This window comes from Athene cunicularia (assembly GCF_003259725.1).
Source record: "Athene cunicularia isolate RWA chromosome 1 unlocalized genomic scaffold, athCun1 chr1_part1, whole genome shotgun sequence".
In the NCBI taxonomy this organism is placed as follows: domain Eukaryota; kingdom Metazoa; phylum Chordata; class Aves; order Strigiformes; family Strigidae; genus Athene; species Athene cunicularia.
In genome coordinates, this window is record NW_020799091.1 from 95,739,681 (window position 1) to 95,811,769 (window position 72,089).

A 72,089-nucleotide genomic window follows, 5' to 3' on the forward strand; every position below is an offset into this window, starting at 1 on the left:
TGATACAGACCACTGAGAGAAAAAAAATTTCAGTTCCCATTGACACTGATAGGAGTCCTATGGGGCTCACTCTTCACCATCAAAATAAATGTGTCAAATTCAAGCAGAAAATCTCATGGTGATAATTCAGGCTGTACTCCACTGTGCACAGAGAAGGCTCTTTGCATTAGATTCAGCAGGAGAACTTAAAATGGTTTTATTTTCTGACCTGTTTTGAGGAGCTCACAGCTTCCAAGAAAGGCACACTGGAGACCACACTGAGCTGCATCTGGGGGAGCCCAGACATCCTATGGTACTCGGTCCTGTGCCCTTACCACAGAGCCCACCCACTGCAGGACATCCTGCGGTCCCGTTTCGGCACCTGTGGGCAGGATTGATGCAAGCTGGCATTTTGAGAAATGAGCTGCCTAGATTAGGTTGTGGGAGAAGTGGAGGAGGGTGGAAATCCCTTCCTTCTCGGGGCCCTGTGTTAAATTAAATTTGACAGGTGCCACTTTTTTCAAATACTGCACCAGACATGGTCGCTTCTTCTAGAGCAATGACCCTGATGGTGACGGCAGTACCTTCTATGCAATGACTCTCTGCTCTGAGGACAACTTGCATATATTACAGCATGCAGTTGCAGTATAAGATTCATAAGCCACCCTCAGACAGGCTTCTGATTGAGCACAGGACTCCCCTCTCCCTGATGAAAGTCCCAGACCCGCAGAGATGCATCTGTTGTCTCTCTCCCTCTGAAGAAATCTTGCTCCCTGCCTCCAAGGTTTGCATATCACGTGCTGGAGAAAACTTCCACAACCAACCAAAGCAATCTAGATATAAACTGTGGGCTGAAATGTCATGTGCCTCTCCTACTTCTTGGTGTGGACCTACTGAACTTAATAGCTCTTAAAGAAGCACAGACACACAGATACTTCCTAATCTTGGGTACACCCTGAGCTCTGACATTTTAATTTATGAGCCAGCTTAGTTTGATGTATCTTGAGTTCTGGAAATGCATCAGCAACCTGAATTTTTCGGAAGGCTCTTAGAATAAAGATAACCTTAATGTTTGTTTTATTCTATCATTTATGCTGCCTGATGGGATCAAGTTTTAGTTTTGAGGTACCCCTTTGCTGGCACACTTTCTCACCTATGACAATGCTTTAACTTAAAGGTGCCACAAGGCTCAGCTTTTACTTAAGTGCACAGCTAAGTAGTGACACTTATAAATAGATAAAATGTTCTAAGATAATCTATTTTCAAGAGCCATTTTAATCTGAAAATTGACTATTAAAATACCACCTTCTTATTCATCATGTCTGCACTTGGTATGTGTTCAATCTTGTCTGCTGTCATATGACTGCAATTTAACTGCCTTTTACTCCCACTTACCTGAAAGAATCAGCAGAGGGGAGAGCAATGGATCCTGAAGCAGAACAGCTCACAGGCTTCCAAGTTTCACCTGTGCAAGGGGACTGAAGACAGCTCTTCTCTGCAAGACTGAGCAATGCGTTATTGGAGAAACGTGTGTTGTATATATGTGACCAAAGAGCTGATTGTACACACACTCTTTGTAACTGGCAATGACACACAACTGCACAACCTTGCTTCACTTTAGATTCCGCCATCGAAGGTGTCTAGTAAGTGAAGCAGTCTTACTAGAAGTATGGTTAGCTGCAGAATTGTTTCAGAAGTAACAGAGTGCAGAGGAAGATGACAGCTTAGGCTGCTATATTTTTCAGTCAAAATTGATTCAAATCAAATCAAACCTAAAAAAGATCAAAACTAAAATAGGGCTGTGCCTTGAAAGGTGTTTCATATTCCATCAGAGCAGAGCCACTCTGGTAGAATATATTTGAATTTTTACTGTGACTGTAAAAACTGACGTTTCCCAGCACTTGAGGTCAGTAATGAAACTTATGCCTCTTGCTGGTTTTACACTCTATGAATTTTTAGAGAAGGAATAATTTCACACAAACTTTCTGGAAAAAAAATGTCTGTCTTGCAGCTGAACTCAGTGTTAATGTTGATTTCAAATGGAAAGCTTTTGTTTCAGAAAGAAGTGTGCCTTTGAATACTGAAAGATAGAAGGGGACCTGGAACATGACCTTAATTACAGAGAACATGCCATAATTATAGGCTTTGGTTTGTTCCTTGATAGTAAAAAATTAACAAGCATAGTCCTAGACACTGTACGATGTGTGAGTGGTCATTCATACATATCGGCTAATTTGCCCCAGTAAAAAACCTAAATTCCATAGGCTTAACTGCCATTAGTATGTCTTTTTATCTTTTAATTAAGGAACTAATGGCTGTGGGTAGTAAAACAACAAAATACCTTTGAAGATCTGGGTCTTTGTTACAATCTCTCTAACCTTTGTTCCCATGCAAGAAGAATGAGACAATGGTTCCAACAAAATCTTATCACTGATGGTGTCACAAAAATATCAAATATGATTTGGAAAACTTGAGTCTTTTCTCCAAGAGTTGCATGACATGATTTACCGTACAGTGTGAGTCATCTTCTATCCTAAAATAAAACCCCACCCAAATATAAGTGTCAATTCTTCAGTCTGGCCAAAGAATTTTGAAGAATGTAATTCACAGATGTGTCTTTAACTTCAGCGACAAGAAAGCCATTCTCAGTTTAAGCCAAATTCCCTAAACCTTTCAAATCCTGAAAAGTGTTGCGGGTTTTGACTGGCTCTGTTTAGCAGAAGCCAGAGGATGGGAAAATGTATAGCATTCAGACGTTACTTGGCACTTACCTATGGCAGTTAACTTTTTAATTAAAAGGTAAAAAGACATAATAATTATCAGTTAAAATTTTTCAATCTCTGTACAGACAAAAGAATTAGTGTGATTAAAAAGGTCCACAACAATTATAACTTGCAGTATGGAAAGGAGTTTAAAGTTTACTCTTTCCCTTTACTTCCTTCAGTGACTGTGGGAACATGAAGATTAAAAGTAAATTCTCCATGCTCAGCATCTCTTTCTGTGCCCTTAGGATTAAACAAACAAACAAAGGAAAAATAAAATTCTTTCCCCCTAAAATTCTCAGTGGCATCTTATAGAAACAAAGAATTTCTTTCCAGTACAAGCTGAGAGCATTAGGTGCTGTATATATGTATGTATGTATGTATGCTACATACATCACGGTGAAATAAGACTTTTAGGAGAATCTCACTGGCTCTTGACCATTGCAGAGGGGTCAGGGGTCAGGCAGCCTCTTTCCCTTTGTGTACTCCCTAAATCCTTATTCTGTTCAGAGAAAGGATTTAGAAGGCTCACAGCTTCAAAAGGGCTGAAGTGCACTGCAGAGGTAACATCACTGCCAGTATTAACCTCTGCATGAACCTCAGGGATCACAGTCCTCTCCAACTCCAGCCGCAGAAAGCTGGTTTGACCAAAAATGAAGTGTAGTGCTACAAGACACCTTCCACCGTGCACCACCAGGTACTGCTGCTGCAACTGCTGGAGCTGCGGGATTTTTTTTTTTTCTTGGTCTCTATAACAGCATAAAGCTGAAGTTTAGAAGTGTTTCTGTCCTGTTTGCTTTTCATCTTCAGACAGCAGAGACTTCAAAACAATCTCTGATCTTTGTGTTGTAGCACTCCCAAGTTTTGCCAGACATTTTACAGGAAAAAGAGAAAGTCAAGATATTCAAACCCTTTCTTTCCACTTACCCTAGAAACCTTTTTAGTGCTGTATTGATGGTAATTACACATAATGTATTCCAGTAAAAGGAAGTTAAAGTTGCCAGGTCAAGTGATCCATAATTAGCAGCTGCCAAAATGGGGGTACATGCTTAATCTCTGCTCTTCTCTCATGCAAATACATGCTAGGGTTCTTCACTTTCTCAGAGGACAGGACCCTGCCTCTGCTGTGCAGCGTGGACCAGGTTAGGGCACAGATCAAGACCAAGAAGTTCACTGGAGAGGGAAAACCCTATCAGTGTTGGGACTCACACACAGGAAGGTCAAAAAAAGGAGGATTTGTCACTATTGCTAAATATCTTCTTTAAAATATATTTATGGATTGATATGTAAAGCTTTGGAGTTCTCAACCTCAGCTTCTGGGACCTAGTTAGAATTAATATTACATACAATGTTGGCTGGAGGTAGGAAGCACGATATGGTCTTGATACTTCACAAGGTACCTTCTAGGCCTATTTCCTACATTTAGTTTATTCATAAAATGAGCTCTCTTCCACTTACCAAGGTGAAGATATTTACGTAACGTTCAGAAATTGAGCTAGTCAAGGAAAATGTAACATCAGCGCTTTTTAATTTCTGAGCTGTGAAATGCAACAACAGACTGGGACAGACTGTGCTGGCTTCTAGAAATACCCATTTCATAATGGGCATGTTCAGAGACCCAAAACCAGGCATTTAACACAGCCCATTCTGTGCCACTGAGTTAAATCTCTCCTTTTAGTAACGGTTAGTTTGCTGAGAGGAGTGTGAGGCATGGTAAGGAAAAGAGACAAAGTAGGCAAGAAAAGAACAGCCATGTGTGTTCAGCATCTAAAGATCTAAGGTGATGAACAGGTATAGCTAATTTGGCTAAATCTTTTAAAATTAAATTATTTGCATTTTTATGTTAGGAAATTATAAAATAGAGATGCAAATAAAAGCTGACTCATGGGAATGGATGACCTCTCACTTTTAACAGAAAGAAACATTTAGTTCTGTTTCCTCTGTTTTTCTTCTACGATGTCTGTGTTACCAATAATAACACCTCAATTAGCTATTTCCTATGGGCTAATGGTGACATTTCAGTCTAATGGTTGATGACTTTTCTGAGGGCCCTGTCCTCCTTCTATCCTTTCTAGAAAGCACTCTTTCTCTGACCCAGTATCTTTTCACTGAGGTGTTATTAAGTAAAGGTTCTTGTAAAGGTCAACGTAACTCTAAAATAGATTCATGAACACAAAAGAGACGTGGTTCTCTGTCCTGACTCACTGCAGTACCATTATATCCAGCACAGAGTTTTCCTTGGTGGTGTTTCCATAAGCATCATCAGAAGGTGAGCTTGGAAGGGCTGGGCTCTTGGGGATCTTGCTGCAGACCATGAAAGGACAAGTTTCCCCTGAGGGAATTTCAGGACAGCCCTGACCATCCTGATTTGTGTCATGGCAGAGCATCTCACTCTCCCCACTCCCTCTCCTTTAACTTTCTAGTTAGATGAGGGAAAGGAGAGCATCCAAAGCTAATTTTTAGCCGTGGTGTATATACGGCCTATGGGCTGGCACAGAAACCCTTCCCCTAAAGGATAAAAGTCTTCTGTGGATGGCAATGGGGGAGAGTGAGAACAAGGCAAAGCCGTGGGATCCCCAAGACTATGTGTCTGGCAACGTGAAGCTTCTACATTTTTTTTCTTCTTATCTTCCCTCTTTAAAATGCAAGCTAGGTCACGTGTAGCTTGTTTAACAGTTGCTGTTGCACAGAAATTAAAAATAGCTGCATCGCGTTACTTAGGACTAGAAAAAAGAACAGTTAGATTTAATGCATTCTTGTGTAGTTGGTTTGTCCCTGTGTGGCTCTAGTGCAATGAAGCATAGAGAGGTCTAGCTTTTACCCTAGTACTCTATGATCTGACCAAAACAAGAGTCCAATATGTACTCCCTCAAATGTTCAGAAAGAAAATAATTTTGAGTCAATTAGGAGCAGTTCAGGCACTACAGTGGACTTGGCAGCATGATGGAGCACTGAGTATGGCCCTAATGGACTAACTAGCTCTGCTTTCAGCTGCAAAATTCAGTAGTAGTCCTGGATTTACATTTTTTCAACATTTTGTTTTTATGAATAATAAGTAGGTTCATTTACATAAATTACTCGAAGGAGTTTGTGAAGGTCAGTGGAATCTAATCCCAGGTTCTCTTAAATATTTAGTTTATCATCTCTTTGTATTTAAAGTTTCAGAAGCTGAAACTTTAATGATGTTATGCAACTGTAAACAGATGAGTTCACCTGATACTGAGGAAGGGAAGGGTATTAAATAACATACCTCTTATCCAGAAAAGTCCCAAATCTTGCTAGCTTATTTTATAAAGAACATTTCAATTTTGTTGAGAATTTATCTACCTTGTTTCATGTTTCCAACAGATTCACAGAATCAAAGAATAATTTACCTCAAAAGGAATGTCTGGAGGTTGTTAAGTTCCCCAGCTCAGTGCAGGGCCAGCATCGGTGAGATCCTTACGTTGCCCCAGGAACAGCTATGAAATACAGCCCACATAAGGAAATGTAGTGCAACCATTTGATATAAATTTCTGGAGACCATGTGCAAGGGGTTCTGACCTAGAGCCTATAAATTTTTTGTTTGTGTGTGCGTATTAGCTTTGTCAATAATGCATTGTTATGTCACCAGGTGGAGTGGAATTACTTACGTAAAAATATTTTTGTATGAATATCAGATGAGTAAAGAGGGCTTCAGTGTGTACAATAAACTCACTGTAATACACACCGTCAGGGTTCCTGCTGCCATCTGGTCACAAGTTGTTCCTTGGGTGGAGAACCGGTCTATGTAGCTACTTGGTTGTGGAGTTGTATCAGAACAGGGCTGTGCCAGTCTCCCTTTACACGTTCCTCTTACTGGTGCATCTAGAGACCACAGCACTTCGTGGGCTTTGAAGTATGCCCAGGTTTTCTGGGAGACAAAAAACCTTCAAATCCAGGGCTTGAGGGCAAGGGATGCCTAATGTTGGACCTCTCTTACCCTGGTGCAGGAGGAAAACCCTGACAGTCTTGCAGTAGCCTGTACAGGTGACTCAGGATCTTTAATGAATTCTGAAGCTTTACTTCCTAATGGGATTTTCAGTTGTTGTTTGGTCTTGAGAGCATAATTGGATGAAGCATTGATCGGGGCAGGGACTGAAATGTAGGTGAAAGCATACTGTATACATATCCTCAAGCTCTTGGGTGATACTCATTAAGCAGAATGGTTAATTACACTTTCAGTACTGCATCTGTAAACAGTTTGCTACTTACCTGCTTAGACCACATTTAAATTCAGTATTAAAAAGCGGTGACAAAATACTACTGTTAACCTATGCGCAATATATGGGGTTCAGTGGGAAAAGGAAATTATGATTAGCATAAAACTGGGAAACAAGTAAGGTATGATTTGACTCTTGGGAGAGCTGTTAGCAGAATAGTCCCGTATCTTGTCTCAGTCACTCAAAGGATCTTCAATGTAGTGTCTTTAAAAAAAAATTGTTTCAAATGAATGAGGTTTGGTTTACAACAGCAGAGAAGACATGAGAGTCAGCTTTTTTCTGTTTTCTGCTACTGAAATGTGCCTTTCTCTCCCTGTTTATGTTCTCCTTCCTCCCTCACTGCTGCAAAAGAGGGGGAACTATTTTGGACTGTGACTGAGAGGATTGCCAGAATATGTTTCTTGCTAGTTTCAACTAATATCATGCAAAAAGATGTGCAAGCACATAAACATCCTTGCTCAAGTCCATTTCCATATTATTCTCCTTGTTCCATTATATACATTTCTAATTTAAAGAAGAATATGACTGATGCCCAGAGAATAAAGTAACCATTATGTCCTCCGGAATTTTTGTGTTATAAATTATCTTGGCCATAAAATACATTAAAAATGTACCTGGCTATTGCTCTGTGCGTTGAAATGCCAATTCTAACCCAGGGGAAGGAATCATTAATTGGGTAATGAAATTGAAAGCGTGACAATAGATTTATTAGTTAAATTGTTGATTATGCCAATTGACCTTTTAGTTAGATCTTTAAGCCTTCACACAGTCTTCTTGCTCCTTGACAGGAACAAACTAACAACCCTGTGCTAGCAATTATATTCATTTGACAAGTGTGTTTGCAAAGCAGAAAACACAGCAAAGGGACGAAACCAAGTTCAGTGAACTCTTACCTATGAGGTCTCCAGCATAATATCAACTCAGGCAGTGTGAGCAGAATGCTCTGCACAGTGCTGCTGCAGTAGCAAAAACAGTATAGTTGCAGCCTAGCACTTAGATGTAAATAGCTGCAATTACAGGATTTTAGTTGATGTTTTGAATTAACTTGGTCAATGACCCACGAGTGTGTCTGAAGGTAGTGCTTCCCTGGAAGGTAAACACACAGAAAATGAAAGATGGCATGCACTGTCACTCACTTGCCCCCTGTGAACTTTTATCATTAAGCAGCTACAAAGGGCACAAAGGACATAGGTGTCTGCTAGGCAAATCTTACCCAGTGGCAAAATTAACAAATAGAAGCAAAAGAGTGACAAGTAATGTAACACTGGTAACCATAGCTCATGTCTCTTCTTACAGTTTCCATTTCAGAGCACCACCAATGACTTCATAATCATCTGACATTAATTGTATCCACCTCTGCCCTATCAAAAGGGATTAGCAGTTGGAATTAAGGAAACCAAGACTTTGTAACCTATTAGCTATGAAGCTGCTGAGTGCAGCAATATAACAAGAGAAGAAAGAAAACCTCCCTGGTTTGGTGGATGATCTTCCCAATAAGCATTAGAAAGTCTTCATTAATTATTTCTCATTGTGTTCATTGCAATAATTGCATCGCACCTGCAATGCAGGGCAAAATTTGTCAGCAGTCTGCCACTGAGGGCAAAGGGATGCAGATTTCTTTGCTTATTATTTCTGCGGTGCCATGTGGCTGTTTGCAGAGCTTCACAGCCAGCTGAGGGGTCAAGGCACCTGCTCTGAGGCACTCGGGTTCCTGATTAAACAAGTAAAGCTATGAAACGTCACAACAAACTGAGGGCAGAGGGGGAGAAAAGAAGCATCTGCAAAGAAGGAGGAAAAGAAAACTTTTCTGGGGGGAAATAAAACATTATTTGCGGTACTGCAGCTTGGGTATGCATAGTGACTTTGTCGCAGCTACTCAGCAGGAAAGCAGTTACACTGAAAAGGTTTCTGGACACAGAAGTAATTTTCTTTATGCATCTGCTTAGGGGCAGTACCATGGTGTGACAGGAGTGAGTGGCCCTGGCCTTCCTATACTGATATGCACATGTTGCTCACTGAATACAGATTCATAAAGAGAAATGGCTTGCCTCCCTCTTCCCTGTGTGACTACTTGGTAGACTATTCGTGCTCCCACATCATGTGGCAAAGTGAGTGGCTGCTTGGCTTCCCTGTTTGGGTAAAGGATGCTCCCACCTGTGTCCTAGGAGTGATGCAGGGCAGCAGCAGTGCTGTGGTGATTACGGAAAGAGCCCCCGTGTCAGGAGCACCCGAGAGCGAGGCTGTGCCGCACTGCCTCATGGCAGGATTGCACTTAAAACTGGAAGTAAGCCTGTTCCTGGGTGGGTGGAAGGGGGCTCCTTGTTCTAATGTGCAACCGGTGGGAAACTACAGAAGATGTACTAGCTGCTTAGCTTTTGCTGTCTGGAAAAACAACTTTTCAATCTGCCCCCAAAATGATCTTTCTTGCAGCCTGAGGAATCCCTACAGCTGTTTACCAGGAGACTGAGAACTTCTACACGGCTCAGAAAGGGCCCGGCAGCAGCACACTGTGTCAGGAGCAGCAGCATGGGGCTGCTCCACCAGTCAGGGCCCGGTACACACAGCAAGGGGCACAACCCCACGGGACACAGGGAAAAAGAGCAGAGCAGCTCCAGTGACAGTCACCAGGTCAGCCAAAAGCCCGGGTGACCGCAGAGGTCCGTAGTGGCAGTGCAGGTTCAAGGTCCCCCCAACAAGCGAAGCCGGGGCAGGGCCAGTGAGGTGCAAGGGCTGGGCAGCGCGCCTGCCCGCGGGGTGGGTGCCCGAGCTCCCAAGCCAGGGAGCACAGGGCGCACCAGCAGAGGCCCCGCGGGAGGCTTCTCACTGCTCTTTCTCACAGCTTAGCTCTTTGCACAGAAGCGTGATGGAAGGTTACACAGCATCACCATGTTAGAGCAGACCTCAAGCACAGGCAGCTAAACCCCTGGATGTGGGGGCTGGAAAAGGCTGCAGAGGAGGATTACAGAGAAAGATGGCTACAGAGGCTGGGCTGTTGGCATGCTCAAGACCCTGACAGGCTTCTTATGAATGCTATCAAAACTGCATATGGAAGCTAAGTCATTTCATTAGATCTCCCGAGACCTCAGCTACCAGATATCAGCTCAGAGCAGTGGAAATTTATGTGTGCTACCACAGCCGCCTTCTCCTTTACCTTGTACTTTCCAGCCCTTGCAACTCCCAACATCCCATCCTCTTTAGTACATGCACCTTGCAAACACATTTGATACACGTAGATAATCTTTATATGTTAGAAAAAAAAATGTAAAATATGGAAGCCTTAGAAGGAATATGTTTATTTGTAACTCTGGACAGTCCTACCAAATAAGAAAGGTCTTTTAATTTTAAAATGGACTTACCCCACTGAAATCAGCAAAGACTTTTCATGAACAAAGGCAACAGAATCTTGACTTGTGATTTAATGCAAAGTTACAAAATTTGGCTGCACAATACAATATAGAATGTCACAATTCTTTTCAGGATCTTAAGGTGGAAGGTAATCGATAACTAGGTCTTTTGTTCATATTGCTGATCTTTCCATAGATTATACTCAGGTGATGTGACTTCACCAAAGCACTATGACCTTGTGCTACAGGAGCATGGTGCCATACTAAAGCCTTGCTTCATGCTTTAAAGCATTGCACAATTCATCTATAGACCCAGTGTGACAGAATCTGTGATGTAACCATCATATATAATTTATAGGGAAAAAAGAGTTAATTTTATTTTAACCTGTTTTGCAGTTACAGCCATTCTTCAGAGTATATTGCTCCGTTCCACTCGGGGAGCAGGACACTGCCCTGTCACCGGGTGTGAGGACTCCTGGCGATCAGAAGTCCCATCCTTGTCACCCTTCTGTGTTTGTCCCCTGTTCTGGCCATGGATAAAGGGAGTAGGGGAAAGTAGCTGCTCCTCTGTCAGCTCACATGCTTCCCCAGTGAATTTTGATGGCTCAGCATAGACACTACATCTCTCTTTGTCCTCTTTGAGTTGTTCATTTTGCAAATGGAGATTATGAAACAGTGATCAAATTTCAAGTCTGTTCTGAGCTCAGGCTGAGGTACTGCCTCCTCACAGGCAGCATCAAAGGGCTTGGCTCATAATGTAGATCTTAATGAGGATGTCTTTAGAGGATCAGCGAGCAGCCTTGCAGACTTCCAAGACGCAGATCTCCACAAAAATGGCTGCTAAAATTGCTTGTATTTTAACAGAACAGTCTCTGGTTTGCATGGTTTGAGGGTGTCTAACTGCTCTTTACCAAAAAATAACACAATCCAGAGTACATAAGTCTAATTTTCAAACAGGAATTGCTGATCCACCACTCTTTTGGTGTGGACCAGCAGTCATCATGAAGACTACTGGCTTCTGCATAGGTGCTGCAACATGCCAGAGAAGTGCTGAGACAAACCTAAAGTGCACAGTGTTCATTTTAACAAATTCTATGGCTTTGTAGTAAAACCAAGTGAATGTATTGCCTCATCAAGGAGGATTCACTGCCTGTCCTGTGGAAGGACATTTAGGGTAACATCTAAATGAAACTCTGTGTGTCTGAAGAATGGTATGGAACAGTCCCAGCATCAGACCCACCATCTCATAGCATCTTGTGAATCCTTACTCCACTGGGAAAGAAAAATAGTTTGCCACCATCTCTGAATGGCTTTCAGCCATGGCGCAAGAGGTCTGACCCATGAGTCTCCCTTTGTCCTTTCACAGTAAATCTAGAATGGGTGGTAGCAACACTGGTGTTTGCAGCAGAGAGACCCAGGGTGCATGAACATATGGTCCAAGTGAGCAGAGCTAAAACCACAGCATCAGTATCTTTCCCATTATCATTGGGACTGAGGGGATCAATAGTACAGATGAGTCAATCCAAGGTCAGAGCAGCCCCTGGGCTTTTTGTGAAGGGAAGATAATGAGTTGGAGGCCAAGCTGAGATGGATCTGGTTGGCTTCTCTAATAAAAACATCTCAATATTTTTTCCCTGGATTTTGGCATTCTTTCCCCAAAACAGAGTGCTTTGCTGGAACATGTCTTTTTAAAAAAAGCACTTAGCATAAGCCTCATTTGAGGGAGTGATCATAGCACAGTAGAAAATAAACAATATAAATAACATCTGTGTGACGTGAGTTCTGCTATGAGAGCTAATGCTGAATAACACTGCAAGCTCCCAGACATTAATTCTCTTAGCTGAAAAGGAATAGTCTATTGCTGTATTCCTCTGAGCCAGCAAATATCCATTTTCATTTAAATAACTATCTGTGGTAATCTAGCACAAATAATTCATGATTTCTAGGGTAATGTAAAGGAGTTGTTACCAATCTGCACCTTCCAAAGAATGGAGAGCAGGGTGAGGACAAGTAGGAGAAAACTGAATTCTCCAGGGCAGAAGGGCAGGAACCTCAATGCGAGCTACAGACTGCAGCAATGCAGAGCCCTCCTACCAAATCCCACCTTCACAACAGCACAGTTCACTCTTCCACTGGCTGAGCAGGCTTGGTGCAGACGTGTTAGTGTAGACCTGACTTGGCTTCTCTTTCCTTCTCCTGTTTTTCCCCAACAGCAGTTCAGGAAGGTCAGCTGAGATTTGCAGTGTCCTCTCGAAGCCCCAGTGGGCAAGATGATGGAAACACATGACCATCCGTGTGTGTGCATAGGCTGGACAGAGATTGCAGGTAGAGGTAGTAGTATGTTTTATTGGATCAGCTGGTATTGCTGGAAATATTAGGAAAACTTTTAGGTATGCAAGCCCTTATTCAGGTCTGAAATAGAAGCAGCAATTTTCAGAGCTAAATACAAGCTGAGAACAAATGCTCAGGTGTTAATTAGGTACGTATCAATTAGGCCTTTTTTTAAATAAAAGATATTTGGTAGCTGTGGAGAAGAAATGATGGTAAAGAGGGAGGAAAGTGAGAGACAGAAAGTTAAAGTTAAATGAAGCTGCTTGTCACCTAGGGGAAAGAAGAGACAGGTAGTTTATAGCCTGGGGAACAAGAGTCGATCGTGGTGAGTAGGAGGAGAGTCTAATCATAAAAGTCACATCTACTGAGAGCGTGCTCCTCCATATCAAGCGGCTATATGAATTTCAATTCTCAACCTCATCTTTAGAAGGAGTTTTTGGAGGCTGTTGTGAAAAAGAGTATTATGATACCAAAGGTGTTTTGGAAGAAATGTTCCCCTGTTGGCAGCTATCGTGGTTTTTTTATTATAGCTTGACCATGTGAGACCATTTTCATGCATACTGATTGCTTCATTTTAATTACACAGTTACCATGAGGCCACTGGATTAATTTTATTGTATTTCTGGGAATGCGAGTGTGGGATTTAGAGAAACTCGGGGAGGGAGAGTTGGAGATAGGCCCCATTTTAGACAGGTAAGATCTACTTGGGTGAAGAGGAAAGGTGGTGAGTTATCTGCAACACTTTGAGGGGACCATCCTCTGGTCTTCCAGGAGCTTCTGATGAGAAAGCTTGTAAGAAGCTGTGCTCTTCCTGCCTCGTGCAGGATCCTTTTGAGGAAAGAGAAGATGAAGACAGTAATGGAAGAGTTCCCATCTCTGTCACTGGGAGGCCCAAATACTTGATAATGCTGTATGTTAGGTTAGCAGCACCACATATTACATATTCTACCAAATAAATATTAAAAATAGAGGTTCTATTAAATCAAATCAGTAAGAAACTAAATGTTTAGTCAATATTGTGAGCAATCTTCAGAAAGAGTTCATCTGTTGATTCTGCTAAGCCCCCACAAACCTGAGGTGCTTTTTTATTGTAAAAAGAAAGCTCTACATGAAACCAGTGTTATTTTTAAGTGGCTTTATATTAAAGGTAGCTTGAATTCTTCTGTGAAACATAAAACTGGTGAGACAACCTTAGGAAACCTTACGGTGGAATTAAATACTGTTTATCTCCAAAGCATTTTTCCCCACACATACATGCATGGAATTCAAATCAGAACATTTTGTAAGGAAATGTAGAAGGTTTTTATACTATCAAACTGTGCACAGTCTGTGAGTAGTAAAAAACTAGATACTTCTGGATTACTAAAATGTCTCTCAAGTCATAATTATAAATCAATATGCATGTGTACAAAAGATTGGTGTCTCCATAAAGTGCCTGAAATTCAATATTTTTAGTCTACTCTGTCTTCTGAAAGTGCCTGCATATTTTATATTCCCTGTGTGCTAAAAATTGTCTCTGTATTTTATGTATTGTTGTTTGTGTAGCTCCATCTGCAAACATAAGTAACAGCTAGTACTGAAGGTGATATACAGGCTGTATAACATGCCTGAAGACAACAAATCTGAAAGCATACAAATGCCCCTAACTATAAATTTCAAGGACACCATAAGATTTTTTAACCTCAAGCTAATGCTGTTAAGAGTATACCATAGCTGTGTGGGATGCATTCTTGTAGCTGGCAGTAAGGAAAGTAGCTCCAGACTCTGGTTAATGTGCACGTTTTCATGGTTGTGTCCCTGTTTGTGTGAGAAACCCTTCTTTGAGTCAGTGGGATGTGCAGTCAGTGGGGTGTAATTGCTACTGCTGCTGTGTGTTGTCCGCTGGCAACTATCTGCTGGCAAGGCATCTCTGAGGTAAGTGTGGCATGCTGGAGCCCTTTCCAGCTCCCAGGCAAGATGCACAGCTGGAGGGCAACGTGGCTGCACGCCCCTATGTCCAACCACCACAGCTGGGAGCTGTCAGCAGGGAAGGGGTCTCTCACACTGTTCCCAGATGAGGGCTCTCACATCAGCTCACTCATTCAACAGCAGTGCCGGGTGGTGTTTTTGCCCAGCCACAGCCTGAAACCCAATGTGGGAAGCACTGCTGGTGTCCTCTGAAGAGCCTCAAGCACCAAGTAGCACAGCATGGAAATCTTGGTGGGGACTCCCCAACACAGAAGGCACCGTATAGCTGACACAGGAGTCCACCTTTTGGCTCAGAGCATATGTCTTCTTGCCCACAGCCTCAACATAACAATGGGGTGGTTTTTTTTATTAATGTGGAAGGATACAGATTAATTGGAGAAATATTTTCTTCAGTTCTAAATTGGCTGCTTTAATATGATACCAAATAATATAGGAGCCAAGCTTGGAATCAATGGCTTTGAGATAAACAACACAGTATAGTTTGATTCCTTTCCAAAATACATTGTGATGAATCAACATTTTCAGCTGGGAAACTGCTGCCTCCATGGAGTTTTCATTTTTATATTGCAGGGTTACTTTTCTGACAACCAGAAGGTTTGCTAACCATGCACATGCACAGAAAGCCAAAGGTCCATAGTTTTTATCCCTGAGTCACAGGCTGGTGTTACCCTGGGACTCTCATGCAATGGATATTTCCCCTAATAAAGTGGATTTTTGTTTGTGTTTAGGCTGCATTAAACTGCAGCACTAATTAGGAGATGCCAGCAATAGTAATAATTGTATCAGAATAAGGTAGATGTTTCTCTCAGTGCATGGTTATTTCAAGGAAAAAACATAGATATTCGGCAATGTAAATTGCTTATATTTTCTCTGTATAACACTACAGCTATTTACATACCATGTTGTTGGTACAACTGCATTCAGTGGGAATGCATTTCAAAGCTCCTCCTTAACCAAAGAAAACGGAAAGAGTATAGATGGTCAGAATTTGAAACAGCTTTGTATACAATTGCACATGGCAGACCGTGAATTGGTCTCAGCACTTCTTCTGACAGACGACTGAAAATGCGACTAGCAGTGCAAAAACTGTCACAATTTAATGAGATGCCAAATGCTAAACATGCAAAATAACTTCTTTTTCCTGAGATCAGGTTTCAGATTTCTTATTTTTGTTGTGCAGATTATCACTGAAAGTATTTCTATATAGTGGCTTCTTTCAGCACTGAAGGAGCACCTGCACTGGTTCATACAAAAGATTAACATGCAAAACACTGAATAATTCAGAATGCTTCGAGTGGGTAGAAAGACGAGCACACTGAAAATAACATGTTTTTTTAGAAGAAGTTTGCCTTTTTGTAAAAAACTAATAAGCTTGTACTTTTTATTATGAAATACAACATTTCAGGCAAAACATTTCAGCTAGAAATCATATTTTTTAGATTGGGAAGGCACATACAGGGTCCATCTGCCAGATCTGCTCTACTGACAAGGCTGCCTAGCTAAAGTGCATTTCCCATGGTCATTATCAATCTATCCCTGATGAAACAACAGGGTTCAGCATGAATACCAGCAACCACCATTTGCTATGACCCAAGTCATTTGGCTGTCAAACTTGGTCCACAAGTAGAACAGAGACATAAAGCATTCAGGCAACAACTCAAAAGTCAGAAGTTTCAAATCCATGCTTTTCAGCTTAAGATTTTTGCATTTCAATCAAAATAGGAATTTTTTTTGGCACATGGGTGATTGTTTTTTATTTAAAACTGGAACATTGGATTTAAGACAAATAACTTTAAGAGAAGAATGTATTGAAATGAAACAAATTCATTTCTGATCCACAGATAATTTTGCTAGAAATTTTGAAACAGCCCTCATGAAAACTTCCCTTGATTTTATTACAGAACAGAAATTGAAAAATGTTGTTATTCTATAAGCTCAAGATGATCAGTTGTCCACAAAGTACATTTAAAAAGCAGTAGACATTGTATTAACCAGTATTGTTATTAACCAGTTCTGAACTAATAAATCTCTTGCAGCTCCAATCCTTGATCTTGCTGTGGATAACTTAATATTCCTGTCTGGTAGGAGTTTTGCTGATTTCCTTGGGACTCAAAGCACAGATTCTTGTTCTTGTAGAGTCCCATCAAATTCATTGTCTCTGAAGTTAAGGCTGTCATTTATATCTATAATTTTGCTGAGATATCATATGCTACATTATAAAGGTTGCAATTTTATTTCATTACATGAGAAAAAAAGAAAAATAACTTATAGCTTAAACTGAGAGAACTGGTGTTAACCTTTCTCTGTTGCAGGAAGACATCCAAATGTGTAAAATGTGACTGATTGATAGAGAAGTACATGCTAAACAAGTGTCATGTTTCTAATTTTCTTTGGGCTGATCGGATAATCAGTACGTCTTTGAGGTTGCACCTATGGGAGAATAAAAGCAGTTATAGAACTAAAAGAAATCCTTGAAAAGCAGTCCGCAAGAGTCCTCAGGGGGGCTACCTGCCCAACCCTCACCCCAAAGCAGTATACCAAAATGAAATCTATCATCAGCAACTCACGCAAAATCTAAATACAAAGAAAAGGTTGAACAGCAGAACAAAACATGTCACACACTGATGGCAGTTCTGGGTATTTATTAACTGGTCTTATGCTATCTGAGAATTTCTTGTGGACTCTGTAGTCTGTATTCTTTTAAGCAAAACATGTTGTTGGTCATTTCTCCTCTGGTTCTCTTAAAGAAACTACCTGTGAAGCTGTGAGAAAAACTTAACATCTGACATTGTTTTCCAAATACATTAGAAATTGCAGCAATAAGCATGCCAGTATTTCATGTATCTGCATGACCGCTCTCAGCATTTCAGTGTTTATTCAAGACAGGTTTTTTTTAAAGTTCCCATGACTGGCAGGATTCCACTTCCACTGACAGCGTCCTGTTTTCAAACTGACCCCAGTGGGATCAGTGCAGGGCAAATGCTCAACAGTTTTGAAAATTTTATCCTGATTTGAAACCAGTACAGTGAATTTCCAGTCCTAATTACTTATACACTTTTACAAAATATCATTGCAGAGGAAAAGAAAAATTCATTGTCAAATGCACCCAAGAAACATACACTTTGTATGTTTAAATGTAGTAGTGAGACCTCACATAGATAATTACAAAGTAGCTCTAAGGAATGAAAAGTTCTTCCAAAGTTATGAACATGTATCTTCACATGTCTTCCTAAATGAAACACTACAGCCGAATGGTTTGCTGCAGCCAGCCCCAGTGTTAGTTTTATCTACCTCCAAGTAGATGCTGGCTGCTGTTCCTTGCAACTTCCCCATCTGGCCTCAAACCCTTGGAAATTAATGGAAATTTCACTTCTTCCCAGCTGGTTCCTAACTATTGACTGATCTTCTTGTGGTTTGTTTCTGGAGCATTAATCACGTTCAGTCTGTATTGCCTTGGTATTCTTCCAGTATTAAACATCTTAAATAATGCATTTGGTACATATACATTATTGAATAAGCCATAGAGGAAAATGTTAGATAACAAATGTGGACAACATGTCTCTGGTATTTAATGAGTCCCAGCACCTCAAAGAAAACCATGGGATAAATATAACTATCCTAGAAACATTTCATAAGACAGCTGCCTTCTGTTTTAAACACAGCTCTCTCTCTTCCCCCCTCTTCCCAACCCTTTTTGTTGCTAGAACATACTGCTGTTTTCTAAATTTACCCTTCTTTACTGTTTATTTCTGCAGAGAGAAGAGGTGCTCTGGGAAGTAACAGGATTGTCTGTCTGTGCAAGAGACCTTTTCCAAGGTCTCTCTGTGGCATTTAATTTCTTGCTGTTCAGCCCAAAGACCTTACTGGTGCTCAACAGAGACATCACTCGTTCATTTCCAGAGCATATCAGAAGTTTCCTCTGGTCTGTGTTACCCTGGGGATTAATATATGATGAGATCTGGTCCATTTAGGGCAGAACAGTTATTTGGCATTTCCTGATCGTTCAATTACAGGTCTGTTATGGGAGGCTTTCTCACTAGGACAGAGGTTTTGATAAGCTCTCTATTACTGCTCCCCCAAAAAATAACAAATTTACAAGTAGAATGGAAAAAAAAAAAACCAAAAACAAAAACAACCCAACTGAAAAACGCTGAAGGCAAGCGTTATGGAAAGCAAGTATTCCCAGATGCTGTGGACTGTCCTTTGAGTATGAAGTATACTGAACTAGTTGGCATACTGAGTAAGCAAAAAGTTTCAGAGGGGGTCCAAGAGCATCTTATCGAACACTGTCTCTGAAACTTCCTGAAATAGGTCCTTATTTGCATCCCATGTTTAGCAAAATACTGGGGTGGGAATATTTCCCAGAACTTGTTGCACAAAAATACTGTATTGCACCCAGATTTACTGAAGGAAAAAGTACATTAATCAGAAAGTTTATCAAGTAATGTTGCCAAAAGACGCAGTGTTTATGGCCAGTAGTAGGTAATACTACAGAAGATTTTGGTTTGCATGTGATTTTGAACAGGAGGGAGCCAGAGGACTTGCACCAGCTGGATCTAGACTGTCCTATTCTTCCCTGACAGCACTGGGGAAAATGCAACCTAAGCATGCCTCTTCTGCTTTCAAAATCTCATCTGCAAGAATGAGCCATTCAGCCCTTGCCTTGTCATGCCATTTCTCCTCACCACCAAAGGAGGAATGGAGCAGCAAGATTGCCTCTGGGGTGGGGACTGTGCCCATGACGGTTCACCTCTGCCCTGCTGCACCTTTCATAGTTATTTGCTTTATAGCAAATGTCCTGGGTTACTTATATTTTATTCTTGCTGTGGTCTGATATCAATCAATGAATAATTTCATGAATTTCAGTCAACTCATGCTGTGCACTGGCCCATTTTCTGTCAAGTTTTCTCTGAAGTAGCATAGCCTCACTGAGGTTGCAGTTCACTGGATAGAACTTCACTGAGATGGAGGCTGCTGGCTGCTAGTCAGTGAACTAAAACTTGTTTTCTGATGCTCTAGAAGATCTCATGCAAAGCATTACAAATACAAAATGCAGAGGAACAGGACCACAACAACCATTTAGTATTTAGACCCCAATATGCTACAGCTGCCAGAGCCTCTGCTTGGTTTTGATTTCAAAGTTGTTTCTTTTAATTCAGTGCTCTACTAGTCTTGTCAGTCCTAGTCTAAGAAAAAATGATTTCATTATTCATTACATCCTGCACATTGAGAGGAAAAAAGACAGCTCTAGTGGTTTGCTGCACAGCCCAACATTACAGGAGAGAGTTTCCAAGGTGGTCCCTTCTATCAGTAAGGATGCAGTATCATCAGCATTTCTTTCACATAGTTTTAAATCTCTTTGTACTGTCAGCTTGACATCTGGTTAACCATGGATAGTTGACAGTCACATGTTTCAAAGCCTGCTGGTTGACTTATCATCTGCCCTGGATGCCTTTTTATAGGGATTACTGTAAAAGGACTATTATACTGGGAAAAGCTTTGCAGAGTTTGTTGATTTGGTTAGGGAAACAGATGCCAAAATCTTTCCAGCTCTTCCAGCTCTTCAGCAAGACAAAAAGAGAGCTAGCAATACATGGATGAATCAGAAGGTAAAATTAGTATGTGTATCAGCTGATTTCAGGGTTGAATCCTTCAGTGATGCTTTGAATACTGATCTTCAGTCAATGAAAGAAGGACTTCTGCTATTACAACCATGTTGTAGTCATTTCTGCAACCCATATAACATCAGTGATATGAATGATGAACACACATCTGGCATTATGAAACAGGGCCCTGATCTTTAAATTGATTTGACAGATGGCAGCTCCTCAAACACTGACACTGTGGAAATGTGTGATAAACTGAAGGCTTTGCCTGCTATTAGCCAGCCAAAAAAAATCCAAGTCTAACTGCATTAGAACAAATTGCTGAAATTAATGTGGTAGGAGTACTTCCAAATGTGTCTGCATGTGTCTGCATATTTGGCTAACTGTTAGAACAAAAAATCAGGGAGGCACAGCTTTCTGTTTCTGAAGGTTATTTCCCCCCCTGCCCTCAGTTTTTAATTCTCATTCCAAATTCACTTCACTGACAGGAAAACACCCACCCAAAAGTTCCGGATACCCTCAAAATAATCCAGATACATTATGGCTTCAAATAGCAAACCAGTTCCATGCTGTCAACTTTTCATACACTCAAGCACATTTCCCTGTCCATCAACAGACAGGGACAGCCTGGAAATTCCTTCTCATTTCTTCACGGGCTAATCCCACCCACATAACTTCACTCATCCCCTTCTTCCACAGACACTTGGAAAAATTATAATATAAACTACACCTGCCTTTTCTGTATCTGTATCATCAATATTTATTACTCTCTTAATCAAGATATGCTGACCAATGAATAATGTAGCATGACATACTCTATAGTACATTTCATCGGTAGGGGTAAAATTATTTGCTGTCATTGGTTTATATTTCTATTTTATTGACCTTTTAATTTGATTTTGATAGCTTAATTTCTCTTTTCAAACAATCCTCAGAGCCAGAGCAGTTCTATACAGTGGAATAAATGGATCTACAATTCATCATTCATTTCCTTCCCAGTATAAAACCACAACCACAACTAAATTATATTTCCAGTTTATAGAGTGTCATTTGGAGTAGTTAAGAAGAAAAATACATCCTTCCCCATTAACAGAGCCATGACTCACCCTGGATTGGAGAGGAGGAGTGTGCTGTGGTGGCAAGTACAAGTCTCCTGTAGCTGTGATAAAGTCAGCTGAATTACACCAGGGACGAATCTGGCCCACTATAAATGAGCACGCACTCCCTCTTATGACATCTGATTTATCAGAGATATTTATGGCATATTAAATGGACTAATTATGAGGCTTCTATAGGAGACTGTCCAGTCCTACAAGATGCTGAGTCCTTAGAGCATCTTTTGTACCAGTGGGACTTGAAAAACAGCGGTTCCTTGGAGGTGGTACTCGGGACCTGGCAGAACTGGCCCTATGGTTCTTGTTCAGTCTACACTGTCTGTGAGACTGCCCCAAAATCTGCTAGAGACTGGGTAAGGGATCACCCTCATTGCACATAGGTTTTGGAAGGAGCTCTGTGCAATGGGTCAGGGTATGAGAAATGGCACCTCAGATGAGACCTCCGTCCCTAATACCCGTTTGGCCTGCAGCTCAGCCCTGAGTCTAGGAGCAAGGATCACTCTCCTCCCATCACTGACAGTAACAAAATATGCAATTAAACAGAAGCCTGCAACTCTGCTCTCCATTTGACCTTTTCTTGGCTAATGTAATCAGAATGAAGACCTTCCAGCACCCCTGACTGATGCTCCTGGCCTCCTCTTTCAGCGGCTAGTAATTTTTTCCTCAGCTCAATAATTTTCGATTTTCATAATTTTTTAAATGTCTCACACACCTTCTTTTTTTCTGCCCTTCTTCTTCGGTGAGGTATTACTTTTCCCTAAGATGATTTGCCAGATCTTTTGTTCATGTTGTGAATTGATTAGTGCAATTGCCAGGCAACATTTATCTTCTGTGAACGTCTTGCATTAGTTCCTGAGTCAAAGAATTTGAATGGCCAAGAGCTGACCTAAGTGATTTTCTGTTGTCACCTTTTACAATGAGACCTAGCAGATATTGCAGGCTTTGTACCTGGTTGGGTCCATGGGCAAGGACTTCTGAGGAAACAAAACTTGTGATACAAAATCTCCCTTAATCTCTCAAATCATTTAAAATCGCAACTTTTTACATATGCAACACAAGGGATCAAGTTTGAAGCTGACACTCTCAGAGACACAGTGAGACTGCCTAATGCCTCTGACTTGTGCTGAATCTTTCCATCCAGTCTTCTCCTGGGAGTAGGAGGAATGGGCTGTGCAGCAGCCTCTGTCCAGTCAAAATGCTAACTTGAAAAATCTTCCTTCACTGTGATTGCTCTGCTTTTCATCTTGTCCCCACATCCATGAGCTTCTTTTGATTTTAAAACTCTCTGTTCAAACTTTGCCCATATGGAGCTATTTTCTGGCCTGTTGCTCTGGTTAATCCTGATCCCATAAGGTGACGAGGAAGCCAACCACAGAAATCTTAACCTCGTTCACCTTGCAGAGGTGGAGAGACAAGGCTTTAGGTCTTCAGTCTCTGTGACTCTTTCCATCAGTACATGGGCTCCTTGTTCTTTCCCCACCCTGCTCCTCAGGGAGGACTTGGGTTCTTTGCCTCTTCTTATTGACCTCCATAGAAGCACTGCAAGAACGTTTGCTCATTTTTCTTGATTATCCAAGGAGAGAAAGACAATTTGCTCTAGTCCACCCCTTTATGACCTCCTTCACTATGGAAAAAATTCTCTGGATAGCTTCTCTTACTCCTGTTTTTTTACCCGCTATTTCTCATTAAAAAGTCAAGAAGAATAAAGATGAAAAACCTTTGGGAATGTTTCCAGTATCCAGGCAGGGAAAGACAACTGAGAAATACAACTTTCTGTTCTTAGAAAATGCAGTGGCAAGAAATTGTTTGATTCAGCACTAATCAGCAAACAGTTAAATGGTTTGCCATCTGATTTCTCCTACTTGACAAGAAATATATTATAACGAAAAAGCACTGCAATATTTATTATGGAATATGTTGGCAACAGTGGTGATTGAACTTTACTAGAATGCATCCAGTAACACTTTTTGTCAGAAAACTTCTATTATGCAGTTAACAGGGAAGGTTATGAATGTAAAATAAAACCACTTTTTTTGTCTGGGAAATGTTTTACTATGTTTGTATATAATGCCATAAATTTAAATCACAGACTGCAAATCCACAATTTAAGATAAACCTTCATCAACTGCTGCATATACAAGATGGGGCCATCACAATATACTAAGAAGCTCTGTTCAAACTGAGAGTTTATCTTCACAAGCCATTTTTAGATTGCTGAATATTCCTCCAACATATGGAAAACAGTTATAAATAATTTTCACCTCTAGATTATCTCTTCATATTTTTCAAAAAACGTATGTGCAGTTACTGATGCAGCTAGAAGCCACCGTAACAGACCTGTATCAAATATTGTTCAGGGACAAATGGTTTAACAGAAATGGTTCATATTTCTGCTGCGTGCCTGTGATGGATTTTTAATGTTTCCCTAGCCACTGGGCTGCAAGGGACCTCCTAGGCCATCTAATCTAGCATTTCACATGGAGGGCTGCACCCCTACACTCATGTTCTGGCTTGAATCAGGAGCATGAACCCAATGCTTGTGAACCCAGACTCCTGATGGTCCCCACTCACAACACTGTTGTTCTGTGAAGCTGTCTGAGAGCACTCAAACTGGATACCTTTCTGATGACACCAAATGGCTTAATGCCTCCCCAGTGCACAATCAGTGCACATCAACCATCAAGGAGCACCCAGTCATTGGGAAATGGCTACAGCTAACTGAAGTTATCACCTCCCCTGAAATGTGTTTAGGGTGGATATGGGATCCTCAACAAAAGGTCTTTTGCTTCTCAGAGAAGACCATAATGTATCACATGCCTTGTCCATGTAAAGATAGCCAGTGCCTTATAATCCTGTTCATAAGTGAATCAAACACTGTCTAAAACTGTTGCTCAGGGTTACAGATCCACCCTGAACCCTCAGCTGTTTTAAACATGCTTTTCAGTTTTGTTTTAATAGTATTTTGTTTGACAAGTAATTAATGTCAAACATAATAACTACCAGCCACATATATATAAGTATCATTGCTATTATTTTTAGTTATTATTTTGATCACTTTAATCATCAATTGAGTACTTCTAAATTTCATTGTGTGCCAGAAGAACTAGACACACTCTGCTATGATTTATATGCAATGTCATCCCAAGACAGATTTCTGCATTGCACATGTTGAAACACTCTTCAAAAATAAGTGAGTTATCACTGTGTTGAGAAGATCATCACTGCCACTTTCCAAAGAGCATATTGGCAAAAACTGTTATGGAGGCGCTAAATGTATTTTACAAATATATGGCATAAATTAAGATCCACATTGCTCTCAGAAGCTGAGAGAGTCCAGTACCACCCTCCAGAATAGAAGTAGCTGAGAACAGAACAAGCAGAATAAACACTAAGCTGTACTTCTTTAAGTGTTAGCCACTTGGAAAGGGGGCAAAGCTCTAGGGTGGACTGGGTGTTAATTGCATGCTTTCCCTTGCATCATTTACTGCTGAGGTACCAAATGTCTCCAAGATCAGCATAAAGTTCCTGACTGAATTGGAAAATACAATCAAGAAATGATTCAGAGAAAATGCACATTTATTTACTGTATCTGCACTGGATTTTGTTTGCAAAGGAACCTAAAACCTCACCTTCAACAGTGCCTTTATCTTATATTCACATCTCCTCAAGTCTGGCAACTGGGGAGAGTAATAAAAACATTGCAGACCTCCACTTTGGCAAAGGCACCTACATAACAGCTCTCCAGAATTATTACATGTTTAGAGCAAAACAAACCTCCACATTATATGGTTTAATGTAGAATATACACAGAAGTGAATCCTCAAAAGCCAAGTCAGAGTTACTCTGGCTGGCAAAGCTAAAAGAATTAATTAATGGTAATAAGTGGGCTTGTGGAGAGAGGAGGAAACTTTTTGATCCCAGGAATGACGAAAAGACAATTGGATTTACCTATGGCAAGTCTGTCCCAGACAGAGCTACCCATCATGCTGGCCAGCAGAAAGGCCTAGCTGACATTTGGAGCAGGAAAGATATGAAAAGCAATAGAAAGGGAAGAGCAGACACTGACTGAATGCCTGTCAGAGCTCAAGGAGCATCTGAATGATGCTCTTAGGATATGGTTTAGTTTAAGTAGTCCTTAAATAGGAGTTGGACTCAGTAATCCTTGCGGGGCCCTTCCAAATTGAGATATTCTATGATTCTCTCAGGGGAAGTCTGTGACTTCTAACTTTAGCCTGGGAGGTGGGGAGAAAGATGTAGCAGGGTGCTGAGGGGAACAGATGTGAAAAGATTTATTAAACATTTCTTCCAAATATGAGTGGTGGTTATTTCTCCCTCACATGTCCCTGTCGTCATCCATCTGTCCGTCCCCCCGCCCAACCAATCTAAATCCAAGGCTAACACCTAGGGCACTTATCCTTACAAATCAAACATTCAGGAATGCTGAAAGGGACATTCCACTTACACAATTACAGGTGTAATTTACTTATAAATGCCCACCTCCACCCCAAATCTGCTTTTGGATCTAGTACAATAGACACTGTGTGAAAAAAAAAAAAAAAAGAGGTAAAGAAATTAGCATTACAGTTACCTTTGGTACAGAACTGGTATGTAAATCTGCAGCAGAGACAGTGAACTTTGAAGACATAGGGGGAAGAGAGGCAATTCCTGCAACAAGAATATACAAGATTACTGATATTCAGTGTCCACCATGGCATGAACCACAAGCCATTCAGGAATAAAGCTAAATATGCTTTAGTATTGTGAGCCAAACTCTAGCTAACTTGTTGGGCTAACATGGCAAGGTTTTTGTAGTGAAGGGGATCTTGTCTGTGAGAAGACACCAGGAGCTGCCCCCATGTCTGACAGAGCCAGTTCCAGACGGCTCCAAGACAGTCCTGCTGCTGACCAAATGTGAGCCCATCAGCAACACTGGTGGCACCTCTGTGATAATGTATTTGAGAAAGGGTAAAAAACACTGCAACAGGAACTGGGAAAGAGGAGTGAAAAACTGTGAGAGAAAGAGCCCTGCAGACACCATGGTCAGTGTAGAAGCAAGGTGAGGACAAGCTCCAAGTGCCAGAGAAGAGATTCCCCCACAGCCTGTGGAGAAGACTTGGTGATGCAGGTTGTCACCCTGCAGCCCATGGAGGACCACAGCAGAGCAGATACCTACCTACAGCCCATGGAGGACCCCATGCCACAGCAGGTGGATGCATGCACCCTGAGGGAAGTTACAGCCTGTGGAGAGCTCACACTCAAGCAGGCTCCTGACAGGAGCTGTGGCCCTATGGAGAGGAGCCCATGCAGGAGCAGGTTTTCTGGCAGGAACTGTGGGCCCACGGGGGGCCCACATTGGAGCACTCCATTCCTGAAGGGTTGTACCATGGAAAGGACCCAAGCTGGAGCAGTTCTTGAAGAACTGCAGCCTGTGGGAAGGACCCACGTTGGAGAAGTTCATGAAGGACTGCATCATGTGGAAAGAACCCATGCTGGATCAGGGAAAGAGGGTGAAGAGGAGAAAACAGCAGAGATAATGCGTTCTGGACTGACCACAACACCCATTCCCCATCCCCCTGCACTGCTTGGAGGAGATAGATGAGCTAGGAGGGAAGGTGAGCCTGGGAAGAAGTGAGGGTGGGGGAGGTGGTTTTAGTTTTCTTTTTCTTTCTCACGATCCTACTCTGTTATTAATTGGCAATGAATTACATTAATATTTCCCAAGTGGAGTCTGCTTTGCCTGTGACAGTAATTGGTGAGTGATCTCCCCCTCCTTGTCTTGACTCATGAGCTTTTCTATCTTATTTTCTTCCCCTGCCCTTTTGAGAAGGGGGAGTGATAGAGTGACTTGGTGAGCACTTGGTGGCCAGCCAGGGTCAACCCAGCATGCCAATGAGTATGAAAGGAGCCTATCTAGGAACCAGTAGAATCAACTTGTCCAGGTTTACTTAGTTTTCCTTTTATTTTTATAACAGCTACATTTTACAATACCATGTGCTCTTGAAATCTTTTCACTGCACTTATTTCTTCACAATTTATTTGTTAGAGAGAAAAGGATGTATGCCTGGATTATAGACTCTGCGCAATAATTTTATGTCATTAAGTGTTTGATTAAATGTTTTTAGAATAATGTGGTTATAAATGCAAATGGTGGGTAATGATTTGGTAGAGATTTACATTTGCTTCTGAAGAGTCTTTGTGCTTAAGGACTAGAATTTATAATGCCTTAGTCATTTATCAGTAAAATCATAGTTCACTAACTGCCTTTTTTTCTTTCTTTCTTCCCCCCCCCCTGTTCTTTGGTGGTGGTGGTGGTGATTTTTTTTGTTGTTTTTATAGACCAACTACAAAATATTGTCTAAATGGACTATTGTATGGGAATTCAATACTCCCATTGCTGGCCCCAGATGATATTTGGAAGAACAAAGGCATTTGAAAAAACAAACCCAGGACTAAAACTAAATTCAGCTGCAAAGAACTTTGATGTTTTCTCAATACTTTTGAAGAACTGTACTCTAGAAAATAAAAAATATTCTGAAGAGGTTCAGGCCAAACACAAGTCCTACATGAAGTATTGTGAAATCTTGTAATGTAGCTGCTTGACATGTTATCCAAAATGCCTATATTGAGAAGCAGTTTGACAATATGTGATTCACCAACTTAGACTCACTTGGGATTTGTTCTGTGTTCCACAGTTCCTCTGGAATGTATCCCTGGTTTTCACTACCATGTCTTTGCCTGTTTTCCAACTTGCCATCTTTTTTCTTCTCAGTTGAAACTTTTCTAGAAACACAAAGGCCTATCATTAGAACTTCATTATGACATGAGAACTCTTGGGTAGTAGGCTACAGAGAAAAAAATATATGTCTTCCGAAAAAATAGGTGAAAAACATATCTGGGGCTTCTAAGTAATTAGCTAGTACAAATCTTATCTCATGTAAGTATTACCTGTGAAATTCTGTTTAGAAAGTTTCCATCAGCTGCGTTATCAGGATGCAGGAAAACACTGAGCAATCTTCAAAGAGTGAAGACTCTGTTCCAGATCATACTTCTGTAGTAAATTAATTTTGACCTCTAATTCTGAATTATAGGATAATCAACGGCCCAATAATGGCACACCAGCTATTTTTGTGGCACACAATTCTTGTGATTTGAGCCCCTCCAGTTGCAAAAACAAAGCATGTTATCTCACATCACCACAGTTGGCTCCCAAGTGATTAATCTGTACCCTCCAAAGTTAATCTTTCACTTTGAAATTTACTTTACAAGTGAGCATAGCTACAGTGAAGTTGACAGAACTTCCTTGGTTAAAGTTACACATCTCTGAATTTGCAGAACGGCGACCTGCATAGCTGCACAGAGAGAAAAAAAGTGCCTTTTTACTCAAATCTCTTTTGCTGGAAGAGATGTTCTATACATCTATTTCTACCATGGACTGTTCTCTGGGATAGTCCCAGATCCATCTTTGCCTACGTTTATGGTGTGACAAGCACAAATTGATGGCAGGACTATGACAACCCAGGGATTTGTAGGGGGAGGTGAAAATATTCTCAGTTAACAATATTTGTGGAAACTGCTACATTTACTTTCATTATGTTTAGTAGGAATTACTTTACAGACCTGTAGAGCTTCAGATGAGGATTAATGGCTTTCAATTGCAACAGGGGAGGTTCAGACTGGACATTAAGAAAAGATTTTTCACAGAAAGAGTGGTCAGACAGTGGAATATGCTGTCCCAGGAAGGTGGTGGAGTCACCATCCCTGGATGTGTTTAAGGATCATTTGGATGAGATGCTGGGGGATATTGTGTAGGGGAGAACTTTGTAGAGTAGGGCTGATGGCTGGACTCGATGATCCCAAGGGTCTCTTCCAACCTATGATATTCCAATCTGTGATACCGATACACACATAAATCTGACAAGCCAGCTATGACTATATGGATTTTTTTAGGAGATAAACATGTTAGATACCACTGTCATCATTGCTAGAAGACAAGAGCAATTGTTTAGGAATACCACCTCTACATGTTACATGCTACTGTACTGTCTATTTTATCTGATCCTTGGATGTCAACAAACTCAGTGTAGTAGCCAAATCAAAAGCAGTTACAAAAATGTGTGGGAAGTACAGAAAGATAGCCAGCCAAGTTAAAAGTAAACGTGGAAAGTAAAACAATTTATCTTTGGTCTCACCACTTCTTCACTACTACAACACAGCTTCCATAATCTGTACAACTGTCATTCCTTTTACTTCAGGTAGGTTCCCCCCCAAGAAAAAAGCCACCTACAAAATCTGTAAGAAAATAAATCCTGTGATTTCGGTGTCATTGTTTACAGAAGCTAAAACTTTGCAGAACTGTCAACAACTGAGTTTCTAAGTCCAAGCTGAGCCATTAGGGCCTCGACTCATCCCAGTGCTTAAGTATTTGCTTGAGCATTTGCTTAACTTTCAAAGAGTAAGCAACGTTTATGAAGTAAGTACAACTCATGTTTGAAGTTAATGGGAAAATAGGAACTTTACTGTACCAAGATCTAAAACCACACATCCTGTCATGAAGAGAGAATTTATTCGCTCAGACCAGGTTCAAAGACATAGCGGGAAAGTGATGTTATGCCCTATTCTGGACCTGTTTGTGTTGTCTGAAAGAAAGCACTTGTGCAGACCTGCATCAGCAAGGTAGGGTCCTAGGAAGGACACAGACCCAGCCATATCAGTCCCCACTGCTGAGCAGATACTTCCCCACATGTTCAATTGATTTTGCCTTATCAGGGCTGACTCTTGCAGAAGGCTTTTGGCAGAACCAAGTCAGAATCCAAGCAAGAAGGCTTTGTAGGACTTTATTCATAGTAGAACCGACATGCAAGTTGTACCTATTTTTTCGCTTCCCATTAGCTGCTGATTTAGTCCTGCCCTATTTGTATAGCGCACTTGATAAAATGATCAACTTATCATCACTAAGAAATCACATGGATGTTTACTGGTATAGCATGGCATAATTGGCATAATTTCCTCAAGAGAAAATAGTGTTTACCTAATTTCCTTATTTTGTTTCGTATCAATAAAGTGTTCTATAAATGGAAATCTGTCACAAAGAGGTCTCCTCAAAATTTCCCAAGAGGCTGTTCATGAATTTAGGTATCACTGAAGTGTGAGGATACTTGGTGTAACATTTTGTAAACTCTGTAAGAGATGGGGAGTTAAAAGCCCCACAGCATAAGCAGAGGATGAATTTACAATGCTCCCTAGAAGCTTAGAAAAAATAACTCCAAATAACCCCACTGACGATGCTGTCAGAGCCACACTGGCGCCGATAAATAGCATCTTAATGCTGATAACCGTCAGCTCATGATTTCTAAGCTTGCCCAACTCCATGCAATAATTTACCAACAGCTTTGTACTCAAAGTGCCTCTGATAATCACTCGATTAAGTGCTGACACTCATCATCGGGGCAGCTTCATTTATTTATTTACCTTTTCTCAGTCTAACGCTAACGAACCTTAAAGGAGCTGAGGAGGTGGCCTAACGTGCCTGCCAATCCATCCCGATTAGCTGGCGGTACAGCTTCTCCCCGGCAGGTCCGGGGGTACCCGTCCCCCGCCCCGCCCCGCCGGCGCGGCAGCCCCGGCATCGCTGCCGGGCTCGCAGTGACCTCCTGTGGCGGAACGGTGCAGGCAGCCGGCCCGGCGCAGGCAGCGCTCCCCCCACCTTCCCAGGGGCACCTGGGGCTATAGCCAACTTTTAAGGATTTGCTTTGCCCAGCAGTTTCACTAGGAGTGTCTTTATAGCTTGTAATTCAGTGCTTGCTGAATCAGAGAGGTCACGTTTGCCAGGTTTCGATTCTTATCACCCAGTTTGGTGTGGGAACCACGTTCACAACCTGCTGCAAGCTGTGGCCCTCACTTTTGGCCCCTGAGGTCAGTCCCATTCCCCGCATACTGCTCCCCATTCCCCTGCCGTGCCTACAGACATGGGCAAGGTCATCCAGTGGGGCAGCACCCAAGTGTCGTGGGTGTGCAGGGCAGCAGGGCACGGAAACGGGCACATCCCCCTCACCATCCTGCAGCAGCCCAGGAGAGTTCAGTTAAAAGGAAACATTGTCCAACCTCATCCAGCTTACCTTATTTCATTTTGATACGTAGATCCTGAGAAAGAAGAAGAAAAAAAAGTGTTTAAAATGGAGAAAACTAAAATGTGACCTACTACAGAGCTCCTCTTAGAGCATGCACTGTGTTCCAGCTACCACAGGGGCATCTCTCCTCTGTTTACAACTTGTGCAGCATCCCTGTAGGACAGCTTACACAGAAATTGGAAATTGGGCACACAGCAACGAAAAACCTCAGCATAGGAACTAAAAATTGTTGAAAGTTAACATACTCCTGAAAAACACAACCCCCTACAGTTAATGTGAATGGCTGACATTGATAACTTTGGAACCAATTTGTAAGAGAAACAGCAAGGTGAAGGTAAGGAGCATCTTAACCAGGTCATGTTTAAGAGGAGGATCTGTCTGCTCACGCTTCTGCTTACAGGTCTTTGCACACCACCACTGTTGAACAAATGGAAGATCCATATCTAATTGAAGATACTTTTAAATGTATAGCCCATTTGTGAAGGTCCACTTACCTTTCTTCTTTAGGCAGCAGCAGCGTACAACAACCACAACAATAATGATCAAAAGAATAATGCCAACAAGTGAAAGCACAACTGCAAGTACAATAACCCATGTGCTTCTGCTGTCTTCACTGTAATAATTTTCTGTTAAATTAAATGGAGAAACATTGTATTATCAGTCTCAAAACATCCTTTTCAGAAGTTTTACATTTTCTGTGACAAGTTATTAACTGCTTGTTGATTATTTAAACAGGAGTCTGTGTTTTCCAAATGATGGACTATGTATTTACAGATGGTACCAGAGAATTTAAAATGTTTCCAAATGCAAATTCTTTATTGCAATTATAACTTTTCCCACTGCTACTTCTCTTCTGAAAACCACAGGGTTTCAATCTTCCAACCTAAACTTTACTTTGTAGATGCAATGGGCCTCCCAGCACCCTTTGAAGACATGTGGGGTTGGGGAGAGGGGTTAAGACTCAATTTAGATGTCTATACTGCAGATATTAAGCATCTTGTCTAGATGCTCTTGTCAGTGGAGAGAAAATAGGTATTTTGGGTTACAGTTCATTTGGTCAAATGTGTTATGTGTTGTATAAGATGAACAGCTCTGAAGAACTGTCCATTTCTCCCCACAGACCACAGCAATAGTCTTAGGTGACCAGTACAGATGGTGATCTCTAGCCTGTAGATACAATTTTCTGATTAATTCCATCCCAAACTTTCTCCCACTGATTTCAGCAGGTGTTTGATTTTGGGACATACTTGGCAGGGCATCTGTTATCCACTTAAAGAGCAGCAACGAGCAAAACTTCTAGAGCATAGCACCATTTGGGAATACGCAGCTACTAATGCATCTTCTCTACCAGCATTCTCACAACATTAACTTATTACTTTCTCTTTGCTGTAATCTACGGAGTTAAATTAGGTGATTTAAATATAATTCAGTGTCTTGCTGAAATCCGTTGCTATGACCAAACAGTCTTCCTACAGAGCTCCCACATACACAGAATTTTTAAAATACCTTGTACTCCTCATGCAGCTGGATGCACAAGGAAGATGTCAGTTCTGATTGTCACATCATCCCGCCCTTTGGTTCTGACCAAATATTTCAGAAGCACCTCTAATCTGGCTACCCTTTGAAAAGCAGCCCCAAAATAATTTTGACAGTTGTTTAGAAACGAGCTTCTGATCCAAATGACAAGTGTGAGACACATCCAAACTTGACAAAACCCACTCTGTTGCACAAGGTTTATGATTGCCATTTCCTCATTAGAGGTTCCATTTAACACCTGCATGGCCACATTTAGCTGACAGCCTCTGGAAAAGGTACCACAGCAATGTAGGTGACTGGTAGATACATGTCAGGGCTATTCCACTGATGTATGAACTAGAGTATCTGCTGGTTTACCTATGGCAGGGAATAAAGTAAAATTTCTGTTTACAAATTTTCCTGGACATATGTTTGGGGTTTTGAGGTTTCAGACTGCAAAGATACAGGACCAGAGCCTACTACAAAGCTTGAACCTCTGGAGTCTACACTCTCCAAAGATCAGGTCATTATGATTAAGAAATTTGTTCGTCTTCTCTAATCCTAATGCTCAATCAGCATATTTTGAATTTCTTCTGACTATTAGAGAAAACAAGCACACAGTGACCTGCAAACTAGTAGTTAATTCTGTAGGATGTAAACAGTTGTTATTATAATTGATTATAAACTTGTTTATAATATTTTTATCTAGAAATACTGCAAAATCTTGTTCCATAAAGCATGCTACAGGGATTTCAAGATGCCTCAAGTATGAAAGACAGCTATTTAGCTACAGCGGAAAGCGTAACTTTAGTGTGAAGGGAGGACCTAAACACACCTGCACTGGCCCATGCCTCCAGGCTGGTTGCCACACCAAGGTATTTCACTCCCTGTCAGGTTTAGGTTACCTGCCAAAAGAGTATCTACAGAACTGAAGTGAGAAGGACAGGACACAACACAAATACTTCCAGCACTTCAGCATTCTCCCCAGTTTTGGATGTTACAAAAAGAAACTGGAGCTGGGACCAGCAGATACAAACACAGGAGCAGCCAGCTCAACATACAAGTAGAGGTGCAAGAGAGGGGCAGAAAGGCATGAGAGAATTAAACTCCTTTACCCCCATTAGTAAATCCACAACAAGTTACATGAAGTGCTTAGCATGGACAAAGCCACTTCCTCACTCTACAGGGCCCATCTCTGCTGCTATCCCAACCTCTGGCTCCTCCCAAAGCTGCCCAAAAACTTTACTTGTGTTAAGTATCTGCAGAAAAGGGGATCTTCCCCAGCACATGCTGTGACCAAGGAGCAATGAGAGACCGGGAAACGCTGCACATTGCTTCTTGGATACTTTGGAGCTCTCTGGCTGACTTACAAAGCAAAGGAAGATCAGGTTCATGGCAGATTCCCTATCTTCATCTTCTGCAAGTCAAAGGCCACATGAAGTCAACACTGAAGCTAAAGAGAGCTTGGGCCCAGCTAAGGGACTCCACGATACACCCCATTTCCCAATAACAGCTCTGTGAATGCATTTGCTGGGATAACTCCCTGGGAGTTTTCAAATTTGGGGCTCAGCCAAACACCACTGTGCATGAGGTAACTCTGGAGGAGGAGTGACTGACATAAAAATGCATCACCTTGTATGGAAAGGTCTGAGATTAAGACTGATCTAGAGGTGCATTAAGGTAGGACAATTCATTGACCAGGAGGCAGGTGGCTGAAGATGGCTCAGGTTTCTGGTTGCAGTTCTTGTGAATGGATGGGTATCGCTTGTGAGGAACATGAAGGAATTTGATTCCTCAACCTTTTAAGTGAAGGCTGAAATTGATACTGTAGTAGTTTTGGGAAGGACTCCTTACATGTTTGAAGTTAGTCCTATTCTTTCCTGACAACAGAGAGCTAAGGCTGAATCTATATATGAAAAGTCAGACAAGCTCTGAGGTTTCAAGTGTGATACATACATTATATATCTTCCTCTGTCACAATGCCATGTCTTTATTTCATTCTAATAATTTAAGGACTTGATATTCTCATATCCTGACAAATTTTAAGTATCTGCTGCTGCACAATGATTTTTCTGAAGAGAGTGAATGATCGTCCTATACAATCACTAATTATACGCTAATTGTGCTTCATGACATCTGTTTTTCTCCTCTTCTGATTTACAATGAGTAGCTATGGAAACTGAGGGTGGATACCTCAGTACTCCGCAAATGAAGTGGGCAGGAGAATTTATTAATTTCCTTGGGATAGTTCTGTTTTGCTTAGTCAGTAATTAGGATCAATGTGACTACAAAAAAGTCAGTTAAGAATGGTGAAATGACCTTTTTCAACTGCATTACAAAGCAAGTACTTCTGAAAAAGGCTTGTTAATGACTCATACTTAAAATAAAAGGCAGTGTTACTCAACCTCCTCAGTTGTTTATGTCAAACTTCTATACCAAACCCCTCATCAATCCACTGTAAGAATGTCTTTGTACGTGCCATGTTCACCCATTACAGAAGAAGAATCAGTTCATCAAGAGAAGCTGTCAACGTGATTATAGAAGTTCACAGTGTTCACTACATTGTAGAAAGAAACATAGATTCGAGGCCCTAATCTGTACAGAAGACATCTGGGGATGCATAGATCCACTACAAAAAACTCAATATAATCTATGCATTTCCTGTACCACAGGATAAGGCTAATAAAAGAGATGTCACTGTAGGGTGGACTGTGTCACCATAGGAGACAGCGTACCTATACTCAGTAACCTTGAGACGCTTGACTAGTCCCAACAAAGAAATGCTCCTAAGGACAGTTTGGTATTGTCTCCTTCCTCTGCATTAAACACTGCTAACCCAAAGGGAGATGCTTCCTCTCACTTTCTCTTATTGTGTTATGGTTTGGAAAAAAAAAAATAATTCATGGGATTTTGTTAGAGTGTGAGGCAAACCTGTAGTGATAGTCCCACTTGCTCTGTTCCACACTGGCAGCACAGACCAGATAAAAATCTCCTTTTTCATAGGATGAACCTTCTAGTACTGTGAATGTATTAAATTATGAAATTTTATTTCCACGGAATGTCCATGAGGCCAAAGATCAGCAGCATTACAGAAAATGCTGACAACCTTAGCAAAAATACTCAGGGTTATCAAAGGTCTTGCTAACTGTTCTTGAGAGATTTGCCCAACATCCATGCTTGGATTAAAGCCACCTGGAATTTCCTTAAATAAAAGGCAATACAAAGCAACCAAATTCACCATCCAAAGAATTCCACATCTGTTGCTGCAGGACATTTCTAACCTTCTTCTAGGATGTGAAAGAGACCATGCCAAGAAGAGAAAGCAGGCCAAATGGCATTTTGATCTAAGAATACTTTGAGGTAAAGCCCAGGAATATGCAGCTTCTCTTGATGACCCAATTCTTGTTCTGTAATGGGTAAACATACCATGTACACAGAGTTTCTTATAGCAGATTGGTGATAGGTATATGGTATAGAAGTTCCTACGTATAAATGCTACCATCTGCAATTGGGTGCCAGCCTCACTGCAGCCCTGGGGACATTACCACCATACTACAACAGCTCCATATGATCTGGTCACTGTTCACATGGAGAGCCTTCTACTTGCACCTGAATTGCTAGTACAGAATCTATTCTGGGTTGTGTGCAGAAACTGGGAGTAAGATCTAGAGATTTTTTCCAAGTCAGTGGTAAAACTGGTGCTGAATATTATGGAGAACAATTTCACCTGAGGGTTTGTCTTTGAGTAAATGAAGTCTAACAAATTATGTTAATATGGCAGGCATGGCCTAATCAAGGATATTTAAGACCTAAATTCAGTAGATGTTTACTTGGTGAAGGAGTAAAGGCCAGTTTTCTTCGCAGTGAATTCACAGTAGGAGTTAGTGGCAGATGTACTGCTTCATTTGTCTTGCACAGTCCTAAATTGGACTTTGTGGTTCATTAGACTTGTACCAGTCCTCTCACAGATGTGAATTTAACCCTACCTATGTATCAGATTGTGACTACTGGGTCTTATTTCTACCACCTTTGCACATCTCATAGTATTTCATTTCCAAATAAGAGACTTCTCAAAACAAAACAAAAAGCATACTTCTGAGTATAGGCAGTACAGTACAAGCACTACAGTATAGGCAAAGTACAACAAGCATTCACTTACCTATAGTAGAGTTGACAAAAATAACAGTTACAGTTGCATTCTGAGGGTTAGGGAGTGCTTCTATGTCAGCTAAACAAGTCAAAATCTCAGTGTCCATCGGAGTCAAAGTTAGGATGCTCAGGGCATTGTGTAGGCCATTAGATCCTTGACTTTGCTGGGTAACATACCTCGACTTATCAATGACAGAGTCATTTGTCATCCACGTAATGTCTGGAGATGGAGCCCATCCTAAGGCTTCACAAACAATTTCAACTGTTTTGTTCTCTTTTACTGTTAAGGTGCTATTTTTGATGAATAAAGATCCATTAACTGTAGGAGGGAAAAGATGTTTTGTTCCTTCAGAATATTTGGCTGCATTGCTTTCCTGCTGATCGTTTTAAATCTTATCTTGCTACCCAGAAATAGCTATGCCTTGAGATACGAAGTAAAAAACAATCATTATTAACACAGATACACCACATGCATGATATAAACATGCAGATATTGCAACTTCATAAACACGTTGTCCAGTAAGTCTAAAGCACGTCTCATCTTTCAGTAACTTTCCAATAAAAAGCACGAAATTATACTTTTTAGCTATCCTGATAAATTTCCAGCTGAAGGACAACATAATGAAATAACAGTGTTTCTTTCAAAGTTTTAAGTATGTTCGGGTTTTATCAGGAAAGGTTTATGGGTAGATGATGAGATATTCTCATGGCATGAAGCACCTCTTTGACGAATGGATAGTGTCTGGTGGCTAGATTTTGCTTTATTGGCTGCCCACTGTCACTACTGATGATTCAGCGAGGAGGAAGAGGTCTCACACACAGGCGTTTGACACATAGGAACTTTTTGTTCCTTGGAAATGGTAGCTTGCAGCAGCAATCACATGAAGATTATCACCTTGTGTCTCAAGGGCTTTACTTCTACATGCCATTAAATCAAACTCAAATAAGCCTGATACAGACTGATTCCTGAGTCAGAAAGCAGGAGGGAGATCCACTCTAAAGACAGCAGAAGTTTCAAGTACAAAGACGTGCATAGGGGTAATCTATACTGTTTCTAAACAAAAAGATTATTTTTGACTGACTGCTGGTGAATCTGATATAGCCCTTAGGCACTTTAATAAAATCCAGTAAAGAATAAGAGATGTAATAGGAAAAAAACAAGGGCAGCTACAACCTTTGTTAATGGTACTCTGAATGTGACTTTGAAAGCTGCTTTAACAGTCAAATTAAGACAAGGAGGACAGGAGGCAAAGAATGGTAAATGAGGGCATGTACTCCTTCACAGGGATAATTTGAGCAATTCATCAGAGGATTCCTTTAAGTGCAGTATAATAAAATAGCTTTCTATTGGTGGCTATACGCACCTTGAACAGAAAGAAACGCAAAGCTGTTCTCACTAGGTTGCTGGGTGCTGCATTCAATTTTTCCAGAGTCACTCAGCTGCGTGTTGCGGATGATCAGCTCTGAGGTAAACCCGGTGCTACTGGTATAATTTTGAGAGGTGAAGCGGTCTGATGTTTCAACAGCTCCTTGAGAATTGATGACAGTGAGGACAGGATTTCCATTGGACAGCCAAATGAGAATTACCCATCCTACCGACACAGTACAATTAAACCGGACTTCTGAACCAGCAAGGACTGTTGCATTAGTAGGGCCATTTATAATAGAGTAACAAAAGCCAAGACCTGGAAGGAAGGAAAAAAACACAGTCTGTAAATATATGTACAACACCACCATGAAAGGCCTTTGACTTAATTTTCACTGCCAGCAATTTAAGGCTAAAAAGCCAGGTGCCCTGATTCAGATAGTATTATTCACTAAGGAGCACTGGGGTATTCAGCACTTAGTCATGTATTAGGAAAGGCTGTTGATTCAGCTGAGCTGGCACTTCATCTCTGACAGTCATCAGTACCTGACACTTTAAGGGAAAGATTCTTGTCTCATTTTCTATAATGCCTGTCAGCAAGTAGTTAAAGATATGCATGGTGAATTGAAATTGCAATTGAATAATGTTAATCCTACAGCAGTAAGCAGTGGTCAAATGCTACATCGTTATAATGGATCCTCAAGCCAATCATTACAAACCCAATAAGTAAAAGTTTATATAGTTTAAAAGATCTTAACCAGTTCAAAGATGGGAGATGTACAATCTAATCTTTCAGCTCCAGTTTAAATGCTTTTCTTTAAAGATACCTTTGATTTTTGTCTCTCCCCCTCCCACTCCAAAATCACCTGTCTCTCTTCAGTGATTAACTAAAAAGCTGACTTATCATTTTGCTGAAAGAAAACAGTTTCACTTTTAAATAGGAAAATACATGAGTTCTCTAGACTTTAAAGTAATAAATGAGTATGTAATTGGTCCCTTTTCCATACCTTGGGTTGCCACTGATTTTTTGCAGGCCCAGCATATATCCTTCTGTGCTCCTTCCCCTATTCATCTGTCTCTTCCCTTAATTCTCATGCATGCACATACATACTTACCCACCTTCTCAGGCTTTCTGTTAACCAGAGCTGCTGTAATTCATGAGGTTTTCTTCCTTAAAAGATAGTATGAATTTTGTCTACTATTTTTCAGAACTGAAAGCTCCTTTCTAATGAACGCAATTTGCTTTGCTTTCCTCCTCAACAGACCTGAGGCTTCTCGTTGCCCTCAGAGCAGATGGTGGATCTCCTGCACATGGGCAGAAGCACTCACTTCTACCAAGCAAAAAGGGAAGGGAGCACAAAGGCAGAGACCTTCGTTATCAAAGCAGCAGATGTGATTTCAGTCCCTGAAATGGCCAGTGGAAATGGTGCCATTTTGAAGGTATGCAAATCTTAAAGCGTTGGTCAGAGAGAGACCATCATATACCCTACTCTTAATGAGGGACAAACCTTCACACTGTAAGAACATCCTAGATTATTTGGTTGGTGTCTTAGGGAACAAGCCTTGAGAGAGCAGCTTACCAATGTCCCTCCATATTGGGGACCCCAAAAAGGTATGCCCTCATAAGCCAGTCACTTTACTAAGTCACTGCCACCTGCAGCCTTGCTGGCTGCAGGTGGTGTGGAAGCAGAGGGAGAGGACTACCATTTCAGGCCCTGCTGTCACCGAGGTTCATCTCAGGGGACTGCCTGTGCTCTGCATGCATCCCACCAGGCACAGCTCTTCCTCATCCCCCACAGCTGCTATCATCTCTTCACCCACCTCTAACCTCCAGTCTGCTCCCTTTTGGCCTAGTGCTCACCTGCACCACACTAAGAGTTGCTGTTTGAAGGGGGCATTGAAAAGTTTCAGCGGCAAGGGAGTTCAGGAAACCTCTAGCCCAACCCTCTGTTCCAAGCAGAGCTAACTTTACAGTTAGTTAGGCCATTTGCACAGGTCCTTGTCAAATCAAAATCTGAGTATCTCCAAGGATGGAGATTTCACAAGGTCCCTGCAGACAAAGAAGTCCTACCAGTGAGATCTACCTCACCAGTGAGTTTTTTGTCACTTACTGGGAATCATTCATGCTGAGGAAGCTCCAGGACCGCCAGTGCTACACCCCCCTAACAATTCAGGCTGTAGCCTGCATAATTACAGCAATTAGATACTACAGTCCATAGCAGTCTAATTAAAACTCCATGTCTGCAATTTTGGCCTGAGAATAAGTGTTCAATTATTTTCTAGGAGAAAGAAAGTCTGAAATGGCCATTTCTCCCTTGCTAAGAGTATTCAGGACAATCATGTGATTTTTAAAGGTTTCATTCAACCCAGGTTTTGTACATTTTAGGTAGTTTATTAATTATAAATTATTGACATACTCATTTTTCATTCAGGCAATAGCTAATGCGAGTAGGGGAGAATATGCTGTATTGTTTCCCACAGAAGAGATGTTTGACAGCTTTATAAATGGAACCAGAGCCCAACCTCAGTTACAATGTTGCAACCAGAGCCTTGGTGAATGCACCCAGGACATAGGGTCTGTAATCTCATTGCTTCAACGTTAACATCATTTTCTAATTCACAGCTCACATTTAATCCTAGGCAGTGTATATCTAACGAAGTTTGTGCCAAGAATTGTTCTTTAGTATAAATAGCTCCTCTCTTTCCTCCCACCCGCCGCATGTATTTACAGACAAGAGCCTTTTCATTCTTTCTTTTGCAGGATTATACAAACCTAACTCTCCCTGGTTCTTTGTATAATTGACTCCGAGTTCTCTCATGTTTACAAAAACCTTTACAAAAATTTTCCACCCTCCTGGGTTATGTTACCTCTGCCATGCACCTCATTCTCCAAAGTATACCTGTGTGTGAGCAAGAAAACATTAAACGAAAAGCAAACTTTACTTCCACTGATAGTTAATAAAGCCAGATAAGATACAATAAAACATATTTCTGTTCAACTTAAATGGTTCATTTTTTCCACTAGCATTTATTCAAAGCTCTCTTCAGACTAGTAAAGGTGAATTTAAATGGTTTAAAACATGGAACAGCTTGAAGACAAACTCAGCAATCAAATCTATGGGCATACCTTAATACATTGCTTTACAAACAGTTAACCCAACAAAATGCCTAAAAGTCATGTCCTCTCTTTTCTGTCACTTTCTGAATGTTAGGGATTGGCCACATGTATGTGGATGGCCTCATTTACACTACAGCTACAGATTTTCAAATGGACGTGCACTGATATGTATTCTAGTGAGACCATTTGTCACATAATATGTCCCTCTTCCCTGATATTCAACATCCAGTTGTCATGAGTTCTATTCATAACTTATATTACCAGGGTTGAGACACTGTCCTAACCTCAGATGTGTCTTTGAATTACCTAATTTTTTCTTGACTCATATTGTAGACAGCCTTTACAATACTACCCCCTGTACATCTACAGCATCTGTAACATGTTCCATGTGCTGGATTTTTTTTTTTATTTTTACACTTTGAAGTCTTCCTGACAAGTTGAAGTGGACATAACCAGCTACCATGATGATAGCCAAAGCCATAAATAAACTTCCTTTGAATTAACACCAAAATGCATTTAGCTTCTCAAGAAACAGGAGCTGTGGTACTTATCCACACTGCTCCTCTTAATGCAAACTGATCTCTGTACATTTGTAATTTATTTCCATGCCTGTTCAAACACTTTACTTTTTTAAGAAGCCATGGTTTGCCACCATGGCTCTGAATAAATGATGTGACTTTCAGTACACTGCTAGCTGTTAATTAATCATTTGCTATGAGATCATGTCTGTGAGTTCCATTATAGTCTTGAAATTTAACCCTAAACATGAATAATCACTGATCATCATCTCTAAAAATACATGGCTAATAATTGGTTTTGTTTTCTTCAGACAGTCAAGACGGTATAATCAGGTAGGTATAAGTTACTCCTTCATTTATCTAATATAATATTTTTTTTATCAGTCCGTAGGCATGGTAGGTTCTACATCTTCTTCCACCAACCATATCTACTGGAGCAATAGATGGTCTTCAATTTCTATTGAGCGAGGGAGCAGGTCCATAAGCCCTGTATGGGGATCCTATGAGTAGCAGCAGGACTGAGGAGTGGGATGTAGCTCAGCCTTGCCTCCATTTAGATCTGAGTAAAGCACAACCAGAAAAGGAACTTCATGAGCCTTTTCCACATGCTGCCAAAACATTTTTGGTAGTTTTAACTTTGCCCTTTATCTTCTTGCTTTTATTTTTTATCCTGCAATAGCACGTGGAGTCCTGAACCAACAGTGCATTCCATTGTCCAGCCCATGTACAAACACTGATAAAGTAACTTGTGTAAGGTCAAAGAGGACATTCATGACAGAAATGGGTTCTAAACCCAGTTACCAGTACCTTAAGCCAGTGCTATTACTCCTGTTGCTGGACCCTGCTTCTTGCACTAAGGAGAAAATTTGAGTGCTAGTTTCATTTACATACTGCTTAAAAGATATCTTGCAGATGGTCGCTTTTAGACAAATTAAGGCCTCAGGCTATATTGTCACTGCAATTTACAGGAATTACATGTTCAGCTTTTAACAGCTGGTTTAACATCTGCTTCCCCACACACAACCAATAAGAATTCCCGCCCAGGCAAATACCACCTTTGCAATATGGAAATGTTAGGCTGTTTTCATGATACTGCATTACCCCTTGACTTTTTGAGAACAGAGCTGAGTTAGGACACCTTTGAGGCACATCACTAAATGTTTATAAAGCAGTCACCAGTGGTGAAAGTTTGCTTAAACTGGTAAGTATTTATGGTATTTCAGTTGTTCAGTCCTTCCCAACAGCATGCAGAGTACACACCAACCGCTTCATGAGCTATTTATTTCCACCTCCATCACACAAATTCACTCACATCACTGCGGGTTTTGAACAAAAATACATCTTGTTCCCCGGATGACACCTGCACTGAGAGAACCTCATTTGCCAAAGAACTGCCCTTGGCCTTCATCACCAACGTTTTTTCTTCCACACTTGAACTAAGTCTAGAGGACCACTTTTTCATGCTGAAGGTTTCAGCAACAAGGTCATTGAGACAAGGCTACCTTCTCTTCCTTCCCTCCTCTCCTCTGCTGACTCTGTCCCCTTTTATAAGTGACCTGTTTGGATGCAGCACAGTGAAAGACAGGATGGGTTTATCCTTTTGCCATAATGATTCCTTTTTTTTCAGCCTCATTATCATTTTCAAAATAATCTCCCCCTCTATATCTGTATCTCCCTTCCATCAATACGGCCTTTTATCCTTCTGGTTTTGCGTCTAGTTTTTATCTTCCTCTCTTCCTTCTCTGCTATTTCTGTTTGAATTTCTATATTATTTTCCTTCCAGTCTGTTTTAAATTCCTTTTTCTTTTCACTCTGTCTTTTGTCTCTTGCTCAGCTCACCTTGTCTTCTGCCCTCCCTGCCTCATTATTGGCCCACTGCTCCAGCAGCAGCTCTGCAATATACTGTTTTGGAATTGGTAAGATTTTTCTTCAGCACATCTCAAGTTTATTTCAAAAACCAACAGCCCTGCAGCTGAGCTTTTTGAAAACCAAAACACGTTGGAGCTTGTCAAAGCCTGCAGAAAAGGACTAGCTTATTTGCTTATGTAAACAAGACTTTTAAAATGCTTATAGGATGTTTCTGTCAAGTAACACCAGTCTACTGGTACTCAGCAACACATTTCCACCCACCTGCACACAAACCTCTCCACAGCCCTCAAGTATGTCTTCCCATCTCTTCTGTTACTCGCTGTTTGACAGCTGTCCCTTCCAGCCTCTCCTGGCTCTGCTGCTGGACTACTCTTCTCCTCCTGCACTGTCTCCTGTCTCCAGTGGTGAGGGGCCCCATTCAGGGAGCACTACAGCAGCAGCACCACCAAAATCCTGGCAGCAGGCTGAGACCCTGCTCTGTATGTTGGCCTTGTGGTCTGCAGCGCTATCGCTGCCACAGGACACGCCGTGCCTGCCCAGGGGGATGCTCAGACCAGCTGTGCCATGCAACCACCTCCGCAGCCTAGACACGCTGCCCAGCCTTGTGACTCCCGACATCCCGAGAGCAGCAGTACTTCCTTCAAGAGCGACACTCGTCTCTCTGCAATACACTTTTTCTCTCTGCTTTGGGGTGCGCTCCCGTGGCTACACTGCACAGCGTGGGCAATGCCTGCTGCCCCAGCATGGCTTGCAGGTGGGGCAATAAAACACCCATTGCAGGCGTGCTTGACTAAAAGCGTTAGAGCAGGGTTATAGAAATCCTCTAAAACACATAGTACTCTGCTCTAGATGCGAGAAACAGAACAAATAAAAATTGAGGCTTGTTATAACTTCTTAGTGTCCAAAAATAAGAAATCTAGGGACTTCCTGAGAAAGTGATTGAATCTGCACCTGTGGATGTACCCTCCATGATATTTGTTTCTAGCCTTTTTCAGCCTATTTATGATTTGGTTTCCCCCATATCCAGTGACCACGAGATTTGCTGTTTAATTACATACTGTGAGGAAAAGTATATTCTTTGGTTTGCCTTAAATCTTCTTTCTGGTAGTTTTACTGGTTGCCACTAGTTCTTTTTGTTATGAGAAATTGTGAACAACCATTTCATCATTCACCTCCATATAATTATTTTAATACATTTTTACTATTTCTTCACAAACATTTTTTCACAAACAGAAAAATATCCCGGTCTAATGAAGGCCTCCTCATACCATTGATCATCTCTGTCACACTTTATGCCTTTCTCAGACCTAATATGCCCTTTTTGAAATGGAAAGGCTAACAAAACATCCAGTATTCAAGATATACACTTCCTATGGATTTATATAATGCCAGGTTTCACTGTATTTCCCTTACTGAAGACACTAAGCAGTGAAATTTTCTCTTCTTCAGCAATTCATTCTCTTTCCAAGATATCTACTCTTTTCCTCCAACTAGACATTTTCAGTTAAGTGATGCTTTGCATTGAATGTTTTCTGCTCCTTTATTACTTACTCACTTGGCATCATGACACTTTCTGGCAAATCTTCCTAGTCTCTTTTTGGATTTGGCTGCCCTAAGTAATTCTGCACCACCTGCAAAGTCTGCCACCTCACAGTTCACTCCACTAGGTTGTTTAAGAGCTTGCTGAATACCACACATCCCTGTGCAACTCCACTGGGAACACCACTCTGCTCAGAACAAACTCAATGTTTATTCCTGCACTGTGTTTCCTTCCACCAATTATGAAGACATGACAATACCTTCCCTCTCATCCCACTGCAGCCCCCTCCTTTCAGTCTGTTAAAACTCCAGCTAGGCAATAACAAAAAACCCCAGCCTTGTCTCTGATATTCAACTTGGCACTTTATATTCACTTTTTTTTTTTAAAGCTCTGCCACCAAGATACCTTTTATCTGACTTCACTTTGAATCTCAGACATGTGAAATGTAAATTGGAGCCAAACTAGCAAAATTATCATTTTCACATATTTCTGGAAGCAAAATGAGATGTGGATATTGAGTTCTCTACAGATGGCCCCTCAATAGCAGTCCCAGACAGGAGGAAGATGAATGCAAGGAGGACAAATAAGTGGGACATCCCTGCTCACTGAAAGAGAGAAGGGCAGCCTCCCCATCTCCCCATGCCATCCACTGCTCACTCCTGCATACTGAAGCCCATTCTAAGCCATCAGAACATTCAGGCTTGAAATGCAAACTTAACCATTTCACACAGTTTAAATAATCATCTTCTGGGACCAACTCATCCCACATTACTGGTAACTACCATTTACACAGCTTTAAAATTAGTTCACACATTTTGTCCACAGTGGTTCATTTCACAGGTTATGAATGTGTCCTACCTGGTAGTGAGGCAGTTAAGATGAGAGAAAGTAAAATGAATTTCCGGAACCTCTCCATTGGAGCATTCTCTCCCGATCCTTAAGGCAGAAAGCCACCAGCAGTCACTGCATACTTCAGAAGAAGCTGAAGGACAGAACTTATCAAGAAAGTTGGTAATGAGCTGCTGCTTTGCGTCCTGTGATAAAATGTGACTTTACGTGACCTGTATTACCAACAAGAGGAGAAGAACAAATGAGGGAAGGTTTGGAAGGAGAGCAGTATCTTTTCTCAAAACAACTGTTTCAAAAGTAGTAAAGAAGCTTTCTTCAGCAGAAAAACCTCCACCTATGGGCCTTGCATCTCTCACACCCTTAGTCTCTCCTGGCTACTGCTTCCAGGATTGACTGTGTTAGGGGAGCTCCATCTGCAATCATGAGCAGCTGAGAAAAAGAATTCTCTAAGCTACCCACAATTGGGTGTGTATTGTGCTGTCAGTATCCTGGCAGAATAATAAACCCTGTGCTCCACTACTTACTGTCCTGAAGGTTAATGGTGCAGGGGGCCAGCTGCTTCCCTGGGGTCAGAGGGGTTGTTACCCCACCTCAGGAAACTGATGCCTCCTGCACCAGGCAGCCTTTGGGAGAGGATGTGGGAATATATCTCGATGCACTGCTATACCCGAAAAGGGGTTTTTGAGGTTTTTCTGTGTGTTTTACTTCAAAACTAAGATTCCTATTCATACATTTCCAGGGAGAGCCTGGTACCATATTGCCAAGGCAGTCCTGTCAGGCCCTTGCTGCACTGGGCCCACCACAGTCAGGAAGAATAGTTCCTGCCATCCTGGGCTCTCCATCCCACCTGCCTTGGGGTAAAGATGAGAAACACTGAACTTCTTCCCACCTCCCACAACTAAGCACTCAGAAGGGCTGCTAGTGTAAAGAGGGTCCCCAGAATTATTTCTCTGAACAAGAGAGTGCCTTACAACCAAAAATAAAACACCACCAGTTCTCCACTGTGGTCAGAGATAAGATACAGAGCTTGGGTGGGAGCCATCACAGCATTTTCTGCTTTTCCAGTGTTTGTGATTCACTTGTGTGATATTATTCTCCTCCCCCTCAAAATATGTGGGAGAAAGTTTGACTGCACTGCTTGGTTTACAAACTACTCAGCTGGGAAACTGAATCTTGTTTTCATGAAAGGGACATGGGCCAGAGGATGTGGTTTTGTGGCCAGCCCAAATTTCTTGTCAGGAAAGTGGTTTTGATTTCAGGGGTATTCTTTGTGGCAGCTCTGTGCAATGCATAAATAATGTTATCATTACAGAGACACCCTGAGTTTCCTGTAACAACCATACTTTTTTAACCACTCTTTTGTTAAAACCAAAATCACACTAAGGCACAAAACACAAAAGCCAGCTATTTCACTGCCCTTACACAAGCAGTTCATTTCACAGTTTTGTATGAAGACCCTGCATTAATTCCCAGCAGAGTTTCTATAAAAGCAGCAGTGATGGGATGACACAGGGGTGGGTGGCAGTGCCTCTCACAGGCTGACTGTGCAGGAGGAATGTCCAGAACTTCCCTGCCCGCTGCACCACTGCAACCAACAAAAAACATTTTTGCTGCCTTTCCAAACATGTTCAGCTGCAGCATCAAACTATACCAGAGCTGTATTCACTGCTTGGTGCTTCAAGCAGGGGAGGTACCACTGAGTTTACTGCAGCAATTGGAACCTGACTGGCTCAGCTGCTAGCTTGCTCTTTGGTTTCCCACTTTACAAGCTTTCAGTTTACCTTGTGAACTCAACGGACAGCCCTGTCAACTAATCAACATTTTACACCACACCTGTGGGCTGATTTCTTCGCCTGCATGTTGGGAGGGGGCTAGTTTGTAGGCCAGTTTGGGTTTGTCCAGTGCATTTTGAAAGGGTTTTTTCTCACTTGCATGTTTTCTATGCAGAGGAGTACCCAGTGGAGAGATGGGCCAGGAGGGATTTCTTGTTGCTCTCTCACTGTGATAACTCTCAGCATGTACACAAGCCAGTTGGTATTTTTTAAGAGTATTATCCATCATATGAAGTGAAACAGCCCAAGTAAAGAACCAGGAAATAGATCCAAAAGACAGTGCTGTGTCCCTTTCCAGGAAGCTGCAATCCCAGGCAAGATCTACAAGTCTGATGAGGACCCCACCGGCCCAGGCAGCAGCCTTCATACCTCCACTTACAAATCTGGCTGCACAAATGCAAGCTGAGCTGGGTAAAGTTTTATGGAGAAGAATAAACTTGCAAAAATATTATACCCAAATTCCAGCCAAAATCAGTAAATAACTTCGGATGAAGTAAAGCAAGAAGGGAAATGAAGGGATCTATAACGTCTTGTTTTGAAACATTTCAAAATGGACTTTCAAAGGACCAGGAAATCTTACCCGATTCCCAGGTGAAACAGGATAGTTTGGCCGATGATGAATTAAATACCTGTGGTTTGGCCTGAGCTGCTCTATACGTTCTCCACAGGTGCATGCATGGGGTGACTTGCACCACCAGCGCTGCCGTGCATGGCTCTGAGCCTACTCCCTCCTGCATCCACGCCAGAGGTAAGGGGATAACATCAATAATATCACCCTAAAGGACCAGCTGCCAGGTCCCGCCCAGCACAGAGCCGGGCTTGGATTCTTTGGGCACCCCGCAACGTCGGGAACAACAGCCCCGAAGACCAGGCAGCACAGCAGGAGATGGGGTCTCCTTAAAAATCTGAGTCACTTGTCTCCCTTATCTGAGCATGATGTGGCAGGGTAACAGAATGCTCCTGCTCACCCCACTGCCACCAGCCCAGAACTGGCTTCTCTGCTGTGGCAGGAGCCGGGGAGAGGGTTAAATTAGATTTCAGCCGCCAGCTCCCGCTGCGGGGAAGCAAATAATGGCTCGGGAGGGGTTACCTGGATTGCTGCCCCAGGCGCCGAGAGGGTGTCTCCGACCGCTTCCCCTTTGCCGACCAGCCCCGCTGGCACCCTCCGCCCGGGGGACGCAGCAGGAGGCCAGCAGCATTCAGTGCGAGGAGCCCCAGGCCAGCCCTCGCCTCCTGGCCGCCGGGAAACCTCCCTCAGGCGGCGGGGCGGCTGCCCGAGGCTCCGCGGCGCTGCGGGGAGCGAGCGCTGACCTCTGCCGCCTCTCAGCCGCCCAGCCCCGGGGCACACGCCTGCCCTGACATTGTCCCCGCGCCACGGTGAGGTAAGGATCGCCTCTCCCCTTCCCCCCGCCCAAACGCGCGTATCGCCGTGTTAATGTTTAACCGGTCCTGCAGGAGGAAGTACGGCACAGCCGATGACACGCACACGGGAACAAACTTCACGCTGTCCCAGCCCGAAGAGCTGGATGGGCGCTGCTGCCTGAGGACTCGGCAGAGGACGGGCCGCGCCGCGGGGCATGGCGGGAGGCACTGGGGTTATTTTCCCTGGTTTGTAACCGTGCAGGTGAGGGTGTGGTGCCTCACGCCGAGGCTGGAGCCCATCCCGCCGTTACACAGCTGCACGCAACACGGCAGAGAGCACAAGTGCTGCCCGTGGGCCCCGCACCGGCTGTGCCCTCGGCAACGCGCGCTGTCACCCGCAGCCGGGGGTGTCGGGGTCCATCGGCACTCCCTGGCAGGGCGAGGGGGTCAGCCAGAGCCTGGGTACCTCCAGGGCTCCGCTCAGGAGTGGAAGGAGATGAGGCCAGGGAGAGGGTGGAAGACAAGGCCGCGCCATGGCACCAAGGGGCCGGCCCAGGGAACAGGCCCAGGGATGGGGCAGGCTGCAGCGGGCCCTGGGCAGGCTGCGGGAGCCTCGGGTCGCTGCCAGGGCACGGTCAGGCCCACTGGTGCCCTCAGGCCCCACCGAAATGGGCCCTTTCTCTGAAGGGCATCTTGCAGCTGGTGAGAAAGCTGGATTGGTTTTCCATCTTTCAGTGGAAATGCAGGCCCCAAGCAAAAGTGTCTTGTTGGTTTGGTTTTTTTTTCCTTTTTTTTATTTTCATATCCTTTCTTACTTTAAGTTTTTATTTTGGGGCATTTTTTGTGCTGTGTCAAGAAAATGTTCATTAAAACATTTCATTTAATTCTGAAATATTTTGTGTTTTGTTTGCTCAGTTAAATCATACCTTTTCCTGACACTGTTATGGTCACGTATGTTCACCAAAGCTGCCATGCTGCCTCATGAGAGATGTTCTTTCAATGGCTGCGCCTTTGACTTCCTCTTAGAGCTGAACTGCATCCTTCACATCACACCAGCATTGGTCAGTGAACTGATGTCACACATCAGGAGATTTTTATGATGAGTCCATCTGCCAGGAAGTTTAAATCATAAACAGACATAGGACTTTCCTGAACTATATTTCCTACTAACAGTTCTAGCAAGTAGAAGTCAATGCCACACTGACTCAAAATGAAAAGGTTTAGTCCAGAAAAGGGAAATAAACATTCTCTTTGTGAAATTTTGATCCATTTCTAGAATTAATTTTCAAAAACTTTATTAGGAAAAAATATCACCCCAACTTGTTAAAAAAAAAAAAAAAAGCTATGAAACCTTTAGGAAGTTTTTTTGACCAGTTATAATTTTTTATTTTTGCTTCCTTGTTTTTACAAACATTTCTGAAGTCTAAAATCTCACAGTCTTGTTGCACCAACAGCCCTACTTTCCTAAGAGTATTGTTGAAACACCTTCTGTAGAGTTATGTCCCAGTAAAGCTAGAGGAAGCTGGTTGTCCAAGTAGGAAAAGTGCAGAAGGTTAAAATGGTTTTATCTGGATTTTCACATTGAATTAATAAAGATAACTCTTCATAAAAATGCTTTGGAAAGGATAATGGCTACTTTAAAAATTTTTAGAAAACTATCATTTGGCACTACTGAGAAGAGATTGGCTCTGTCATCTTTGTAATTGCTCTTCAGCTAGATTGAAGCTGTTACTAGATCACCTCTTAGCTTCTCTGCTCGACTAAAGCCTTGCTCCCTCAGCATCTCCTCACTAGTGCTGTGCTCTAGACCCCTGTCCACTTGACGTCCTGTCACTAGACCCAGTCTACCTTCTCCATATCCCACTGGAACTGAGGGGAACAAAACCACACACGGATTTTCAGATGTGTCTAGTAGAGGAGAATACTAGTTTCTCTGAGTTTGCTGGCAGCACTTCTCCAAATGTGACCTAGTTTTGTCATATTTCTCCTCATCAAGATTTTTACCCACTGTCACTTAGGCGGTGCCTCTGCAGCCTGTACCTCTAGGCTGTTGCACCTGATGTGCAGAGCTCTGTGCTTCTTCATGCTGCATTTCACGATGATTCTGTTGGCCCAGTACTCAAGCTTATCAAGGTCCCTTTGGATGTCATGTTGCTGCACCTGTGCTACAGCTGTCGTTACCCCACCAGCTAATCACAGGCTGATCAGCTGTCTCTTTACCACGCTGAGGTCTGTCGTGGTCTGGAGATTAGCCATGTCCTTAAACACGTACAACATAAAGACGCATGCAACACTCTGCTGGCCCCTACAGCAGTTCATTCCCATCCCCTTCATGTAGAGAGGACTGGTTGAAGTCCACAGCGGGAACTGGGCGTGTTGTGGCCTAGAGCATCCACTGTGTTTATGTTCTGCTTTGGATCTGACCCCAGTGGGAGTCATTAGGAGAGCACCTGTCACCTCCACCCACATGCTTGCTGGCTGGGCTTCATCAGATGAAATCCTCCTGGGTGAATCTGGTGCACAGTGACTGTATTCAAATGTCCTTTGTTTTCCCTAGGGCTGCTTAGGCAACCAACACGTGTGTTAATATTTTATTAATTATATCTCACTGACCTTGTTAGTTCCTTCTGTACTCTGACTTTCCTAATGAACCATGATACTGTGATGAATACAGCCATTGGCACTGGTTAGGATGTGTGTGGGATAAGACATTACACAGGATGGTAAAGTGTCTGAATCCCCAACCACTGAGAACATCGCGCACTATCCATCATCAGGAGTGTTCAAAAGATCAGGTCCTAAGTTTGCCAGTCTGATGCAAATGGAAAATCATTTCGTGAATCATCAGCTTGCGTACCAGGCAGATTCCTACCTCCCACTCCAGTTCCTCTAGACACTGCTTTCCAATTATCCATTTTTCTTCTGCCTGTGAGTAGGAGGATATTTGCCCTTTTTTTTCCCCTCAAACCTTCCAAACTCTTTTTTGCACACCATATAGTTTATTCTGTATGGTGCGTAGACTGTGTAAACTGCTGGAGCAACCCTCAACATTTTGTGTTTTGAGGTGTGTTAGTCTGGAACATATGCCTGTACAGCTTGCTGTGCAAAGTGAAATGGACTTTCTGAGAGTCGCTTAGTGAAGTCCTGTCATTGCCATTGTGGCCGTAAGTGTAATTTTTTTTCTTACAGGAGAACTGGACAAATTATCATGTTGTAAAATGAAGAACATTTAGACACCTTAATTTGTAAATTACTTCTAATGATCAGTAACCCAGCAGGAGAAATCACCAGTCCCTTATACTTCCATGCTGTATGTTAGCTTATTCAGCTGAATCAAAGAAAATATGATCAGAGGATGTAAGCACTAAAATAGCAGAGAAGAGGCACTTACAAATACAACATTAAATCTGATTTGAGGTCAGTGCTACAAACAAAAGAATTCTTCATTTCCCCATGGAAACTGTCTTGAAAAGGTGTTTCAACATTACAAAGACTTTGAGAAATGGCTCCCTGTTAAAAAATAAATGTTCTTTTCTCTAGTGAAGAACAGGAGAACTAAAACATCTAGAAAAGTCTAAGGTAGGAGACAAGCTGACCTAGTGACTGAATTAGCTGTCTCTATCTTGATACCTACAGGATGATTCTTTCTACTGGCCAGTCAGGCCAGAGAGATGCTAAGCTATAACTTTTCCAAATCTGCATCCCTTTTTTTCCCCCTCTATGCTCCTACACCTTTCCTCTACTGTTTGCCAAAATATTTGTTGCTCTATAAGAGGTTTTTCATTCAAAATAGATTTTATTAGTGGTAGCTATAGAAGTCAAGTGAGATAAACAGATCCCTCTTCCTCTCTCACATGCTTTAGTTTTGAAAAACTTCATCTCTCTGTTAATATCTTGAAGACTCATTACAGTTTTAAGCTTTGATTCACATTTCTTCTTAATCAGGACCCAAATGCACTAGAGAAAAAGCTCTAGAAATAACAGGGCCATGCCATTTCCTCTCTATTACCTATGTCACTGTTGAGATGCATTTTTCCCCATCTTGTTTCCACTTTGTAGGATATGAGAACTCCAGAGACCCATTTCTGCTTTCAACATTAAACACAGTGGAGACTCAGTGCAAGCTGGAGTCATTGTTGTCCACTATAAATATATTTATGTGAAAAATTAGGATTACCCTAAATGTCCCTCTGTTGCACAAACAATAATGTAGTTGTCTCCATATTTAAAAATAAACCCGTTTGTAAAAAATGCTTTGCTGAGTGAACAAAAAAGAATTAGTGGGCAGATACATTAATTATCTGCAAGATACTGACTGTATCCTGTGGCATCCCCATTGAATAGCTGACGTGATACAAAATGGGGTGTGGGGCACTTCCAGAAGAGCTGCAATCCTTGTGAATACCAGAAACCGTACACAGCATTCAGGACCCCCTCCTCAGCCACTGATAGTCATCTAAGACATGGGCATCTAGCCTAAACTATTTATCAAATTTTTTTTCTGTATCTATAAAGATATAAAAGCACTACCAGATGATGCTTCACCTATCCTGATACGAGGGTCTAAGGCAGGCAGGATGTGTCACCCTTTGGTTAGGCCTGCCTCATTATTTTGACTACATAGTCGTCTGAAAGACTAGGTTAGATTGAATGTGCTGGTTTAGGCTGCAAATTTAGCTGAGACCAATCCCACCAACAGAAGATGTTTCATGTTGATCTGATGAGTCCTGTTTTATCTCCTTCCTAGGAAGGCAGGTCATCTCGTCTTGACCTAAGGATTCATGAAGTGATGCTACCATGAATCAAGGCATGGGTAAATCCTCAAAAACCTCATGACACCAATATAGGTCATCTGATTTTTTTAATTCAGAGTTTTTTCTTCAGTGTTCTCTTGCTGGTTGTTATAAAGCCATAACTCTGTGAAGAATTGCTGTGGGCCCTTAATGAGGAAATCTTTGGATATAATCTTCTTCTAGACTTTCATGCACAGGAGGACACAGGATTAAACACTTTATCTGCATTAATATCCTTGCAGTTTTTATTTGGCGTTAATAAATCTTCAAAACTGGAGTGCAGTTCTCCAGTACTTCCCTGCCAGCACTCCTTCTGAACCACATTCCATGTTTCCCCTTTGGCAGGTGCATTCCTCCTCTCCTGCACTGAACTTGGGGATGAGTTGTAGCTGGTAAAATGAAAATGTCTTAATTCAGAGAATGTAGAAGACATTCATCATGGAGTCCAGACAACAATAAGTAAGGAAGGAAGTTTATCACATAATGAGAGAAGATGCAGCTTTGGTGCTGTTAGGCAGAGTGTACATCTAAGAAGGAAATTTTTAGTGTTCTCTAATATATCAGTCCCCCGGCAACATTTTCTTTAGCTTTAGAAATGTTTTGTCTCTGGTCCAAACAGTTAGCTTAATTGCTGTGGTTATCATTCAGTTTATTCTAAGGAACTTTTCAATGTATGATAGTGTGCCAAGAAAGTGTAAACATCATTCTCTACACTCACTATAATCACTACTACATTATTCACTATTGCTTAGGGTCATGATTTTAGGCTCCCTCCTGAGCTTTGTATGCGCAGCCAGATTCTTCAAGGAGTTCAGGCAAAGTGCAAGTCTATCCAGAGCTCCTTTAAAACTGGTGCATTCAACGCCTATCAGACAGTGCATGGTAAGTCCAGCTCTGGACATGTCAGATGAATAGTCCACAAGCCTTGATGATATGCACACACAAGCACTGTGCCCAGGGCTCCAAATCCCACAGGACTTCCCTGATAGTGCCAGGAAAACTACCATGGGAGTATGAAATTATATCCCTTTTCTTTCTTTCCTGATGATTTTGCAAGGTTGCCAGTTATGAGAAATGTTAATACTTACATCTCTGAAAATAGAATATTAATGAATATTCCCCTAAGTGACCTGCAGGCGTGATCCAAACTGACACTGCAATGATGAGAGAGTAGATTATCACCATAAAAGTAGGCATTATAGGGGAAGAGCTGCATCTTTTTTTGCATTTTCATGAAATACATCCTTATGACTGACATCTTACAGCTTCCTTTGGGCATTCAGTTAAGATCACCAGGTAGAAATGTTAAGGGTTTTTTCTTAGAAATAAATGTCTCCTATGCACTCTATCTGTGATACCAAGTCTGACTGAAAGCTGCCCTTTTGCAGTAAGAGAACATAAGTTCCTGGCAGAGATGGTTTCAGATATTTAATTTCTCTTTATTTGCCAGAGTAATGGAAATGTTCATGATCACTGCTGTGATTTGGCTTTCTCCTATAGAGGAGCAGTAAACTTTATTTTGGTATTAGTCCATTTCCTTTGCAACACTTGTATACAAAATAAAATTTCCTAAAAGCTTAGGGAACTGGTGCCCCCCCAAAAAAAAAAACCCACCATATTTTTTAATTTGTGAAACACAAGGCAACCACAAGATTATTTCTCAACTATTGAAATTGTCTAATTACATTTTTCAGTGAAAATGTACTTGAGTGAACTTTTTAGAAGGATAGCCTTAAAACCACTGTATTCCTAGGCTTTGAAAAGAATCTCTGTTTGCTCAGCCAGAACATGTTCAAGTTCAAGTCTGTTTTTTCAAACTGGATCTCCTATGTACTGCATATATCTAAGTCCTGTGACTCAGATGTTTTCCACTATCCGCTGTGATAATATTTGAAGATACTTCTGGAAATATACTGGTGGAATGAACTAGTGAATTTAAATCCAGCTGCAAACAAGAAAAAAACCACCAGAAAGGTAAGCAAGGAAAAAAGATAAAACAGAAGATAAATGTGGTAAGGGAGACCTTTTCTAGTTATGTTTTTTAGTTCATAACTACTTGTGCTTGGCAGAAAATCAGATGGCCTTTAATTATTTGACATTTCCTTTTTAAGTGATAGGGGAACAGTGCTGTGCTTCCAGGTCCCAAGGAGCAATGCCAGTCAGCCACAGTCAAACAGTGCTGCCTATGGTGACACAGGCAAAACCATTTCAGATTGGATCTTGATCTTCCAAAAGGTATCAACTGTGATTAAAATTGTCTTTTATCAATTCCCCTGCTATGGTTTTAACAGTCTTGAACTTGACACTCTTGTCATGCGGAACAAAAATGTTCTGAATCAGATCGCACCCTGTTTATAAGGTTTTGTTTTAAGGTGCCTTTGACTTAAAGGTGTACCATGTGTAGACTGTAAATGGCAGGAGTGGCTAATGTGGCAGGACTGCATGCTTAATGCTTGGGAAACCACTCCCATTCTTGATCTCTTTCTCTTTTATGGGAATTATGTGTTCACCTTAGGAAGAGGAACCAAACAGTCATTTTACAATGTACATGCTAAGGCATTTTAGAGAAGGGGAGCAAATTCAACAGATTCAGATTCCACAAGGCTGAGTGCCAGGTCCTGCACTTGAGTCACAACAACCTCATGCAACACTACAGGCTTGGGGAAGAGTGGTTGGAAAGCTGCCTGGTGGAAAAGGACCTGGGGGTGTTGGTCGACAGCCGGCTGAATATGAGCCGACAGTGTGCCCAGGTGGCCAAGAAGGCCAATAGCATCCTGGCTTGTATCGGGAGTAGTGTGACCAGCAGGACTAGGGGAGTGATCGTCCCCCTGTACTTGGCACTGGTGAGGCTGCAACTTAAATAATGTGTTCAGTATTGGAAGACATTGAGATGCTGAGCTTGTCCAAAGAAGGACAACGAAGCTGGTGAAGGGTCTAGAGCACAAGTCTAATGAGGAGTGGCTGAGGGAACTGGGGTTATTTAACCTGGCGAAAAGGAGGCTCAGGGGAGACTTTATCGCTCTCTACAACTACCTGAAAAGAGGTTGTAGTGAGGTGAGTGTCCCTCTCTTCTCTCAAGTAACAAGTGATGGGACAAGAGGAAACAGCCTCAAGTTGCTCCAGGGGAGGTTTAGGTTGGATATTGGGTAAAATTTCTTCACTCAAAGGGTTATCAAGCACTGGAACAGGCTGTCCAGGGAAGTGGTTGAGTTACCATCCCTGGAGGCATTTAAAAGACGTGTGGATGTGGCACTCAGGGACATAGTTTAGTGGTGGACTTGGCAGTGTCAGGTTTACGGTTGGACTCGATGATCTTAAAGGTCTTTTCCAACCTAAATGATTCTGTGATTCTATTCTTTTTAACTGGTAAAAGAGCAAGCCTCCTCACTTGACTACATCCCAAAATGTTAATACATTCGCAACTGTAAAGATAAGAGAATACACAAAACTGTGGTAACAAAATACTTTACTAAAATATCATACATTGAATAGTTAGCTCAACGTTCTCATGTTCTATGCAAATAATGCAAACATTGTCACGCATTTTATATTAACATTATATAGTAACCCGCACAAATCCAAGAAAAGCAGCATTCCTGACAGATCCATTACAGACAGTTAGCCCTTGTGTTCCATTCAGCTTTTACGTAAGGCAAATGTTTCATTACAAAAATCTATCCTGTATTCTCAAAGGTGCCTAGAAGGGTTATACCTCCTCAGTAATACTGATTCAGATGAGATGTGTGTCCAAATCCTTCGCGGACCTAAACTCAGAATGTTAGTTGATGAGTTAAGAGTTGTGAAAAATGTATTCATTTTTCTACAGTCAAGAACTGATCTTGTGTTGGAAGAAATGGAGTATGCTGAAATACATAACTGTAATCAACTCTAAGATACAATCAGCTTTGCTGATTTTTAAACTCCTTCCTAATATATAAAAAACACTGGATTCACTTTTTAGAGTAACTTTTCAAAGCTATTCATAAAAATCTGATTTAATGATCATTTGACCTCGAAAGCATAAAAATGTTAGGATAATGCACTACTTCTACAGATAAACTGCCCCAAAATTGCCTAAATTCTTTTATTAGCCTATACAAAATTTTAAAAATAAGTATATGTACACTGCAGTATTATGATTACAGTTCTAGTTATATTTCCAATCTTTTTGTGATGTCTTTCATAGGAAAATACACATAATTTGGCAACTAATACTGTTTTGATTGTGTTAAAAGTCATGATCCAAGGCCTAAGCTGCAAAAACCAATTTCATTTAGCTGATACATATAAACTGACTAGCACGGTGGCTTTGTTTAAATAAATGAATTTGACTTACATGCAATCATTTACTCTTCTTAAATCACATTTTCCAGCAGGATAACCTTGTATTTTAAGTAATTAATTATTCATTTACTGTATTCTTATTCAAAGCAGCCTACTGAATGGAGAGAATTATGAAATTAATTTCAAATTTATGTGAGCACAAAGAAAATCATATGTTGAGAAAAGTAATGTGCAGTAACATAAAGCATACACTTGGGAAGATAATTTGCAAAAAGGAAAGGAACAGGCTATCTAATCCATAACATTTCAACCTGTACTCATTTACACCTCATCAGAGATTTAGCAGTGATAACCCAAATGCTTCAGATAGATAGGCAGGCCATTAGATGCTTAACAACATGGGGACAAAATATTTTGAATGCAGTAATAAAATAAAATCTTGCACGGGTCACCTGAAATTACAAATAGACTCCCTGGAAAGGGTATCCAGAATGGGATGATTTCTTAAAACATGCCTGAGAACCTCATTTCTAATGGCATGGTAGCTATGAATTTAGCCCCCCAAAATATAGTGGTAGCATCTGCAAATGTGATTAACAGAGAATAGCACCATCTTCTCAGTTAGTAACTATATTCAAGTAATTAGGAACAGTCCTGAACTAAAATAAAAGCCACAGTCAAGAAGTCTAGCAGAAGTTGGCCTTCAAGGGTAGCTTTTTTTATGATGATACAAAGCCACAAACTGCTCAGGTAAGACGTATTTTAATGCCACTCACAAGCAGCAGTCATTCAGGGAAACAACCCAAAATACTGTCTCCTTAATGGAAGACTTTCCCTTTGGCCATGAACTCAGCCTGACAGAAGAAGAGCAGCTGCACCGTCCCAGGAGCCAGGTGCCACCAAACTTCTTGGATGTCAACACCTAGTGGAGATGAACAAGTCAACACATCCATATGTAAATTAATAGCTATTCTGCCAAGATACAGGCTCCCTGGGACTGCGCGGTTGGACTGGTCCTGCCAGCTGGGATAAAGTTGGCACCAGGCACAGAGGTGGAAGTGAGACCCACAAAGGACTGCAGAGTTATTTATCTAAGAACAAGAAGAGGCCGGGATGAACATTAGGCTGCATTATGCTGTCCAAATTCACAGACCCTCTAGCCCACAAGAGAGGGAGCTAGGAGAGAGGCCAGGAAGCATTCCTTTATGTGCAGCATTTTTCCATAAATTAAAGCAATGGCCAGCTTGCACCTTGGGTACAATAGCAGTGAATGGCAAAAAGACATTTCTGCAGGTTACATGGAAAGAATAGAGATTAAAATGCTGTTCCTAGGCTTTAGCAGTCTGACCCATCGCACCTAGTGAAGGCAACTGCAAAAGTAAGTGTGCTACAGCAGGGCTTTGAGTCCAAGGGCAGATACACCCGTAAAGTTGGGATGGGAGGGGGAGAGATGCTGTTCAACCCGTAGCTGGGCTGCCCACCCCCTGGCATAGGGTACACGCTAGGGAAAGGCAAACACCTCCTTGGCCACCCACCCAACCACCTGGATAGCCATATCCCTGAAAACACCATCTACATAGCCATTTTCTGAGTGGGAAACTTAAAGATTTTTCTTCTACCAAACAAATAAACACTATTTCTTTCATCATCGGTTGTCAAAAATAAGTGCATGAGCTCAGGTTACTCTAGATGAGAAGAAAATAAATAATATATTATTACCATTATTAAACACTTTTCAGGATGAGGGATATTCCTGCCAAAAATATCCTGTCCTTCAGACACAGGCAAGTAGAAAGAGTCACTTGGACAGTCCTCATAAACTTCAATTAAAAAAAACTAAAAATAAATAACCCCAAAGCAATAAAATATTTTTGCCTGTCTTTCCATCATGTGTTTTACCACATTCAGTATACATCCCCATCCCCAGGGCCTTGCCCTGCCATCCTGGGGCAATGGTTCCTTGTGCCCTGGTTCCCCTCACTGGGTCTGATCCTGACCCCCATCTGTCATCACCAGGGCCCAGCCATCGCTGGCTTGACCTCAGACCTACCTCATCACCATGATACTGACTTATGATCAGGATACTTGGTTGGACCTGGCCACCATCGGTGGGTTTGTCCTGCTCCCTCATGTGGGTGTGTGGGGCTGAGCCCCACCGGCTGTTGAATCCCCTCAGCTCCTGGCTCATCTTCCCGTGGGAGCAGCCCCACTTTTACTACTCTCTGAAAAAAACACTTCACACATAGTGTAGGTATTCAATACTTCTTTTCTGGTAAAACAGATCTTTTCTTTGCATGAAAGTAAATCAAATAGGAGTAATGCATAAGGCATGATTTTATGAACACCTTTCTCCCCCTCCATAGCCCAAATGTATTTTTCATAGCATCTACTGTAAAGACTCAATTCCTTATCTCTGAAATCTATAAACATCCTAGTGATTTCATGAGTCTTTGCTTGGTAATGAAATAAGAAATGAGGCTCACAGCCTGTATGATTACTTGGGCACATTTTCCCACTAGGTCTTGGTTAAAAGAGAAAAATCCTCCTGACTTCTCCCTTACACACTCAGTTCCTCACAGGGAAAGATGTCTAAATCAGATGTACTGTTTAGCTCACTGTAAGTGACTCTAGTTTAGCTTTGGCAAGCCATTTACAGTAGCTTTCAAGCTATCAAAGTGAGACACAAACGCAAAAGACGTCTCCGGGGTCTATGTAATAGAAAGACCAGGACACCCTCCACTGAGCATGGATCCGGCTCTACCACATATCATTTTCAGCAGGAGGCGCATATAGGGAAACAGATGCAGTAGCCTTACACATTTACCAGGTGACATGAAGTACCTAAGGTTGTCACAGGAGTGCTGCATGGGCAAATTCTTCCATCTCTGTAAGAAAATGTGTGTAGACTGAAGGAGGGATCTGTGCCAGTACACAGGTCTGCCCACACAGAGCTGACTCAAGGGCAGGGCTGCAGTTCCCTCTGCCAGGAGGGGAACGTCCTGACAGCTACAAACGCCTTTTCTTAAATGCCTGCACAGATGGGTGCAAAAGCAGTAATCTATCAAGGGGGACCAGGAAGAAGGTGTAAATTTTCTTCTCTGTACAAAAGTATTTTAACTTTTAGTTTGGCACTGCAGAGATGTTCCCAGTCCTGCAGCAGCAAGATTTGGAGGTCAGGTTTGCAGTCCTGCATCTTTCAGAAAAATAATTGTAACCTGTGCAGAGAAGGAATGCAAAGAGGTGGAAGTGAGTGGGAGAGAAAGAGGTTTGCCTGTTCTAGGACAGAAACAGATTAAAATAACCATTAAAAAATTCTTCAGTGTGATGGATCTAGAGTTAATTGGAGTTTTGCTGGAGTCAAGAGCAGCCCTGTAAATGTAAAGCATTTCAGTTTGTTAATTCAAGCAGGGAAGGTGCTAGAGCACTCCTCCGTGATTTTCTGTCACTAAGCGATTCCAGTAGCTCAGCTGCTCAGATGGTTCTACTTCGTGGCACATCACAATTTTCTTGAAGCGAGAAACAGAGAACCTAATCCTTTCTGGAAAAAACGTCTGCTCTGAATGAAGTTCCTCCAGACGAATTTTTAATTTGGCAAGGCACAGTCCTATGAATACATCCTCCAGTTTAATGAACGAAACTCTCTCTGAAATGTTATAGATCTGACTAGCAACATCGGTGGATAAAACATAGCCAGTCCCAGAACAAAACGGTGGGTAGGTCTTTCCCGGATACTCTTCTCTACTCACGTACCACTTACTCCCTCTTCTCCGTATGGGGTACTCGTGCAGCTTTAAAAAGCCTGTGAAGAATCTAGTGGTCCTCTTTTTCCTTAGAAGCAGCTCAGTGAGGTAAAAAACATTGACAAACACATCTGTATCAGTTTTCATCACAAAGCTGGACTGGTAACAAAATCTGTGAATCCATTCCATTCCCATCATGGTCTTCAAAGTCAAATTGTAATAAGTGTCAGTAAAATTCTTTTGAATAATGTCTTTGTACTTTTGGCTTTCAGCAGCGATATCAGCCTGCTGGCTAAGATTCACAGTGCTTCCCAGGAGGAAATATGTCACCAGGCGCTTGCCGGCAACTGTTCTCTCCTTCCCCCAGGTTTGCCGGATGGCCATCCTGGCATCTACATGGTGGTATGAGGATGTCACGAGCAGGATGAGGAAAGGTGGGTTCTTATGGCAGTCTATATCCGGGAGCTGCGAGAAGTTGCCTCCAATTCTCCTAAAAGTCTCTATGGGGAATATATAATCATGGCTGTTTTCACAGAAGATACAGAATTCAGTCAAATTGCTGTAAAATAACCAGAAACTAGCACAGCTGAGTCCTACAAGGCAAACAAAGAGCCTGAATTTTCTGAAATCCATCTGAAAGAAACAAGAAGGAACAGCACATTAAAAAAAATAATATCTAGTTCCTTTCAGTGCTGCATACCAAACTCGCTGCATAGGGATTTAAAGCCAGGTCATCTCTAATTGAAAGCTACCTATTTCAGGGCACTCACCCACACATATTTCTCTTAGTATCATTCCCACAAAATGTTCTGCTGGCAATCAAATTCACAGTCGTGCTTACTTGAACTTGCTCCCCAAGTCAGCATATCCTCAGAAATCCACACAGGCATGTCCACTGATACCAAGTTACCCTGACTGATGCCTCCTCCCCATTTTCAGTGTCTTACAAACCATGACTTAGACCCACCAGGGCTTTAACAAGCCAGAGAGTGCAGAAGCAGCAGATACGTGCCCATGCCAGGTGAGAGAGAATAACAGTAATAGGTATTTTTAAATACCATGTTTCTCCATTTGTTTGAAAAGTGCTTGTGTCCCAGAGCCAGCAAGTGGTGTCCAACCGGCAGACCCAGCCAGGTTCCTCCCATCTTCATCTTCTTTGCATCTTGTGGGCCTCTTGCACTGACCCAGAAATTGCTCCCAATCTTTTTGCTGGAGGAGCCATGTATCATGTATTTGATGTTGGGTCAGCTGCTCAGAAAAATAAAACATTGGGTCAGATTATTTGGATGTTTCACCTTTTGCTGAGTTTAACTGGCCCACTAGGACATGCTGAGGTGAGAAGGGGGTTGTCCATACTCCTATCTTCTTTTTAGGTGAAAAAGATCCAAACAAGAACAACGTTAATTCATTCGTCCTTGTAACAGATTAATGTGCTGCATATCTGTTTAAAAATTAATGTAAATTTTGAGAGAGAGAAGAATTATCAAAGTAGACCCATACCAAAAAAAAAAAAAAAATTATTCATCTCCATAAATTATCCTGGTGAGAAGAGTATAATGCTTCAGTTACTTATTCCATTAACCCACATGCCCAACTACTAGTTTAGAGCACTAGGATGTGAAAATTTTTATCGGGGGGAAGGGCATTCCCTTCTGCTTCCTCCCTTCTTAACAAAGAATTGCATCTGACTTCCCATCTAAAAATACAGCAAACTAAATTTACAGTCACCAGAGCTGTGGATTTGATCTCTGCCTCCCGACCAGGAATGTTCTGCATAGACTCCCCAAAACCACATTAGTGCCCTCCTTTTGCCCAAATTCCCCTTTCCAGGCAATGAATAGGTTTTGCGTTGCAGGCTTAAGTTCATTTAAAAGTCCAGCTGGGTGTTCCTGTGAGCAAATTCAGCTCATTTTACCCATAAGAATAGTCCCATTAATTTCAGATGGTATTCTCACGAGCATGAAACAAGTAGAACTGGAGTCCTGGTTTACTGAAATTCTTCCCACATTGAAATGCATTTTTGCAATGATTCACTAATGAATTTTGAAAATATTTCAAAAGTTCACATTTCTTCTGCCATTTATATTTAAATTAACTTTATCTTTAAATAGAGTATTCCTCAGATCTGTTTTTTTTGTTGTATGTATAGCTCGCAGTAGTCTTGTGATTAACATAAAAATTGCTTTAATATAAATGTAAAATTGTGTCAGAATATACATATGCATACATATATATATATATACACACACACACAGAGACACACATGCAAAAGATTATACAAAAATCTGCTCTGCATCTGTTCTCATGTTCTTCAGTGGCCTGGGAGGAAGCACATGAATATCCTGAAAATAGTGTTTTCAGGAAAGGATGACGTTCTGAGGTTGATAACAGAGCTGCAGAAGAAGTTTTCTCCTGTCGCCAGCTCTCACGAGACTGTTCGAGGGTCTGACATCTCTCTGTCACAGGAATTCCAGAACATGTACAAACAGAAGTCCTTCAAATACTGAACAAAGAAAGTAATTGAGAGCAATTTTCTATTGAAACCCATTAAAACCTTTTCAGAAATACTCAAGAACAAGAAACCATAATGTAATATACTCACTTTACCAGATTTCAGTCAAATTAGACTATTGTGACTTGACCATATTTACTTCTTACTTATTTCTGGGTTTGGACACTGGTAACAAATCCCTCAAAAAAATTTTAAAAGTCCCTGTTCTGGATGTTTGGGAGAGAGCCTCCCAACGTAAGTTCTGGCACGTATTTACCATGCTGCCTATCCAGAGACAGACTGTCTTCCTTTTTCTGTCCATGTATAAAGCAGCATACCTTATACAGATACATAAACACACACACACATGCAATGCAAACATTTGTAAATTTATGTAAATTGTAAAACAGATTTTATAAATTTTGCAAATCACACATATGTACATGTACTGTTTCATAGCAGGTCCCTCCCTGCTGCCAACGCATAGGCAGTGGCCTTGACAAGAAAGGAACACTTCCTGGAGCAAAGTCTCATTTGGCTCTGACTGTGTGAAAGCTGGAAAATACTAGCCTTTGTCATTAATCACCAAAAAAGCAAGTTCAAGCTTATCTCAAACTATCATATCTTTTCTCAAACTAAAAATTTGCAATTACCCATAGCGGTATTTGCAGAGGGGGTTATGGAGAGGGCTTGGAAGGGACCAGGATCACACCAGTAGCACCTTGGGTGTTCCCAGTTTGGTGTCTCAGCTCTCTCTGCCTCCCCAGCCGTGTGTAGGAGGGAGCCATCCAGATAACATGCTGCACCCTGCTCTGGGGACTCGCCCCAGCTGCATCTCCTCACTGTGACCCCCAGCCCTACAGAGCCATGGAAGCCTCCGAACCAGGTGCAGTGGAAGAGTCTCAGCCTCCGTACCAGGTGCAGTGGAAGAGTCTCAGCCTCCGTATCTGTACAGGCCGGTACCCTGTCTTCTGTTGCAATCCCATTTCTTCCTTGTTTCACTCTTGCAATAGTCTTTCCCCAGGATAGCACCAGTTTCCCAAACTCCCCGCTGCAGGTAAACTTCACAAACACATGGGAGTGCACACAGGTGTCTCACCTGATGGCCCTGCCTTTAATTTTCCCCCTTGGAGCCCAAGAAGAAAAGTTGCCCCAGATGCCCCTGAGGCCAGCAGTAGCCTGTGGTACAACGGGGAGGGGGCTGTTGGAAAAGTTTCATTTGTTCAAGTACAGCCTTGGTGTCCCAAGGACCCAAGCTTGGCAACACATTACGAGGTTGGCATTTACTGAAAGAACACTAAGGGAAAGAAAGGGTGGCAGAGAGACAACCAGCTTCCTCTCACTGAGGCCATTTATCTTTTAAAACTATAATTTTCATTCTTGTTTTCAGGTGAATAGGGAAAATTTTTAAAGTTAAAAATGTTTTATATTAACACAGGCAGGTCGGTTCCTTGGACCGCTTAAGTTGCTGTATCAGGGAATTAAATCTCCCTGGTATTGGCTCCTTACCCCTGGGATCCTGAGCCCCATCCCATCCCTCATGCCACTTGCAAAGAGCAGGTTTGGATTTGTGGGTGAAGCAAATGCTCTGTCTCGCCCACTGCCTGGGAGAACTGCTGTATACGGCAAACGTATGGAGCACCACTGCTTCTGTTATGTTTCAACAGGACAACATGGCTGTGACTGCATTTAAAAAAACTGTCACCATCCAACCTAACGTATCTTGCTCTACAGCAGAGATACAAGCATCGGTTAGGTGTGACAAGACCTGTGGTTTCTAAATTATCTGTCACTACATCTTTCCTCCTTTGCCTGCATCTGACAAAAAAAATACAGTCTGTGATTCACGATTTCCAGCCTGCGTCACATATCTCCATGGAACAGTCCTGGAGATGTTAAAAAGAAGGGGACAATAAATCTACAGGAGGTGGTCCAGAAAGCAATGGAGACTTACAAGGAACCATTTTCTGGAGGTCATTTTGAACAGCATCCAGTATTTTTGCATCAAAACAAATCTTTCTGGTTTTATAGAAAATCCTTTTGCATGACATTATAATTGATTTGTTCTCTCTGATCTGAGTCAGAAATTGCAGTTTGTAATTATCTCAAAGCCTTTTCCAGCTCCTATTGTTCCAACTGCAAAATATTTTATGTAGGGCAATGCTCAAAACTTACCTGCTTCGTGTCTTAGAGAGCTGTTGGTTTAAACTGACCGGTGCAGTGTTCCATGGCTCTGCACAGATCCAAAGGAGGTTTGTACAAAAGCCTGAGACCCAAGAAGCACGGGCTACAGGAGCCTGCAGTCCAGCACTCCTCTCGCACATGCCTGAAATGAACACATGAAGAAAAGCAGAAGATAGTTAAGGTCTGTGATCCAAATCAGTCAAACTGCAGCCCTCCACTTTGCAAGTACCTATTTCCACCAGCTACATAAACTTCCTCCTGTGTTCTGCCATGGTTCTAAGGTCTCTTTGTTCACATCACTGACCCTTGTGTAACTCCTTTGTGTTGCACAGTGACAGGGCCATGATAACTCCTGTGATGAAGCCTAGTTATTCCATCAAAATTAAACTGACACCTCCTTTAGGTCTGTTAATGAGTACAATTATCTAAACGGCACCAAGAGATCAAGACTATATGCCATATAGATCAGGAAAAGCAATCTGGCCCAAGGCAGAGAGAGGTAAGTAGGTCTAGAGTCCTCCTGAGAAACAGATTCAAAATATCAATTTAAAGAAATAAAGTTTTCTTAATTTTTCTGGGGCAAAGCTACAGTCATGCCACTGAGAGTTCAGTGGATGATCGGCATTGTCTTTGCTCTGAGGCCACACACATCAGCCAGGGAATGACCCAAACTGCAAACAAGCAAAATGCTTTTGACCATTTGCACGAATCCCCACTTTGTAAACAGAGACACAAGCATCTGTGACAAGGCAGACACAAAAGCAGAGACATGATTTAAGTGTGTAAACAGGAGTTACAACCTCAAATACTGCACAGGCAAAGTCGTCAGCAATATTCCCATTTTCCTTTCCTAATAATCAAAAGTAACATGTGCCCTGGTATAAGTACTAATAATACCCGTTAACTTTTGATTTTCCTCAGAATAAAGCCTCTAAACTGTTTTTTCAGAAGCTCAGCAGGACATGAAGAGGGATTAAACACACATAGATAATAAGAAAATGCCAAGTACAGCAGGAAACATTTTTTTTTTTCCTAAATGCAAGCATTTCAGAGGAGCAGAGGCCAGCTTGGAGCTCTCAGAGATGATGTCTCTGGCAAGGCAGTGGGTTCAGCAGCGGCCAGGCCACTGTTTTTACAGGGAGACACGTGGGTAGCTGGGTTTCCCCCTTAGCCCGAGCTCAGAAGTCAGGGAAGGATGACCAGGTGCCTCTGGCCCAGCAGTTTTCAACTGTCCCCAACTCCCGGAGCAGGATGCTGCCCGGTGCCTACCAGACCTTGTCAGGAACAGCAGCGCCTGCTCAGGTCCCATGCAGGACTATGATGGTGGTGGTGAACCTCTACTCGAAATAAAGGGTTACATGGGGAGAGACTACCCTGCCTCATCCCCTGGGAGCGCTGGCTGTCTCCTCCTGCCCTGTGCGCTCAGTGGCAGCATCCTGCAGAGCCTCCCGAGCCGGTGGTGCCGTTTCCAGCTGAAAGAACTGCACGCAAACAGCCACCGAGGTGATGAGGCTAAATGTCTCCTTCCTGGCACCTTAAAATGTCACTTTTCAGAGGGAGGTTTTTATAGTAACATGTATTAAAAATGTCCTCACCCAAACCAAACGTCAAGACTGGCAGGCAGGCAGGATGGAAACCTGAAAAGGGTACAGGACAAAGGACAAACTTTTTCTGCCACCCTCACTGCCAGACCACGGAAACCCTTTTTCTCTCTGCTACCTCTCACCTGCCTCTGCTATAAGGATTGTCTCTCCTTTTCAGTCCATCAGCGAGTCAAAGCAAGACATTGTTCCTCTGCTTCACACATGCCAGTTTCTATCATTTAAACGCTGAGTTGCTAGGCACTTTATTTACAGCCAAATACTCTCGGTTTTTTCTTTCTTTTTTTCTCTTTATTTTTGTCATTTTTTGTCTCTTTGGGTTTTTTTGGTTGGTTGGTTGGTTTTGGGGTTGGTTTGGGGTTTTTTTTTGGTTTTGGGGTTTTTTCTTTGCAGTGCTGCTGGGGTTGGGGGGGTGAGCTTTCCCAGTTCCTCTCCAGGTATCTCCGCCCTACCCCAGCGTGCCATGGTGTGGTGTGCATGGGGAGAGGGGGTCTGAGGGATGGGTGCTTTTGATGCTTAAAATAAGCCTCTGGTTCTCCAGAAAGGCCACAATGTTTTACAGCCGGGAGCTGACTCTGGGGAGCGGGTGAGCCATTCGCACAGCCACAGAACCGGGGCAGGAATCCCCATCTCCAAACCCTAAGCAATCAATTAGACAACAGATAGAAAAGGAGCATTATTTTGTTACTGATTTGCAAATGCTCTATGTTGCCTGGCTTATGCTCTGTCCATTATGTTACTAATACCCATTTAGCTGATTGACCACGAAACTTTAACAGCAGATTAAATCTTCTTGCAGGAGGTTGGGCTGGTTTTATTCACCACTTTGGATTTTAGTAAGAAAAGAAAAAAAAAAAAGAAAATAAAAAAATAGTTACAAGAAAAAAAAACAAAGGATGAAGAGTAGAAACAAGTCAAGTTGTGAATTTAATTTTTTTCTAGGGAAACAAAGCATATTAGGATGATATGTTAAATTCTAGACTAATATTAATCCTAATGAAATGCCATGCACATATACATATGTATACAGATATATGCACACAACTCTATTGTTTTTAGCATCATGACTAACACAGCCTAAACACTGGTCTAGTTATAATCAGCAAAGAAACTTTTTTCCCAGCAATCAAAGAAAAACCATGACAAAAAAACAAAAGAGACTTTAAAATATAAATTGGTTAAAATTCAGTAACTGAGTAAGAGTCCCTGGAAGTTTCACCCCCATGGATCAGATCTCCTCCCATCCAGCTATGACAGAGTTTCAGAAGAACCAGCTGACACACTGTAACTCCTTAACCTTATCTCTTCAAAGAAAAATGTCCACCATTTCCTCCTCCGAATTCTGTTTTCTGTATTATGCAGGGTAATGTACTGGTGGTTAAACACAGTACCAGCATATGCATATAAACATACGGTGAACACGGCAGCTTTCTCAGAGGCAATGCACAGGCATAGGAGGTTTGCATGCAACATTCACTCATTTAAAAAGTGCATCTTTATTATTACAAGGGAAGGAACCAACATTTCTAGGTCCCATCCACAAAAACAGAATCTTTCCACTTCAGATACAGAAGTGTCACTTCGGGTGTGGAGATTTCGACTACTATAATAGTTGCAATGGCCCCCAGACCAGAGGTCCATGTGGTCTCCAGATTCTGCCTCTGAGACTACCCAGGTAGTCGATGTCTAAAGGAGAATAAAGATCAAGGTGAGAAGGCATTTGTGACACAGTGATCTTCTGAATAAGAGGCTGCATCTTTCACTTTATTAAAAAAATCATCAAGAGATATTAGTTCTTGACGCACCTTGATCTCATCTACCCAGCCACGACCACTTGTTCATGACATTCATTTGGAAAAACCAAACAGCACCCTCAGACCACAATGCAGTTTTGCTCTCAAAACCAGCAAAAAGTCTGGCAGGAGGTGGAGCTGCTCCCATAATGTCACAAGAAAGAAGTGCTGCATCTGAAGAGTCAAAGAGAAATGTATTTCCAGGGACTTTAGCCAAGTCAAGAAAGCTTACTTCTATTTTAAAATATCATTTTGTTTTTCCAAGCTGCCTGTAAAATTCTCTTGATGAATCCTTGCCCTAAAAAGCCCACCAAAATGTCGGCTTGGATATTTGTTAAGGCCAGATCCCTTTGCCAGGAAGGAGAAAAATGTTGCAGTGGAGGCTGTTGGGCACCCTGTTGCAAAGTTCATGCTACTGACAAAGAGAAACTGTACAGGCCAGCCATTACAGTCCAGCCCCCCGTACAGGTGCTTTTTGTCCTTTTTAGGAGCATATTTGGACAGTTTTAACTTAATCCACTTCCACAGGCAATCCAAACACAGCTGGAAGGCAAGAAGCAAAGAGGCATCCTCACTCACAGGCAGAAAAAACAGCAGCGCCTCTGGGGCGCTCCCTCCTTGTTCTCCCAGAAGGACCTTTTCTCATCTTAGTAGTATTTTTTTCCAAACACTCATCCTAAAAGTCTTCTCTTTCTGTTTCTGTCTTCCCTTCACCTGCTGTGAACCAAACATCGCTTTCTGGGTTTCTCTTCAATTCTAATCAACTTGTTTCTTCTAATGCTCCCTCTATTCCTACAGTGCTCCCATCTTCCATTTATTACTGATGCTAATGACCATATTTAAACTTTTTTTTAAGAATTGCCTCATGAATCAGCAATTTTACTACAATTACTATTTCACTTGCTATATTCCAAACTCCAGATCTCACCAAATATTAGCAATTGTCCATGATGGAATGAATCAGAGCAGCCTTCTCACTCTGTATAAAACTCTGTGGTTCACTGTGCTGAATAGAAACAAAATCCAGCTCACATCCACCCTCTTATCTTCGTAAGCAAATAAAGCAATGAGGAAAATTCTTCTTTATGCTCTTGCTGTCAATACTAGGACTCCAAAAGTCTCGTTCTACAACCCATAGAAGCACCATTCTTCAAAAATGTTATGTATGTGTCTGTGTCACCGAAAACAAATTATTTATTGCACCTTCATTTACAAGTAGTGCTACACATTGCATTTTTCATCTTAATGAAAAAGAAAAATAAACCTGAAAATGGTATTTCAGACAGCAATCTCAAGATACATGAAGTAAGAAGTAAAAGAGCACTGCAGAGAAGAGATAGCTGTGCAGATTGTACAAAAAATGTTCAAAGCCGGAAAAATTACCAATAAAGACATTCCAATGTCACTCAAATTTTTCATAAAGACAGTGCTGCTCAGCCCTGCCAATATCACTGTAGGATGAGGGCTGGTCAGGATGCTACCTTTCAGATGTTTTTTTCCCCGACTTTAATCTGCGGCAGCACTTGCACAGAGTAGGTGAGCCTGGTGCTCGTGCTGTTTTGTGCCCTTTCATTTCATGCTGCCTCTTGGCACAGTTGGTTTTTAGTGTTCA

The 72,089-nt window shown here is 41.8% G+C and overlaps 2 protein-coding genes across 7 annotated transcripts in view; both read right to left on the minus strand.

Annotated features, from left to right (window-relative positions):
- Nucleotides 1–15,427: 15,427 nt before the first annotated feature.
- On the minus strand, nucleotides 15,428–49,597 carry IGSF5 (immunoglobulin superfamily member 5). 3 transcript variants are annotated; one of them, XM_026858898.1, is made up of 9 exons: nucleotides 49,320–49,595; nucleotides 46,407–46,543; nucleotides 38,502–38,822; nucleotides 37,148–37,456; nucleotides 31,968–32,099; nucleotides 31,462–31,486; nucleotides 28,014–28,126; nucleotides 25,935–26,011; nucleotides 15,428–17,055 (listed from the first exon to the last, which is right to left on the minus strand). In XM_026858898.1, exons 2-9 carry the CDS (start codon nucleotides 46,462–46,464, stop codon nucleotides 16,987–16,989), a joined length of 1,104 nt encoding a protein of 367 aa, XP_026714699.1. In that variant the 5' UTR covers nucleotides 46,465–46,543; nucleotides 49,320–49,595; the 3' UTR covers nucleotides 15,428–16,986. The 3 variants fall into 3 exon arrangements, with proteins under 3 accessions (XP_026714699.1, XP_026714691.1, XP_026714708.1); XM_026858890.1 differs by having other exon boundaries at nucleotides 46,407–46,609; XM_026858907.1 differs by lacking the exon at nucleotides 25,935–26,011 and having other exon boundaries at nucleotides 46,407–46,609; nucleotides 49,320–49,597.
- Nucleotides 49,598–57,835: 8,238 nt separating this feature from the next.
- The window catches only part of B3GALT5 (beta-1,3-galactosyltransferase 5), a 16,070-nt gene continuing 1,816 nt past the window's right edge, over nucleotides 57,836–72,089 (minus strand). Inside the window, exons 2-5 of one of the 4 annotated variants that reach the window (XR_003398017.1) lie at nucleotides 67,075–67,225; nucleotides 63,467–63,656; nucleotides 61,510–63,041; nucleotides 57,836–60,890 (exon numbers count right to left, since the gene is read on the minus strand). Coding sequence is in view for 3 of the 4 variants with exons in the window: in XM_026845161.1 (XP_026700962.1) it covers nucleotides 62,085–63,041; nucleotides 63,467–63,637 (1,128 nt within the window). In the remaining variant the exon portion in view is untranslated. Of the gene's footprint in view, nucleotides 63,042–63,466; nucleotides 63,657–65,010; nucleotides 65,086–67,074; nucleotides 67,226–72,089 lie in introns of all 4 variants that reach the window. The other 3 variants (XM_026845161.1, XM_026845151.1, XM_026845176.1) reach the window with 3 other exon arrangements.

Bases quoted from the DNA above. Each gene is read 5' to 3' on its own strand.
- IGSF5 (XM_026858898.1), bottom strand. From the start codon at position 46,464: ATGGAGAGGTTCCGGAAATTCATTTTACTTTCTCTCATCTTAACTGCC. The intron at 32,100-37,147 runs GTAAGTGAATGC...TTAATTTAACAG, and splicing joins TTTTGTCAACTCTACTATAG to AAAATTATTACAGTGAAGAC. The intron at 17,056-25,934 runs GTAACTGTAATG...ATTCTCCCATAG, and splicing joins ATACCAGTTCTGTACCAAAG to GTGCAACCTCAAAGACGTAC.